The 62,770-nt window shown below is 34.3% G+C and overlaps 5 protein-coding genes and 1 non-coding gene across 6 annotated transcripts; 4 read left to right on the top strand and 2 right to left on the bottom strand.

Annotated features, from left to right (window-relative positions):
- Positions 1 to 12,628: 12,628 nt before the first annotated feature.
- LOC133285797 (growth-regulating factor 5-like) lies at positions 12,629 to 14,096 on the bottom strand. Its single transcript, XM_061483079.1, has 5 exons — positions 13,913 to 14,096; positions 13,840 to 13,845; positions 13,270 to 13,750; positions 12,822 to 13,167; positions 12,629 to 12,712 (listed from the first exon to the last, which is right to left on the bottom strand). The coding sequence occupies exons 1-5, from the start codon at positions 14,094 to 14,096 to the stop codon at positions 12,629 to 12,631; spliced, it is 1,101 nt and encodes a 366-aa protein (XP_061339063.1).
- A 16,105-nt stretch (positions 14,097 to 30,201) lies between these two features.
- On the top strand, positions 30,202 to 30,831 carry LOC133285792 (auxin-binding protein ABP20-like). The gene has a single exon (XM_061483075.1). It carries the CDS (start codon positions 30,202 to 30,204, stop codon positions 30,829 to 30,831), a length of 630 nt encoding a protein of 209 aa, XP_061339059.1.
- A 5,352-nt stretch (positions 30,832 to 36,183) lies between these two features.
- Positions 36,184 to 36,810, top strand: LOC133285794 (auxin-binding protein ABP19a-like). Its single transcript, XM_061483077.1, has one exon. The coding sequence runs from the start codon at positions 36,184 to 36,186 to the stop codon at positions 36,808 to 36,810; it is 627 nt and encodes a 208-aa protein (XP_061339061.1).
- A 12,977-nt stretch (positions 36,811 to 49,787) lies between these two features.
- LOC133285795 (auxin-binding protein ABP19a-like) lies at positions 49,788 to 50,414 on the top strand. Its single transcript, XM_061483078.1, has one exon. It carries the CDS (start codon positions 49,788 to 49,790, stop codon positions 50,412 to 50,414), a length of 627 nt encoding a protein of 208 aa, XP_061339062.1.
- A 6,516-nt stretch (positions 50,415 to 56,930) lies between these two features.
- LOC133285793 (germin-like protein 1) lies at positions 56,931 to 57,563 on the top strand. The gene has a single exon (XM_061483076.1). The coding sequence runs from the start codon at positions 56,934 to 56,936 to the stop codon at positions 57,561 to 57,563; it is 630 nt and encodes a 209-aa protein (XP_061339060.1). The 5' UTR covers positions 56,931 to 56,933.
- A 3,677-nt stretch (positions 57,564 to 61,240) lies between these two features.
- Positions 61,241 to 61,347, bottom strand: LOC133285799 (small nucleolar RNA R71). Its single transcript, XR_009748054.1, has one exon. It is a non-coding gene; the product is annotated as a small nucleolar RNA R71 (small nucleolar RNA).
- Positions 61,348 to 62,770: the final 1,423 nt, after the last annotated feature.

The raw sequence follows: 62,770 nt of genomic DNA, 5'->3' as shown, positions 1-62,770 counted from the left end.
AATGGCTAATGTAAGTACAAGCAATGCCAATGTTACTGCCTCTGTTCCAATGCATGCTGACAAGCCTGAAAAACTGAATGGAACAAATTTCAAACGCTGGCAACAGAAGATGTTGTTCTATTTGACAACTCTGAGTCTGGACCGTTTCCTCACGGAAGATGCTCCTAAACTGAATGAGGGAGAAGTGTCTGACAAGGAAAAGGTTGCTGCCATTGATGCTTTTAAGCATTCTGACTTCCTTTGCAGGAACTATATTCTCAATGCTCTAGACAACTCACTGTATAATGTGTACTGTACCCTGAAGACTAGTAAGGAACTTTGGGAAAGTCTGGACAAGAAGTATAAAACTGAGGATGCTGCCTTGAAAAAATTAATAGTTGGCAGATTCTTGGACTTCAAGATGGTAGACTCCAAATCTGTTGTGAGTCAAGTTGAGGAACTTCAAGTGATTGTGCATGAAATTCATGCAGAAGGAATGTCTCTTAGTGAGTCTTTCCAAGTTGCTGCTTTCATAGAGAAATTACCAAACTCTTGGAAAGACTTCAAGAATTATCTAAAGCATAAGCGCAAGGAATTGACACTTGAAGATCTGGTTACCAGATTGAGAATAGAAGAAGACAATAAGATGTCTGACAAGAGGAATGGCAACAATCCTATGATCTCCAAAGCTAATGTAGTTGAAGAGGGATCAAAGTCAAAGAAGAGGAAATATTCTGAAGATGGAAATGCTAAGCAAGGAAAGGGCAAAAAGTTCAAAGGCAACTGTTTCAATTGTGGGAATCCTGGCCACCGTGCAAAGGATTGTAAGAAGGAACAAAGGAAAGATCAGAGGAAGCCACAAAAGTTCAATAAGAAGAAGAAGAGCACTCAAGCCAATATGGTTGATATTGCTGATCAGGTTGAAGAACTGAATCTGGCAGCAGTGGTGATGGAGTGCAATCTGATGGGAGACTCCAACGAATGATGGGTGGACACTGGTGCCACCAGACATGTCTGTTCAAACAAGGGGATGTTCTCCTCCTATACTCCTACTGATAATGATGAGAAACTTTATATGGGTAATTCATCTACTTCAACAGTTGAAGGAGTGGGCAAAATGGCTTTGAAAATGACATCTGGCAAGATAGTGACACTGAATGATGTGCTCCATGTGCCTGATATTCGCAAGAACTTAGTCTCTGGATCTCTGTTAAGCAAGAATGGCTTTAAACTTGTATTTGTTTCTGATAAGTTTGTACTTACTAAGAATGATGTGTATGTAGGAAAGGGCTACCTTAGTGGGGGCCTTTTCAAACTGAATGTGATGACTGTAAACAACTCCAATATTATTAATAATAATACTACTTCTGTCTACTTGCTTGAGTCTTCTAATTTATGGCATAGTAGATTAGGACATGTTAATCTAAAGTCCATTAAAAGTTTAATACATTTAGATTTATTACCTAAATTTGAATGTTTAAATAATAAGTGCCAAGTATGTGTTGAATCAAATTTTTCGAAATTACCTTTTAAATCAGTTGAAAGATCAACCGAGTTGTTAGATTTAATACATACTGATATATGTGACATGAAATCTACACCATCTAGGGGTAATAAGAAATATTTTATTACATTTATTGATGACTGCAGTAGATATTGTTATGTGTACTTACTCAATAGTAAAGATGAAGCTATTGTTGCTTTTAAGCAATATAAAAGTGAAGTTGAGAATCAACTCAACAAGAAAATTAAAATGGTAAGGAGCGATCGGGGGGGAGAATATGATGGCCCCTTCGAGGAATTCTGTATAGAGTCTGGTATTATACACCAGACAACAGCTCCTTATTCACCGCAATCAAATGGGATTGCAGAAAGGAAAAATCGGACACTGAAAGAGATGATGAATGCTATGTTAATTACGTCCGGTTCACCACATAATTTGTGGGGGGAAGCCATGTTGACGACTAATTATATTACTAATAGAATGCCCCACAAAAAGATAAAAAGCATACCATATGATATATGGAAAGGAAAGAAGCCATCCCTGAAATACTTTAGAGTGTGGGGGTGTTTGGCAAAGGTTGCGGTTCCTTAACCTAAAAGGATAAGAATCGGACCTAAAACCGTGGATTGTGTATTCATCGGTTATGCACTTAATAGTAGTGCTTATCGTTTTCTAGTGTATAAATCTGATGTCTCAGATATACATATTAATACGGTGATTGAATCAAGGGAAGTTACTTTCTTTGAAGACATATTTCCGTATAAGAAAATACATGAATCAAGTGGTAATGATGATGATCAGGTTGAGATACCTCGAGATGCTACAACTGATACTGATACCGTAGAGGACATAAAAGATGAACCTAGATGTAGCAAGAGGCAAAAGACTGCCACATCCTTTGGACCTGATTTTATGACATACTTATTGGAAAATGAACCTCGGACGTATAAGGAAGCTATAACGTCCCCGGAAGGACCATTCTGGGAAGAGGCTATCAATAGTGAGATATAGTCTATCTTGTCCAACCACACTTGGGAACTGGTAAATCTTCCTCCTGGCAATAAGCCGTTAGGAAGTAAGTGGGTGTTCAAAAGAAAAATGAAAGAGAATGGCACTATTGATAAATATAAAGCAAGGCTTGTGGTAAAAGGCTACAGGCAACGTGAAGGTTTCGATTACTTCGACACTTATTCACCCGTTACAAGGATCACATCCATCAGGATGTTGATTGCGGTAGCTGCATTGAATGGATTAGAAATACATCAAATGAATGTGAAAACTGCCTTTTTAAACGGCGACCTGGACGAAGAGATATATTTAGAACAACCTGAAGGTTTTGTTGTTCCAGGACAAGAACGGAAAGTTTGTCGCTTAATAAAATCCCTTTACGGGTTAAAGCAAGCTCCAAAACAATGGCATGAAAAATTTGACAAAGTTATGTTATCAAATGGTTTTCGAATTAATGAATGTGACAAGTGTGTCTATGTTCGGAATACTGAAAAAGGTTTTGCCATTGTCTGTCTTTATGTAGACGACGTGTTGATCATGGGTAGTAATAATCAAATGATTAATGCTACTAAACAATTACTTAAAAGTAAGTTTGAGATGAAAGATATGGGGATAGCAGACGTTATCCTAGGAATTAAAATCCATAGAACATCTGCAGGGTTGGCATTATCACAGGCTCACTATATAGTTAAGGTTCTTGAGAAATTCAAGAGTTTGAATATAACTCCTGTGAGGAACCCTGTAGATTCTAATTTGAGTTTATTAAAGAACACTGGTAAAGCTACAGCACAAAAGCTATATGCTCAAGTGTTGGGAAGCCTTATGTATGTTATGAACTGCACCAGACCTGATATTGCTTATGCAGTAAGTCTGTTAAGTCGCTTTACCAGTAATCCAAATGAGAATCATTGGAAAGCTATGGTAAGAGTTTTGGGATACTTGAAGTATACTCAGAATTATGCTTTGCATTACGAAAAATACCCCGCGGTTATAGAAGGGTATTGTGATGCAAATTGGATCACCGGCTCTAACGACACTAGATCCACAAGTGGATATGTCTTCACCCTTGGTGGAGGTGCTGTGTCTTGGAAATCGTCCAAGCAAACCTGCATTGCAAGGTCAACCATGGAAGCAGAATTTATTGCTTTAGATAAGGCCGGTGAAGAAGCCGAATGGCTTCGTAATTTTATTGAGGATGTTCCTAATTGGCCAAGACCGGTACCATCTGTATGCATACATTGTGATAGCCAAGCAGCTATTGGAAGGGCCAAGAACGTCATGTATAACGGTAAGTCCAGACACATACGTCGTAGACATGATACCGTAAGACAACTACTCTCCAATGGAATCATTTCAATTGACTATGTTAAGTCTAAGGAAAACATAGCGGATCCGTTAACCAAAGGGATTCCTAGAGAGTTAGTTGAAAATTTGTCGAAAGAATTGAGTTTAAGGTCTATCAATTGTTGAGCATTGCAGTAACTCTACCTAGAAGAGTGGAGATCCCATGAACTAGGTTCAAAGAGACAACTAAGTGATGGTCGACTGTTCAAACACTGTGGAGTTTTTAAACTCATACTCATTCCTAAGACAAGACAGTGTATTTATGAGGGTAAACATTAAGGCTTTTAATGATTTCTTAATCTGTTGTGTTCAGATGATGTATAGTGATTTACATCACAAGAAATCACCTATGTGAGTGTGAAGTGAGGGCCGCTTCTATGAGAATTTTTAAAGGCCGATTCTCTAAAACACTCGCAGAACCAGGCAGGTGTCCCACGGCCAAAATAGGCGCAACAAAGGACCAACAATGCTAGAGAAGCAATTGTGTGACTCCTATTATCTAGGTATACACTAAAGGTTGACGGTTCAAGTCGACCTAGACCACCGATTGACCGAGTATATCCGATAGGTTTTCACTAGAGAAGGTTCAAAGGTAACTCCACCTATCTCGATGCAGTTGTTTCTCGTTGAGGAATTTACACTTTGCATTTATACTCTTATGCATTTTGTCACGATGATTTGACTTCTTATCCATGTGGGGGATTGTTGGAATTAATGAATGAATTAATGTACAATGATCCATTGGTTATGAAAAAGAAGTGGGTTAATAAAGAAAAGAGAAAAAAGGGAAGATGAAGAGGTGTGTGGGTTTCAACAAGTCCCACATTGGACAATTAGTAGGAAATGAGAGAGTATATAAGCTCTCACTTCCCTCTCTTAGATTGGCCCTTGGGTCACTACATGTTTTATGTAGGGGGAAGAGCTAGGTGAGCATTGGTTCACCACACACGCGCGCGCCGCCGCCGCCGTCTGTCTGGCTCGGCTCGGCTCGGATCGGTTCGGTTCGGTTCGGTTCGGTTCGGTTCATAGTGTGTAATAAAAAATAATTTTTTATTAAATAATTTTTTAATATTTTGTCCAAAAAATTTACCGTTGCTTCCCTCCAACCAAAACGTTTCTACCCGCCGGATTTTTGAGCAGTATTGAACCGAACCGGTTCTTTCCCTTCGTGAACCAGTCACCGGTTGTGTCTGCTCGCTGAACCGGTCACCGGTTGTGTCTGCTCGTCGAAACAGTCACCGGTCGCACCCGTTCGCCGCCATCAGACACGGCGGTTCGCCGCCGGCGACTGTTCATCGTGACCGGTCAGTGTCTATAAATAGACACTGACACCTTCAGAAATCTATCCCAGTTTTTTCTGCACTTAAACTCTGCCGAAATTTTTCTTCTTCCGATTTTGCATACTGTTGTTCATCCTCCGGTGTGACTTCCTCTGGCATATTGTTGTGTTCATTTGGGCTGTTGATTCGTAGTGCCACCATTCTTCAGACGAAATCCGTTCTATCCTGGGAGACAAGTGTCCATCAACCTTAGGCATCAGTGAGGGGGCAAATTGTCTTAAGGAGACACGTTCTGTGGGCTCAGATTTAATTCCTCTGATACTGCATATATTCATCCTTTCATTCTGTCTGTTTCATCATTCTGCCACTGACAAGTAAGTCTGTTTTTAATATTTTTAATTACACAGTGATAATTCTGATCATCTACCTCCTCTGCTTTATACATGGGTTCAAATCTATTAGTGATATAATATCACCCACTGTCTTCAATAACAGAACCTATGGATTCCTTATGCTATTTACTCTTTCTTGTAATATGATTTTCAGTTTTTAATGTTATGCAATTAATCTATTTTTAATTCCTCGTTTTGTTTGTGATTTGGCCAATCTTGAATGAACATTAGAGTATTTCATGACAATAAGGATGTTGGTGTAGGATTTAATTAATTAATTGCTAGGTTTTGTATGATCTAGGGGTCAACTTATTAAATCTATGACTGTTAATTCTTGTTCTTAATGCTTGCCCTAAGTGAGATCACCAAGGAATTAGGATTTTTAACAGGGTAAAAGATTGAAACAATAAGAGATTGAGTTTCGGTTAATCTTGAAAGAATTATCAATAACATAAATTGAATGATAGTTAGAGGAAATGGTAGATTCTGTTAGGCTTTTCCTCCTTAATATTGCACAAGGCCCAAGGCTGATCTCTCTAATAGCCGAGCTCCGAGCTCGACATTTGACATCCGCAAAGGCTTCTTAGCCGAGGTTGAAGCTCGTTCTTCGTGATAAAAGATCTTGGCTCTGCAAAGCAGATACTCGAAATAAAATTTTTTCGAGATCGACCTAAAAGGCTACTGTGGCTGAGTCAGGATAAATACATTGAGAAGATTATGAAGAGATTTAGCAAGGACAAAGGCAAAACGTAAGCACCCCCATAGCCAGACACGTTAAGCTGAATCAGAAGCAATGTCTGAGATCTGATGAAGAAAAAGATGATATGTGGAAGATCCCATACCAATCCAGCGTCGGAAACTTGATGTATGCAATGGTTTGTACAAGACCCGACTTGACTCATGCTATTGGAATGATAAGCTGATATTTGTCAAACCCCGGCAAAGATCATTGGGAAGCTGTCAAATAGATTCTCAAGTATCTTTGAAGAACAACAAATTTATGCCTCCAATTTGGAGAAGGTAAAGTTGAGTTGCATGGCTATACAAATGCTGATTTAGGGGGAGATGAGAACTTGAGGAAGTCGACGACATGATGTTTGATGATATTTGCAGGAGGAGCTATCTCATAGCAATCGAATTGTAAAATTGTGTGGCACTTTTGACGACTGAGGCCGAGTACATGGTCACGACTAAGGCAAGCAAAGAAATTTTGTGGATGAGTAAGTTTCTCTCTAAACTTAGCTATGATCAAGACAAGTACGAGCTGAGATGTGACAGCCAAAGCGCAATTCATCTAGCGAAGAATTCTACTTATCACTCCCGCATTAAACACATTGATGTGAGGTATCACTGGATCCAGGATGTGGTGGAAGATGGAGAGCTCGAACTCGTCAAAGTGCACACCGACCTGAATTGGTCCGACATGATGACGAAGCCGGTACCAACAAGAAAATTTGAAGATTGCAGGGAAGGTGCCAGGTTACTTCTGATGCTGATGCGTTGAAGTTGGAAGGGGGAGATTTGTTGGGCTTTTCCTCCTTAATGTTGCACAAGGCCCAATATTGATGAGGGAGGCTTAAAGAATTTGGGGCTCAATTAACCCTAATCCCCACTTTTGATATTCTAGAATCTTTTTTCTTCTCCTATATAAGCTTGTGTTATGAGAGAGGTTAGGGTTAGACACTTTGAGAGCACCTCTAGGGAGAAGCTTGAGAGTTAGACCTCCTTAGAAAAGTTTGAGAGAGTACCACCATTGTAGGTGAGGTTTGAGTGTACCATTATTATTGGTGTGGTTTGATTTCTTGAACCCATTATATTTATAGTGAAATTTTGATTTTGGACCAGTGTCTCGTGGGTTTTTTTACTTCTTCACACTAAAGAAGGTTTTTCCACGTTAAAATATGTTGTGTGTTTCTCTGTCTCTCTCTCCTTCTGAGTTTTTCATTTCTGCTATGCATAGGTCGACATGGAGAATTCAGGCCGACCTCTCTGATAGCCGACCTCTGAGCTTGACATCTGACTTTCGCAAAGGCTTTTTAGCTGAGGTTGAGGGTCCGAGTTTGTCCCAACAGATTCATTAGGATGAAGTTGAGGAAATCGAATTCTTAGCTACGCTTTTGCATATTTGATTTTACTCCGAATTTCTATTTGTGTTCTTGAATCTTGTTCTTGTTAGTTGATTGTTAGTTTTAGAATTAGTTTTTGCAATTTAATCATTCTCAAGAAAAACCCTTTCGGTCGATCCAACTTTGATAGATAGAAAAATTAGCGCTTGATAGATCAATTCTCATGAGAACGATTCTTTATTTGTCATTTTATTACTTGTACGACTAGTATACTTTCCATGATTGCAACAATATCTCCCAACAATTCCTAGTTATAAGCCTCACAAACAGCAATAATTTCCTCCGTAATTAATATATAGTGTCGTATTCATCTTTTTTCTACAAATTCAAAGGGCAATTTCAATCTTTCTTCCACTAGGGCAGCTAGAATGCCTTCTCTTATTTTACAATTGTAACATTTTAAATAGTTCTTTTATTTTTGGGGTTGTTTATCATGCACATAAGTCATGTTTAATGAAACAATCACTACAGAAAATGAGAAAAATGTAACACACCGTCCAACTATTTTACTTTTTCTATGAACACTCTGCCACTTGATCTAAGATTAGTATCTGTTTCTACATGAATTATATAGTACTCCAATGTCAAATCGCCTAAATCATAGCATGAAGACAACTGAAGATTATATATTACATGCATGTGGCCCAAACCTTCAACAAGAAATGCAGTCCAATTTTAAACATGTTAGCCTCAACACACCTTGGTCTTTCAGCAAGGGTACATTCGAGTCCACATGAATACTGGGGTTTATATAGACACATAGAAAAAAAGGGTCAAAAGAAGGGTTTAACTTTGTTGCTGCTAAAAAGTGTTGTTTTTGCCCCTTTCACAAAAGTTCATGTTTTCTTATCTTGTAGGACAGCATGAGAAAAAAAAAGTAGAGACAAATTAAATGTGAGTCTCGTATTTTATATTAAAAAAATAAATAAAATTAATTGGCATGGAAAACTAATTGTGTAGGAAAAAAATTTGCTCTTGTCACAAGAGAGCATGATTTCCGAAAAAAGAAATGGGTCTTACAAAAAAAAAGAGTGGATACCCTGCAATAGTTCCTCTCAAAAAATTTGTTATGTAATTCGAAGAATACAAAGTGTGTGGCAGATTAAAATTTCTATAGCAACTGCACAAATATTTTCCCTTGAAAAAAACCAATATTCTCTGGGGTATGCTGTACAAGTTTATTCCAACTCATTGAACAAGCAGCCCGTCATGGTTTGATGGTACATATAGAGGCTTTTTCACCCTTTTGCCCCTCATTAATTAATTAATAATCATTTTGCCCCTGATTCGAAACTATTTATCAATCTGCCCTTCTTTAATCGACTACCTTAAATTTTTAATCGACTAAATGACCAAAACAGACAAAAAATGGCTGTTGGGAGATTTAGTCGACTAAATCTCCATATTTGACAAAAAAAAAATTAAGTCAGTATGATTTTAATCGATTAAGTAGGGAGATTTAGTCGATTAATTCTCTCAACAACCATTTAGTCGATTAAACATGCAAAGTAGTCGATTAAAGAGTGGCAGATTGATAGATAGATTCGAATCAGGGGCAAAATGGTCAAATAGCCTACATATAGAAGTATGAAGTATTTTTTTTTTTTTTTTTTTTTTTTTTTCAGGACAAAGTATTGTTCCTTTTCAAGCAAATGGAATTTGTGCTACTTTCCACTCATAATAAAGTTAGCTAACCCGATTAAAGGGACTTTAGTCGTTCCCCAACGAATTCCATTAATGTGGAGGGATTCTTGCATAATATAGAGTATTGTGATTTATTGTCTAAATTTTATTTTACTAATATCAGAGCACTGATTTAGTTTTTCTACTATATATCATGTTCGACTATGCTCAATACTTTCACAATAAGTTCAGATTTTTTTGCATTAAATGGATCCCTACCCCGCATCGAAATTGCAAGTCTAATAAATATGTTAGTTGTTTCTACTGATGGAGTCTGCCCCCTCGAACTTTCACATAATCACAACCAATAATTAATAAGGGGGAGAAAAACCTCCCATTCCATACGGTAAGAGGGTACCCATTGATGGTTCCTTAAGATTAGATTATTGCCACATGTGATTGAACATTCACACTTCAAACCAATTGCTCTTGAAGCATTAAATAATAGACACATAAGTGACAACTCTTTTTAGGGGACTTTTTCGTCAATGTCTCCACTTTAATCAAGACTATTTTCCATCTCATTCGTTCTAAACCATTCGTCATCTTTGTATTTATGTACCTATTCTGTTTTCTAAACTTATTTTAATTTTACTTTTGAACTCAAAACAATATCTAACAGTCCAGGCATGCATGAAACAACTTATGGCAGGTTCATATTAGTTTATTTTTTTTAAAAAGGTATTTTATTAAAAAATTGAAAAAAAGCTATTATTTTTTGAATAATATATTTCCAAATAGTAAGTTAATTCGTGCGAGGTGATTTTAAATTTTTTAGTGGAGAAAAATAAAAATGTAAATCAAAAAGGAGAATAATTTTTTTACCCGAGAATCATGATTTCTAGAAATATGGTGGGAAAATGAATTTTCAGAAATATTACCAAAAAATTGTTTGATAGGCTAAAATATTTCCATAAATGTTGGATTACTTTTCTTGATGTTATATTTGATTGTGTTAAATTTTTCTTTGTCATGAAAATTTAAGAATACCATGATATTTTCAAAAAAATTTATACACAAAATAAAATCTAGAAAAATTTATATTCCTGAATTTTTTTTATAGAAATCTCGCATCAAACGTAAGTAAATAAGATTACCACCTTCACTAATTTATGGAAAATCCTAAAAAATATCTTCCGCCTTAGTGTTAAGTAGGAACGCAGGAAGTAGAGATTACAATTACAATGACGGATATTATTATATATAGTTAACCTAGCTCAAGTTGAAAGAGTAATGTTACTTTCATGTCTTTTTGACTTCCAAAACTTTACTATATTGCATTCAAGCTGATTGATGTTGATAGTTTAGAACTTTCACACGTGGGGTCTAGTAGAAAATCATATTAAAATTTTTGAGGTTCACTTATGTACTCCCCCTTAAAAAGATTGTATGATATTATTTTCTTTAACTTTATGAAAATCTTGTAATGTTTTGAGTTTTTAACTTTTCGAATAGTAATTTTTAATAATAACCTTATAATTTTTCATTTAAGTTTGTGACAAATAAATATAACTTTTTTTTTTTGACAAATTCGCAACTTTTTTCTTTCTGTTATATATATATATATATATATATATATATATATATATATATATATATATATATATATATATATATATATTTTGGTAAACTCTGTTATATTTTCTCCTTCTCTACATCACACTCGTTCTTTTTCATTGACTTTTTAACACAATTCAAAATGTATAACATATAAAATTTTATAAATTTTCTGAACTCAAAGTCACGAATAAAAATTACAAATCTCTACGAGAAGTTTCAGACAAAAATTACAATTTTTTTATAAATTACTAAGTTGTAAAAAAAAAATTATTAAAAAGGAGTACCGAATAAATTTTTAGTAAGAAAGTAAGTTAATAGGAAATGGGTAAAGATAGTTTAGAATATTCACATTCATGGGGTCTCGGAATTTTATTTTTTTTCTTTTGGGTTTTCAGTTTTCTACTGTACCCAACAGAAAAGAATTAAGATAGTTTATACATTGGGTTGCTTACAGATTTCTATAAAACCAAGGATGGTTTTTTTGGCAATATGTATAGAACAATATCTGAATTTTTGGTAGCCACAACCTCAATTTATTTATTTTTTCGTAATATGTATAGAATAATAGCTGAGTTTATGTTAGACACAACCTCAATATTTGTTTGGTGTCTTGGGGACAAATTCTGTTAAGGTAACGTTACTCACATGAAACATCTTACCAAAAGCTAACAAGAGGATCAGCAATCCCCAAACACAGTTTGTTTATTTTTTTTTAAGGTTACAGTAATACTGTCAAAATAGGCATATTCCATTCAACTGGAACCGTCCGTTACGAGTAAAGACCTAAAACTTATAGGCCAATTAAGCTGACATGTTTGACCTAAACCATCAATATCCTCCAATTATATAGATTCACTTGAAAATTAGACAACGATTTTTGCTATGCTAGTCATATTTAGTATGTAAAATTTTGAGTAGAAATAGGTTTTTTTGGACACAAGCATTACATTTGAAATATATCCCAAATAATAGATATAATTCAGACATAAAAAGTGGGGCAGGAGAGAATTGTAATTTGCAAACAAATAAATACCCCTCTGGGTGGAGGGACTAAGTAGTACAATAGTACTCTTCTGTTGTGACTTTTTTCTTTGTTAAAGGCTTTTGTTAGAATAGAAATTTTGAAGAACTCTGAAGAATTCCAAGACCACACGTTTTCACTATCTAGATTATATTGTATATTTGACCGAGAGACATTATAGAACATAGCGGTTAGATTGTTAAGGATAAAATGCTTAAACCCACGTTGGTGGTTATGAAACAAAGCAAAATCTAAATATCCAAATGAATGAACAATGAAATATTGATGCAAAGTTTGAAACCTTAAATGCTGCTAAATCTCCAGTCACTACTCTAGTCATTTGAAGTAGTTAGATAGAATTTTGTTGGGGCGAAAGTGTCCCTCCCTCCTAATCCTAATAGTGGTAATATGCAAATATTGATTGCACATGTTGTGTGCTGGGTCCATGCACATAAGAAAGGTTCAGAACAAGCACAAGCAACAGAGCTAATTTGAATTGTACTTGCTACCACCCATTAAAAAAAGCAGACTGCATAGCCAACATAATGTGCTTTCCAGTCAAACAACTAAGTGTGCAAATCTGAGACATGTTTTTTTTTTTTTTTTTTTTTTCACTTTTCTTCAAGGAGAAGGAAGAAGCATATAAATATCAAGAAAAAAAGCAAAGACACAAATCCTTAAGTGGTCCCCTACATAACACAAATAACATCACACCTTTTGCAAAAGAAAATTCACCCCAGCCACAAAACATTGATCTTTATCAATAAGTCTCTCTTGGCCGTATTCACCAGCTCATAATCAAAAGCGTCATTCATCTGCCAAGCATAAAGGAGACTAAATAAGTATAAGTAATTTATAGGTAAGCAAGAAGCGCAATATTAAAAAAGAAAGAAAAAAATTTATGATAATATATAAGAAGAAAGCAGGATCATCACCGGTTGGGATTCTGGAGTTGGAAGCAAGATCTAGCCAGGAATCTGTGTTCTTTGGTGGCCATTCCCCAAAGAAATGGTGAAGGGGTCTTTGGGTTGTCTCAGTAGTTTCTTTCTCTTTGCTTGGTCTTGTTGATTTGAAGTCAGTACCCAAAACAAAACAATGTTGCTCTTGCTGTCTTGGGTTATCATTGATGTTCTGAAATTGGGAGTTTGAATAGGACTTATAAGAGCTCATTGATAGTTGTTGATATGAGTCAGGATAATTCCTAGCAGACCCTGAAGCTTCTGGGAAGAAAGCTCGTTCATCCACACCCTCCCTTATTCCATGAACGTTCCTGCCACCAAGAATATAATCAAGTAGAACACAACAACTAAGAGAAAGAACAAAACAAGAAAAAAGTAGTCATTTTTTTTTTCTTGTTTGGTTTTCTACATACCTATAATCCTTTTCATCCTGAGAATAAGACCCAGAGTCCATAAGTAGCTGATGAGTAGTGGCATCTTGAGGTGGAAAATCAGAATCAGGTGGTCTAGAAGAGGTTGATTGGGTGTAAAAGAAGGGGTTTAGAGAAGAGTTTTGGTAAGATTGTGAAAAGGGTTGGGAGTCACAGGACATAGATGAGGGCAATGGAGAGAAAGGAAAAGAAGATGCCGAAGGAATGTTGGTGTTGCTCAAGGAAAGATTTCTGTTATATGATGGGATTGTTTGTGTGGTGCTTGTGGCGGTGCTGCTTGTTGAAGAAACTTCCACAGGCTTTCTTGAACGGTTTCTGCCTCTGTGCATGTGTCTTTCACAGTACTTGGAGTCTGGATATGCTTCCTTTGAGCATCTCCATTTCTTGCCATCTGTTCTTCTGCACCTTCCAGGTTCTGGGTCTACTTTTCTGCCAAAACCCATTTCAAAACATCCCCACCCAACTGCAGCCAGAGAGAGTTATGACAAACCAGGCTCTAAATTTTATTTTGTCCCTCATAAAAAAGTAGATATATAAAATAATAACCAATACTGTATTCTAAAAAGAAAAACAAATTAAAAACACTTACTTGGATTGTTCCAAAAAAAAAAAAAAAAGAACTTACTTGGATGATGTGGGAAGAGTCTTGAAGATATTGAAGAGTCTAGACTTCTTTTAATAGAGTAGATGAGATCTGGTGGGATGGGTGTTCCTGTTACCATGTATTTAAAAACAAGAGCTTGTTGTTCAAGTTCTTGCCACTGAGTTGCTGTGAATGGAGACCTATTTCTAGCACTTGCACTAATCATGTTGATGGCCAAAAGAAAGAGTATGAAGATGAACAATATATAAGATTTCAAAGACTCAAAAAAAAGAAGGGTTTTTCTCTAGTTGGGATGATGGTTTTTTTTAAGGGGTGTGTTTTGTTTTAAATAAATTTTAATGGGTAGGAGGCAGATTCTTCTCCTGTGCATGGATAGTACTAATGGCTGTGATAGTCTGATGATGCTTCTGGCTTTCTGCCACCTCCTCTCAATTTCTCTATGTGCTGGATGAGTGAGTGAGTGAGTGAGTCTGCTCTTATAATGACTGCACCTCTGTTGCTTCTGTTTTTTTCTCTGCAGCTGCCTTTGTTGCTGCCCTTGTCTCTGACGTCTTTACAGAAATCCATAAACAAATGTACAAAGGAAAGAAGGAAAAAATAAATTCAAATGCATGTTAGTGTTCATGCACCTTTGGTTCTGCTGTCTCCACATCAGTCATGGAAAATAGTGCCCATACGATTATGTGAAGTGTAAGCTGCTCAGCAATAGTAGTGGCTATATATGCCTATATATCTATATCAATCTCTTTTGCAATCCGAGGGTATGGTAACTTTTTAATAAGAGAAAAAGTCTCGTACGTGTCATTTTTAATCTTTTTTTGGCTTAAGCATGTGTGGCATTATCTTATTGATAGATACGGAGGCCATAGCTGGAACTCAAACCTGCTTCTTCTTTTTTTTTTTTTGGGGTACGGATTGATGCTTTTCCCTTTTACATTTTCTCCTATTATGTGCCTCACTTTCGTCAGTAAAAATTGGTCTACAGTCAATTTGGCCTCTAAAGTTTCATTTGGGTACAGTCATGATAACCTTTTAACTATGCTGCATCCGCACTTAAAAAATTTGAAGTTGCGTGTACGACATTTTTCGCTTCTATATTTTAATACACTCCAATATTAAATTTTGAATATAATAAAAAAATTAATCAATGTTTTTCAAATTGATATGATAAAATTTAAAAATGAATACTAATAAATTTTACTAAAATGTATAAGAAATTTTCAATTTAAAAATGTAATAGTAAATATTTATATTTTTTGTTTTTTTTTCAAAATTGATAGGTATTATAAGTTTATTTTTATACACTATATAAATTTAAAATTTAAAATATTATTTAAATATAATATATGCTATATAAATTTTTTTTTATTTTTTGTTAAATTATTATATATTATTTAATATCAAAACATGTTCTAACATATCGAAATCTAATATTTTTTAAAATTAATGTATCAAAGTATCATGTCTTGTTATGTGTCGCTATCGGTAGGGGTGCTAAACGAGCCAGGGGCCTTACAGGAGCCTTTGGCTCGGCTCTTGAAGGCCTGAGCTTACATGTCTAAAATTGATTGTTGGACCCAGGCTTGGACTTGTATAAAAGCTCGTTTAATAAAAAGGCTTAAGGCTCCAATTCAAAGGCTCGGCCTTAGAGCCTCTCAGGCTTGCCTAATATATTAATTTTTTATATTTTTGTACTACTTGTGATAACCCCCCTCTCTCTCCTCAATCCATTTCATTCCATTTTATTAATTAAACAGACTTTTTGAATGATTTTATTTTATATTATGCTATTTAGATATACATTAAATTTATGAATATTTATGGAATTACTAGTGTTGTTGATTGTATATTTTGTTTGAATACATTTTTGTTGTCTTATTTTTTTTTTTTTTTGGAGTTACCCAACTCTAATTATCTCTTTGAGACGAGTTGGCTCCCTCCGGTATCCCCACGAGCTTCGACTCTTTGAGCCGGCTATGAGACTAATCCGGAGTGCGGGGGAACAGTGATGGCTAAAGGTTCAGCCCCCTCCCCAAGAATGCATTCAACGGGAATCGAACACATATCCAACCCCACTAACTCAGCGCCAAGTTACCAACTGAGCTGCACCCATTGGGTCTTTGTCTTATTTCTTTTTAAACAGGCTAAAGCAAGCTTTCATTTTTTGTAAATAATACAGGCCACATGCTGAAATTATATTCGTGACAGGTAACAGGCTTAGCCAGGCTGACACATTTAAATATAGGCTTAGCCTTTTAAGACCAAAGCTCGGCTCGGCTCGGCCCGTTAACACCCCTAGGTGTCAGTATAACATAACCCTTTACTTATTTGTTTATTAGTGATTTTTTTTTATGAATTTGATTTATCTCATTTATAAATTATAAATTATTTCTTACATATATAAAAATGTGTGGACTCATGTGGAGTTATATAAAGAGAAGGAGAAAAAAAGAAAATATAAGTACCTTATATTTTTATGGGGTTTGCATTTATCATTTAACATGACACAACAAACTTTCTTATACACACAACATTTTGTGGGGCCCACATTTTTTGAAGAAAAAAGAAAAAAAGAAAATTACGGCACGCAAAACGAATCTCTATAATATTACACAATCACTTTTCCTACAAGATAACTTTTATAAAACTCTATTTTTCTCTATATATAGAAGATAAATTATCTCTTATGACACGAGAGATATTTAATTCTTTCTTTATACATTATAACTTTTTGGTTTTTTTTTGTTAGGTTTAACTAATAACTAACAAACCTCATGAAATGATGATTAAGTGCAATGATTTTTTTTTGTAGGTTTAACTTCAAACTCCCAACTTTGTGGTAACTAATCACATGAAAGTTTGAGTTGGTTGACAATTTTTTCTATTACTGTAAAAATTAAGGGAAAAATATTTATTATTTTAAATGATATAATATATATTATTTTACTTTTACAAAGAAGTGCGACCATACTTTTATTTTTTTGTCATCTCTTTCATTCTTTATCTATCTCTTAAAATGACACAATTTTACATCCTTTAAAATGACACACACTTTATTCAAAAAAATAAATATGAAAATGACAGGAAGCGAAAGGACTTTTTTTTTTAATTTATTTTCTCTATCTATCTCTTGAAGATTATATTATTTTTAACCTTTAAAAGTTTACTTTGGACAGTGCAAGTTAAAGACTATCGGGTAGAGGGAGGTTCGGAGTTGTTTGTTGCAATTGAAAGCACTTGTCTTTCCCTCTAGCTAGTTGGCAGGAGGTGTCAGGAAAGTGCACTCTGAGGTTAAAACTGTTCACACTCTGCTCCTCTGCCCCAAAACACATGCTCTTCTCCTTTATTTTGACACACCTAACTGAGCCTTTCATTCATTAACCCCAAAAATTTCCCGAATTACATTTCATTTGAGCTCATCTCTTTCCATATTTGTTATTTGTTAAGTATTTGCAGGCTGACTGTGTGCTGCTTCATTGCAGGCTTATAAATATCACCTGAGAGGTTTTTCTTTTTTCCTCTTTGACTGGAATCAGACTTGTCTCTATGCACTTCCTCACTTGTATAATTTGTTTTAGCATATAATGGATTATTAACTTGTTTTCAATAAAATATTCTCTTTCCAACACATTTTATGCTGGTTTTCTCTTTAGGTACCAAAAATTTAAATAAAAAAACTTGGATCATAGAATTTAGAATAACTTAATATAATATCTGCATAATTCAACATTCGACTTATGGGGAATAAATACTTAGTGGTTGGATAAGTGATGCAATTTAATGCACGTACCGTAATTATAACAGAAATTTCCATTAATAATAATCACAAGAGGGAAAGACATCTAACATTGAAGTATCCCTCATAAGTATAATAAGATGTGACATATCACGAAGACTTTACATGGTTTGAGAGTTTTGATGTCTCGAGTTCGATTTTTGTTGTTTTCAATTTTTTCTTGTGAAATTTTCTTAGCACATATAGGTGGGTCTGTGCATTGTTCACCTTTTAAGTCTACTGAATTTTCATGTGAGAAAAAATGTTAGAGAATAATATAAATTATTAAAAAAAATTTATCTATTAACTTAAACTTTTGAATTGAATTAATTCTTTACTAACGATCCAAACAATAATGGTATCTTCTTTTTTATACTCCCTCTACGTCCTAGTTGGTATCATAGTAACTTAACATTGAAGTGTGTGTGTTTGTGTTTTTTTTTCATCTTATCTACATGTAGAAGAAAAAAAAAAACCTCTGACATTTCCAGATTGCTTTACAGGATATTCAGAGGAAACCGGGAAGAGTTAAATTAAGTGATAAATTTTGGGGCAGGAAAGTACCGAGACTGCCATATAGTGATGAACTCATGCATCTGCTTCTTTTGACGATAAGTTTCAATTGGCTTCAACTCCAATTTCTTAGTGCAGGGTAGATAGAAAATAATGATAACTTTACTCGTACACTTCTCACAATTTTTTTATGTCATTGCATGACAATGGACACCAATTAATGTTAGGATAAGATCACCTTTGATCTTATTCTTCAACTAATGAAGACCAAGTCTTTAAGAAGAGTTTGTTAATATCTTGTATCTGTATAGTTTGGTTAAGATAGTTTGTTTGTTCTCCATATAGTATTGTTACAGATACTAAGACTATACAGATACTAATATGGAGAACAAACAAACTAATACTAATACTATCGTAACAATACTATATGGAGAACAAACAAACTATCTTAACTAAACTATACAGATACAAGATATTAACAAACTCTTCCTAAAGACTTGGTCTTCATTAGTTGAAGAATAAGATCAAAGGTGATCTTATCCTAACAATTAATGTATTTGAATTTTTTTTTCATCTAAAGATTGTACAAACACCATTTCTCGAGTGATCAATTCCTATTTAGTCAAATACCATTAGCTTGGAAATGGTGACATTTGTAGGTCAATAACATGTATAAACTTCCAGTTATCATATATTTTTGGGATGCACCAAATGACATCATCATTCACTAAATTCACATACTTCTCCACACTCTTTATTATTATTATTTTCAAATAAGTGAATAAATGTCAAATTGTTCAAATTTTTTGACACCCTTCACGCTACAGATCCATATTCCACAGTCATATATTATTCAACAAGTAGAAGGTTTTGAGTCGTGCTATATTGAAATGGAGTGTATGACTTTTCCTTAAGCTCAGTCAGTGGAGTACCCAGGACAAGGACGTTATAATTTTATTGTTGACAGAAGCTATATCCTAAAACAGTAATGCTATCTTTACAGATATATGTTGTCAGAGATTTTAATTCAAATATAATAACTGGTATTTATTTTTCTTTCTCTTTCTCTCGCCCACTTTCATTTGTTGTGTAGTATGTATCGTAATGATTCCGTATGAGAAACATTACCTTATTATTATTTGCTATTTATATTATGTATATAATTGTACTTATGGTTGCTTCTTCGGGACATCTGGAGGTAATTTTATCTATTGCCGTGAGGGGTTAATCTGAATATTTGTGAAGACAGAGGAAGAAATAAGAATTTCCAGGTTGGGCCTAGATAAATATCTGTTGTCCATTGCGGGTAACAGCCAAAATACCTCCACAACCAGGAAATGAGAAATGTCCTTTTCACCGAGTATTATTGATACATGTCATAGAAGTTATTCGACTTTGTTTTGCGATGGTACAAATATATTGAGAGTATAGCTATATTGATTTTTGTTTTTTTGGATAAAAACTCACTAATTTGAAATAGACCAAACACTGAAAAAATTATTTAAGAAAATTCATTAGAAAACACAATCACAATTACATCTTTAAAGGATGTAGGCGACTCCAACTAATGAGATAATACAATGTGTTTTTTTTTAAAAACTTTTATAAAATAGTTTTTAAGAGTTCATTTTCAAAGCTAGAGAAGAAAAAAAAATATTTGGTAAATTAATTTTAAAAAGAGTTTTAAAGATTATAAAACAAAAAAACCTGCTTGTCATTGTGTTTTAAGAATATGTTTTTAAAGTAAAAAAATCCATTTAATTAATGTACCCAAACAAATTTCAATAAACGAGTGTCGAAACCTAATACATAAGAGTGCTAATTAATTACAAGAGAAATAATAGTCTATGTTATAGGAGAGTATTATCTTATGCTATAAACACTTCGATAATTGTGCTGCCATTTTTGTGGTGATGGGCCCATCGCTTTATTTCTTTGAATATAAAAGGGGATATATTTTTCTTATGTTGTAAGAAAAAAATTACTTCATGTTGAAGAAATAAAAGTATAAGTGAGACCTACAGATAAGAGGAGAGAGAAAAAAGAGTGATGAGACACAACCTCCTTTTTGTGTGCGTATAAAAATTGTTTATCTCATGTAAAATGAGATAAACATAACCCATATAAGTTATATTCTTTCCTAGAATAGAGAAACACTAATTACAATCATATCATTAATGAAAACAAATTGTTCTCGTGCTTTTCATTTTTGTAAGAATAGAAATTCAAAACAAAAAAAAACACCTATTAGGTATTTTCAAATTTCAGTTCTAAAAGTTAAAAACAAATACTGTTTTGAGAATCATTTTCAAAAAACACCATCTGTCAAACTAGTTTTTTTTTTGGTAATGTTTTCTAGCTTTCATATGACACAAGAATTTTCCTACAGAAACATAAAAGTGGGCCCATCAACTTTTTTAATTTTCTTTTGTTTTAAAAATGGTGGACCTCACGATTGATTGTCTCTATGACATGACTTAAGAATTTTTCCTACAACATAATATTTGTTTTTCCCTTTTTTTTTTATTCTTAAAATTAAAAAAACTGTTTTCTAAAACAATTACCAAACAGACCCTTAGTTTTTTGTTTTTGTGTTTTCTTTTTTCCCACAGTGGCCTACCACGTTAATATTGTAAATTTGATTAAATTTATGTTTTGTGACTGATTCGAATATAATATAGGCCTAACCAGGGCCCAATAAACACATGAAAGCCCAAGTCTATATAGGACCCAGAATAAAGGCATAAAAGTCAGGCACAGACGCGATAATCCTATCGCGGCACAACAGTGCGATAACCTTATCGCGTCCTACCCGGCGCAATACCTCCTCACGACATGCAGGATGTACTTGTTCCCCACGCAACAGGATACCTTCTACAGACAGTAAACTTAAGGGCCAAGGCAACACCACCGCGCCCTCACACCAGTAAACTACGGACAGCTGCAGCTCGCTATGACTCTACTACTAGACCCTTTGGCGGCAAGCTCCTCAACATTTAAACACTGACAGCCACTATAACACCTCACGATTTTAAATCAAGTAATTAAAATATTAAGTGAGCAATCAAGTGATGGATTAGTGAAAATCCTAAAGATTTGGCCAAAATACAAAGAAAGGGCAAAACGGTAATTAGCCAACACGCAACCCTAGGAAGATAAAAATTGAGTAGAAGGTCTCATATGGTAAAAATAACCCTGGAAATGGGTTCAGAACGAAAAATTGAGTGGATGGGCAAGTTTCAGAAAAATCAGTGAATAGTGTTTTTCGCGGGTAAAAATATCGCGTTACGATTGCACCGTAAAACGTGCCAGTTGAATTTTGAGCTCTAGGTTTCAAATATGAGTTAAAAATGGTCTAATGAGTTAGGAAATATGATTTCTTATAATATTCGATGAAATTAAGACAGTTTGGGGAAGCGTGCCAATGGCGCGCGTAATAGCTTAAAACAGTGTTTTCTCCGAACGAATGGAGGACTCTTAATTCATCTGATCAAGCCTAATTAAAGGGGAATAGTTAATGTTAAAAATTTGAGTTTCTAAATAGGTTGTGAATTTACGGACGTTTAGTGGAATCGGAGGAAAATTCGGATTAGTTTTAAATCGCGTGAGGTGGCGGTGGGACCCACCCCACTTAAGTGACTTAAGCCACATGTGCTTGGCACTATTCATGCATCACTTTCCTCCCTTCTTCTTCATGAAACCCGCAGCCCCCTCCCCCAAAAACCCCATTTGCATTCAAATTTTCTTTTCACCATAACTTGATCATTTCTTAACCAAATCAAGTGATTTTTGTGTTGAAATTTGTTGGAAACAACCTTCTAAACACATTGGTACCACTCTTGAGCCTTGAAACCGTGTATTTGGGGAGATATTGGCCATTTACAGCCACGAAATTTTGGAGAAAAAATGGTTGTCCATGGAGCTTTTTGATCTTCCATTGCTTGGAGGAGTCTTGGGTTAGCTTCTAGCCTTTGTTGTGAGTATGTTTCCATCCCATTTACATGGTTTAATTGTGATTGAATTTTTGGAAACCTAAAGCTTGATTTGATGATGTGTTGTGTTAGAGAGCTCAATTTGAAAATGTGTATTAGATGATAATGTGTTAGAATGATGTATTAGAGCTAGAAATGCGATGAAATTTATTGGTGAAAATTGATGAATTTAACTTAGAAAAATTTGATGATCATGATTTTGGACTTGTGAATTTTGGTGTTGAGACTTGTTTGATGAATTGTGGCATGATGGTATGATGATATAATAGGTTGTATGAAGGTTGGAATGATTAAAGTTGTATGGAAATTCCTTGGAATGCCATAGGTTAAAATTCGATTCTTTGAGGAAAGATTGAGGAATTGATGTTGAAAAATGAATTGGATAATGATTTGTGTAGTTATATGGTGCTTAGATGGGTTGTGTTGTGCTTGGAGAGTGTTTGAATCAATGGAGAAAAATGAATTCTGTTAGAGACCTAAATGAGCCCAGAATGAAATATTTCGCAAAACGATGCGTAAATGTCGAAAAACGGAAAAACGACGATTGAACTAGCCTCTAAACAACCTAAGGGAGTGTTATAAAATGAGAAAGAAAATTTAGGAAAATAAATCTCAAATTTACACCTACATGGCCGAACCTCCAAGGGGAAAAGGGGTGATTTGGCGATTTTCGCGTTTTGATGTAATTCGACGCGAAAATGACGAACCGGCACTTGAACCGGCCTATTGACAACCTAATGAGACGTAACAAAATGAGAAAGAAAATTTAGAAAAATAAATCTCACATTTACACTACAATGGCCGAACCATCAAGGGAGGATGGGGAGGATTTTTGTGTTTTTGCGTTTTGATACTATTTGACGAGTACTGATGGATGTACGTTATTGTATAGGTTGCCGTACGTCGACCTGAATCCCGAATCTTGAATCAGTGAATTGCCCTTGGTCCGGGACCAAGTGGATTGAGGTAAGAAATTGGTTCATTACATGTGTAATTATAAATTAACGTGTATGGGTTGAACTGAGAGTGATTGGGAATGTCCTCTGTGTAGGCATTCCGCTGTGTACCGAGTTGAGGGATAAGCTGCTGCGGAGCTTGTGGAAACGCAAATTAAGGTAACCTCTTGGTACTGGGGCTTGTTCCCCTTTTCTGTTCCACCTTGCCAGTTGATGGCAACGGTAGGAAGTGTGTATGAATAGTATAGAACACATGAGCATGCATGCATTATTGCTATGGGTACTTATGTACCGAGTCTCTGGCCAGTAGACAGTTTTATTCGCCTTCGGGCATTTTCGGACTTCCGCTGGATAGGTCTCCAGGAGGGAGTTCCAGTTGACTGCGGTCATGGTGTGTGATCCGGGTAGGAGCACACTAGGAATGTCTTTGGCGTTTTGGTTGGTTTGGGCATCATGGTTGTGGTTTCTGTGAACACACCTTGGATGATACCCATAGGCTTATATATGCCGAGGGCGTACGTGGAATTGGGGTTACCATCCCGTATCGTCGTATTTTGTTTTCTTTATATTCCCCCTTCTCTAAATCCCATGCTATATCCCGTTTTCAAAGTGGTTGTTGTATTCTATTGATATGCATCGAAGTGAACCATTGGGTGGAGTTTTCTCCAGAACCTCTTGGTTACTGAGATATATTCGTATATCTCACCCCGTCTCGGGGCATTTATTTCAGGAGGTAGCAGTGGAGCAGGAGCCTCGGGCAAGAGGCCCGCAGAGTGAGCGGTGGAGCGCTTCTTATTTTGCATTTTGTTGGCCGTGTGGCCTAGGCTAGACTTAGGGCATGAACATGTCATTTGTATTTATTAGTAGCTTCATTAGCATCTTGTTCATGCCATTTTGCCTAAGTCTAGTAGTGATGTATTTGGTTATGTTGTCTTTTAATTAAGTCGAAATTTTAGAAGAATGTAATTTGAAGTTTTAGTTTCAAGTTGTAATTTGTAAAGCCATATTGTAATAGTATTGATGCATGTCTAATTATGATGGAAGGGCCTTAGGCCTATTTTAGGTTATGATAATATGTATGATGGAAATATGCATGAAAAATGTGTTAGTGATTGCAACTACTTAAGAATGATTAATATGGACTCTATGTTTAATAACTATAAACTGGATTGGGTTGTAAGTGCCCCAAGGCGTTGTTGGTCCTTGTGTGTGCCACCCATTGGATTATTACTGTATTATCATGTGTTTATTAGGTACATTGAGGTTTTAAATGATCTTTTACAAATTTGGGATTATTGGAAAAACAAAGGAAACTCTGGCGAATTTTCTGTAGAATTGGCAGATTTTAGGCGAAATTCGGAAGAGCATATCTCCCTCTATAGAGGTCCCCTAGGGACGTGCCATAAGTCATTTTGAAGGTTGAGATGTCCTCTACCTTGTGTCAAAATTTGAGGAAATTCTGGGTTGATCTTCGGCCTGAAATAAATAGAGAAACACGGACTGCCCATGTGCCCCTGCACCTGAGGCAGATTCTGGACCGGATTTGGGAAATTAATTCCCGCTTCGTTTCTCCGTCAAATTAAGCGTGTGATATGTCAAAATGAAGTTTGAGATGTCTAGTTTGTAGGATAAAAATTTGAGAGCAAATGGTTGAGTCGATTGAGTGCAGTAATTCGGGCAAAGTGAGTGGTTTGGGCTGTTTTTGGGGTTGTTTGGGCTAATTGCTTATCCAACTTCAAACGGCGATAACCGGAGCAAATGAGCTCCGAATTGAGCGTATTTTAGCTTGTTAAAAAGGGAATTAAGTAACACAAAGATATAATCTGAGAAGTAGGGTTGGTTGCGATCTGTTTGGTCGCAGAAAAACTTAGAGTGTAACATATTCGAATTGGTGTAAAACGTAAAGTTGGAAATTGGCTAAGTGAGTTTATGGGAACTCCTTAGTAACTTATAATAAGTAACGTAAGTGATAAAAATAGTTTAAATAAGTCTTCCGCAAGAGTTTATGGTTACGGTCACAGCTTTTAATTATTACGCCTTTTTATGTTTTAAATGCTCGCGTAATAATCGGAAAAAATTTATTCGCGTTTCATAAATGAACTGCTGTGATTGTAACTGCGCTTAATATCATAATTAATGTTAACAATACCGGTACGTAACGGGCTGTTACAGCCACACTACGTTGGTACCAAGGAACCTTTGCCTTCACCATGAAGAAATGCATCCTACAAGCATACACCTCGACTACTATATAAACATACGTTGTACCACAAGGTACGATCATCCTTTACTTTCACAATATAAACACCTTCCTCTGATACTGACTTAAGCATCGGAGTGTCTTCGCAGGTATCCCCCATCTGGAGCAACGTGAAGGACGAAGGACAAAGAGCTCAGGCTCATCCCCCAACAGCAATACCAGGCCCAGGCCAGTAACCTCTCAAAGAGTCTCAACCGTGTGTGATTTGGGCTTAATACGCATTGGGCCATCCCATCCGTATCTGGTCCGGTCAGTGACATATGTGAGTGAATCTTGTTTTTCTTTTTAATATGATTTTGAGGAATGAAGTATGAGTGAGGGAAGTCTTATATTGGTTAAGAATAGATTATGTGTGTATTATATAAGTGGAAGGATCCATATATCTAATGCTTTAAGATTTTGGGTTTGATTGTGGTGTCTAAATCCACTTAATATCATTACTCACTTAGTCTACGTATGACGGTCTCCTCCTGCCATGAGCTCCCCCCACCTGCCCAACAAATGATATCAAAGTCAATGATGAATTGGCCCATGGTGATCGAAGTAATTTGAAGATGCTAGCCTTAATGGAAGAATCAATGTTTATAGGAAGACCTTCGTGAGCCATAATTCAAACCAAATCCTCGAGGTGTGCGGAAGAGTATAGTTTGCTTCTGAAAACATGTTGGTTGCTTCTTGCTTATCTAGTAAGCCTATACTGACAAAAAGACTAATCATTAGGTGGTACTCACTCAGCAGTGATTTTTCTGTCCATGTAGTTTTGGTTTTGTCAACTTTTATCCCTATTTAATAAGCAGAGATAATATCACGATAATTATTCTGCTGTTTCACTGTCTTCCAATTCTCATCAGGGCATTTCTACTTTGCCGTCCATATTAGCTTTCCAGTGAAATACCATTGTTTTTCCCCCCTTTCCTTTTACCTTCTGAAAAGAATTTCAGGGACAACAGGGGAACTGACAAATTTGAAACTATTAGAAACAGTATAACCGCAGAATAAATAACATGACACATAAAATGGTCATGAGTATGAGGAGAATCATTGTTCATTTTGTATGCTATATCCCAAAGTTCTTTACAACATCAAGAACTGCATTTGCAGAAACATTTCGAGGCCTCGATTTGAAACCTGGTGGATATCTATGCTTCATATAGCATGTATCCACCGTGTGATTGGTTCTACCGCAGTATGTGCACAGTCTATTTCCACGTGGCTTTGGACCTTTCTCTTTAGTGAAGTTACCATTTCGACGACGCTGATCTGTAGAATAAGCTCTTGGTTCCATGACAGCAGATCCATGAACTTCAGAATTAAGCTGACGTTCTTGTTGTGTAACAAGTGAAAACGCCTTGTTCATGTTAGGTAATGGTTGAATCAACATGATTTATGAACGGACGTGTGTGAACTGATCATTCAGGCCTTTGAGGAACCTGATTACCTGATCACGTTCTCGTCCAGGTCGCATCTCATCAAGAGCTCCACAACATCATCTTGGCAAAGGACTGAGATTGTCAAACTCATCACACAGTGTCTTCATTTCTGTGTAATAATCAGAAACACTTCTATCTCCCTAATGCAGACGTTGAATCTCATCTTGAAAATCCGCAACTCTAAACACATCATATTGGGAGAATCGCTCAGAAAGGTCACGCCACACATCAGCAGCATATTCGATCCATAGAATGGACTTCAAAATTGATTCATCAATGGAACGATGAATCCAGGACAATACCATTGTATTGCATCGTTCCCAGACTGGGAACAGAGGATCTTGATCATCGGGAGGAGTAAAACTTCCATACATGGTTGCGTGCCATGAAAATGGCTTTGCTTTCGAAAAATAAACTTTGAGGTTCTTATCAAGTGGTATCAAAACTTGAGTGACTCCTCACCGCCCCCCACTTTAAAGTGGAATTAAAATAAAAAAAAAGCACAAAAAGGTAAACCAAAAATTGGGCCTGTGCAATTTCCACGCTTCTAGCCCAAAGGGCTCTTGCGTGAGGGGGCATGTTAAGATATATAGTCCCACATTGTTATATGAGAACCTAACGTGGAATTTATAAGGTCTTGGGCACTCCCACCCTTTGAGCTAGCTTTTGGAGTGGTGTATCCCAAGGTCCTTTAGATGCTACTTATTGTCCAATACAAAGTTTGGAGCGGAGAATACAAAGGAATAGCATGAAAAATCATGTTCACATTCTGTGGAGCATTAATGCAGTAAAATATAACAGCTTGCCAATTCTACTTCCCCCGCTAGGATTGTTCTCTTATGGCACGAAATTATTACTAATGAGTTAAATTATATTAATTATAATAAGTGGATCGGATATAATATGTCAACTCAAAACCTTAAAACAATCAGTCTATGGATCCTTCAGTTTATATGCAGTCCACTTAGTTCATGATCAACTTACATGGAACTCCATAGCACTTGAATAACCGAACAAAATTCTGGGCTGCAACTCCTTGATTTTGCATTTTTTGGCAACAACTTAGATTCTGCCATTGTGGAAAAGACTACCTTCCTTGATCCTGCCCAAGTGAAAAAGCTTAAAGGGGTTTTTGCGAGTATTGGCTAGGTTTGTGTTAATGAATTGCTGTTTTATCCAAACCAATGTTCCTGTTTGGTGTTAGGTTCTAAGTTATCGAATTCCACCAATAATTGCCAGTAATAAAATGTTTGTGTGATTCCCTTTAATTTTACATTGCTCAGTTCCAGTCCCAAATGCCAAGATTCCAATATTGCTATTGTTTGAATGTTTCCCAAATGATGGGAATTAAATTTTAATGTATTGTCATCAAACTTTTTATAGCAATAAAGTAGCTTGATTGTTGGGCTGCTTCTTCTCTCTATGTAGAAAAAAATAAAATAGTTTGATTGTTGTCATCATGTTATAAAAACAGGCTCATATAGGTTGGTTCAACACGTGAATTAATGAACCCATCATATAACTAATCCGGAGAGAGCATAATAAAATGATAACTTTAAACAACCGTTATAAACAGGCTTGACTTCACAATAAAAATCGTTACCTTCATAGAAAACCAGACAAATCATGTGTTTTTTATTTTTTTTATACTGATTCTAATTATCTCTTTTAGTAGAGCCGGTTTTCAGTATTCCTATAAGTTTCAATTCTTTGAACTGACCATGAGTCTAATACCGAACTGGAGCTTAGTCACATTTAAAGCTTTTTGTCTTTCTCTAAAATTATATTTGATGTAAATCGAACTCAGTTTCTCTCACCACTCTATTGATCATGTATTTTTATATTAACTCCCAAACGTTGTTTGTCAAAACCAAAACCATTTGTGGGCTTGAAGTAGTGTGCTTGAGGTTTCGGTCCACTTCCACTTTACTTAAATAAATATATTTTTTATGGTGTGGCATCGGGCAAAGTGTATGTCATTTTAAAGATATAAAATTGTTTCATTTTAAAAAAAAAAAAAAAAAGATAGATAAAGGTGGAGAGAGAGTTGACAAAAAAAATTAAGGTGTGGGCCCTACCTCTTTGTGAGAATGAAATAATATAAGTTGTGTTATTTAAAAGGATAAATATTTTCCCCAAATTTAAAATGATAAAATACAAAAGTAATAATGATAGTTATCCATGACACTCTCGAAATTGTGTTAGACTAAATCATGGTATATATTCATCTAGTTCTAATAATTCAACTAGTGATCCAGCAACCTGATTGACTCAATTTTATAAAATTGGTGGCAATAACTATAAAAATGTAGGAACTTTTAGTAATATAATAGTACAGAAATATCATTAACAATAAATCAAATTAATACTCATTTAGCGCTTGTTTCTTTCTATTACACATTTTACCTTTGTTGCCATGTTTTTATTAGATTTCTCTCAATAAAATTTACGTTTAATTACATTTTAGTCCCTGTATTGGGAGTAATGTTAGACTGGTTAGTGAACAAGAAACTTCAGTAAGATGCTTGTCTCCATGTTAAAACTATCCGAAGGGGTTCTTAATTTTGCAGTACTTTGGGCCTTCTATTAACAGTTGAAAGTCTAAACTTAACAGACTAGTCCTTTGATATGAATGCAAGCAATATAAGGTCGTGTATACAGAATGATACTGATAAGATATCTTAGCTGGAATGGCTTTCCTCTTATCCACAAATCTACATGATTCCTATTGAAAGAACAGTATTGCTTTTAGCTGTCAAAATGTCTGCGTATGAGCTTCATCTTCTTCCCCACGTGATGTTGGACCACATCCTAATTAGTTTCCTTTTCAGGTCATTATGTAATAATTTTTCTTTAGTGCTTTGAAATTATCTCCTTATTCGACAAAATTAAGGAAAATAATTGCATTGTCTGTGAGCTTTATAATAATTACCTGATTGACAAACATGACAAAATTGTGGTGGTTATCTCAACATGATGTACATTGACTGATATGTTATAATTACTAACAATGACTTCAGAATTAATATAAACCTTTTTCACTAAGACAGAAACTTTGACTTTAGCACCTAAATATATTCCCTACGTACCTATCTAATTAGTGCCTTATTTACTCGCCAAATGGTTTAATTATGAAAATGACTTTTTTTGTTCTCTGTCTAATTCTACTGGGGGGACCTTATCAGCAGGAATTTTCTTTACAATCCATAAGTTGTTATCATGGCTCCCATTTTGCAGTTGGCAACTTGTCATTACTCACTGCATGAAAATATCTTAAGCCTCCAACTTGCAAGAAAAGTTCCTATATATAATATAACAATAGCATTATATAGCTACACAATCTTACATTCCCAATATTCAAGCCAATATTCTTATAGGACCAAGATGCTTCACATTGTTTTACTTCTTTCTCTTCTCTTATCCACTACTTCCCATGCTTCTGTGCAAGACTTTTGTGTAGCAGACCTCATGGGTTCAGAAGGCCCTGCAGGATTTCCATGCAAGAAAGCTGCTACAGTAACTTCGGATGACTTTGTGTTTTCTGGCTTAACTGAAGCTGGAAACATCTCAAATTTAATCAAAGCTGCTGTGACCCCTGCATTTGTTGCTCAATTCCCAGGTGTTAATGGTCTTGATTTATCAGCAGCACGGTTAGACATTGCTCCTGGTGGTGTTATCCCATTGCACACTCATCCTGGTGCCAATGAACTACTAATAGTGAAGCAAGGTCATATCACAGCAGGGTTTATATCATCATCTAACTCTGTTTATATAAAGACACTGAAGAAGGGAGAGCTTATGGTTTTCCCACAAGGTTTGTTGCATTTTCAAATAGCTGCTGGTAAGACAAACGCTGTTGCTTTTGCTGTTTTCAGTAGTGCAAACCCAGGCCTTCAGATACTTGATTTTGCATTGTTTGCAAGCAGCTTCCCTACTCCTTTAGTGACAAAGACTACTTTCCTTGATCCTGCAATAGTGAAGAAGCTTAAGGCTGTTCTTGGAGGCAGTGGCTAGATTTATGCTTATGAATTGTTATTGTTGTGCTGATCTATCCATTATTCCTTGTGTTGTTTCAATTCATTAGACTTGGTCTAGGTGAATTCCTTGTGCCAATGTGGAGTAATAAATTTGCGTGTTTGATTTTAATTTCCATTTTTCTGTTCCAAAACTAAACGTAATTAAGATTTGAGTGTAGCTATGTTTTGAAGGGTTTGGCAATTAATGTCGCTGGAGAATCTTAATTTCCAATCTCCCGGGTTGATGCATACTTTTTTTAAAAAAAGAAAAAAGAAAGAAAAAAGAAAGACATGATTTTTAATGTTTCGCTCGTATAAGAGAATTCTCTTCGCTAACGTAAGATAATTTAAACCCATATATATATATATATATATATATATATATATTTGTGTGTAGATGCAGAATATTCTTACACCAGTGTAAGAGTTAGAAATCTTACCTTCAATCTTGATCATTGATCACCCAATGACTTACATTACTAAAAAATTAGAGCCCTTAGATATAAGTGGAATCAATGATCAACATTGAGAGTAGGGGTGAAAGTGGGCTGGGCTGGGCCAAGCTTTGCCCCGAAAAGCTCAAGCCTACGTAAAAAAATTTCAATTTAGCCTGGCTCAAGCCTAGTATGAGTCTAACTGTTAGCCTAGTTTGGCCTGTTTATAAAAATATAAATGGCCTGGCTTGGCCCGTTAGCCTGTTAATTTTTAACTTCTAAGCATAACCATGAATCAACTTTACAAAGTACTCAAATTCTGTTGCTACACCAAAAATCATAATTTCAACGTCCAAGCAGAATCATGAATCATAACAAAACTAATACAATATGCATTTAAGTCATTTTCAAAAGCAAAATGCTCAAACTAAATAACATATATTTCATCAGATAAACAAATCCATACTATGTAAATTAAAATAACTATATGAATCCAACAAACACATCATGATGCTTGTAGAAAGTATAACCTCTCCCAAAAATCTTTTAATATATTCATATACACAATCTAACATGTTGAGATGTTGGTTCCTCCTATATAAGAAATAAAGTAAGATTTTTATTAAAATATAATCGAATATAATTAAGTTATAAATAATTGCAATTGATTAAATTTATATCTTTATTTTTTCTTCAAGACATACTTACTCTATTTTATTTTATTTAAAATAAATAGTACAATATAGGTCACCCTGTAGGCTTATAGGCCCGACCTTTTGAAAGTGAGCCTACGGCCTTCTTGTTAAACAGACTTTTTTAAAGCCCGAGCCCGGCCTATTATACAAAATATACTAAGTCAGGTCTAGCCTGATGTAGGTCGAGCCGTAGGCCCGGCCCAGTTTCACCCCTAATTGAGAGTGTAACTTACACTGGTGTAAAATGATCCTGACCCATATATTATTAATTTAATGTATGTAAATTTCACTACAAAGGGTTGATTTTATAACAAACAAAAATGAGTAATATACAATCAACCCATGTGACTCTATGTAATAAATGAATCTAAATATGGTTTTCAATTTCATCTTTTAACCTTTTATAAACTGTACATTATTATAATGCCGTAAATGTATTATTCTATTATACATTTATAAATTGTTTTCTTACTCTTAGTCTTGCAAGATCTAACCATAATAATATTTGAAAAGTTTTCAATACACATTTTTTTTTTTTTTATAAAACAGAAAAATATAATGAAAATATGCCATTTTGAAACTTCAGTACATTTTGTCCCTTTTCCATACTCTTTATTACTCTTTGTGGGCTCCTTATATGCTTCCCCGACGACTTAATCCGACTTAAAAAGTATAGTTTTGCCCTGATTAAGGAAGGACCTCAATTACTCAAACTTACTTTTTTATTATTATCGTTTACTTTGGAAAAGGACTGATAAAAGCATCACATGCAATCGGGATTCTATCCAAAGATAGGCCATATGCAAGTAACTTGTTAAGAAAGTATGGGCTCTATATTGGGCTAGTAGTAAGCCACACAATTCAAAACTGTTTTCCTTTCTTAAGATTGATTCAAAACAAAAATAACAGTACGCAATAAAACTAAACGGCCAGATCTACAAAAATTATGAGTGAAGAATTTAAATCAATAAAAGATACTATCAATGTGTAAGTTTACGTTAAATCAAATCTTCATATTATGAGTAATACTATCAGAATTTCAATGTTTAAGTTTCTAAATAAAAATCTAACAACACTTTAATTTCAATATGTATATAAATCATCTGGTATCCGATGTCTTATAAAACAATATTAAAATTCACATCCTATACTATCACGCACTTATATATATATATATATATATATATATATATATATATATATATATATATATATATATAATATGATTAATTTAAAATTAATTCATCATCTAATATAAAAATATTATCACAAAAAACTGAATTAAAAAATAATCTAACGACACTTATAATTTTAGTAAAAAAATAATAAAAATTCATTGAAAGAGAAAATAAATATAATCTTTAAGTAAAACTAATCCATAATATGTAACTTTACTTATAGTCAATAGTTATAGATTACCAAAAAAAAAAAAATTAGTTATAGATGACGATGTATTTTTTTATTATCCAAACTGATTTATAACGTATTTTTATATAAAAAAGTGTGACATAATTAGTTCTATGAGAAAAAATGGTAAAAATTTAGAATATACTAAACCAAAAATCAGACTTAATATAAACTAAACTTTATACATAATTCAAAAAAAAGTATAATATTTTAATAATTTATCAGAGAAAAAGAAACAAAAAACAAAGATGGCTCAATGACAACCTTTACAAAAGAAACACCCAAAAATTTATATTAAAGTATTACAATGTAAAGAAAAAGTACCACAAATAAGAGAAGGAACAAATTATAAAGCATGTTGATGATAAATGATAATAATTATTGTTATATATGAGTTTATTTTTCCTAAACACTACTTATGCATCCAGTTGTGTTTAATAATATTTTGTATTGATAATTTGTATATGTATTGAAATGGAGAATTTTAGTCAACCCAATCATTGTTGTTAAAATCTCGATTTATTATTACGATTTTACGTTTTTACGATTTTTTTCATCAAAACAATTTTAATAATATTTCAAATATTTTTACGCTTTTTTACGATTTTTTTACATTACGATTTTACGTTTTACGATTTTTTAATCCCCTTTCAATTTTACTTAAGATCTCGATTTTAACAACATTGAACCCAATCCGACCCTTGTCTGCTTTTCCTTCCCTCCTTTCTTTAAGCCACTTTTTTAGGGGCCTTCGGATCTAGCATACATAATGCATATATTAAGGAATACCTTAAGAAATAAATACTATTTTATCTATGAAGTAAAATAAAAAAAATTATGTTTAAATATTTTAGAATATAATTTTACAAAAATAATAGACAGACCTGAAGGCAATTATTATAAGTACAATATAAAAAAGTGTTTGTAATTTTTTATACTTTTATTTTAAATAAATGTTTATATTTTGATAAAAGTGAAACATTAAAATGAAATACCTCCATCAAGGGTTAGTATTCCATTTAGGTCTTATTTAACTTGCCTAAAAGATAATGAGTTGGATTCCCGAGAGTTATAGAAAAACTCAAACCCGAAATCCAATTAATTGGATCTATTTGAACTTTAGACATCGATTGATACCCATCAAACATAAAATAAATAAAAAAACCCTTTTATAATAATATATCGACTAATTACATCTAATTTTCCTTAATAAAAGTCTTTATGATTTTTAATACACATGAAGTGTGTAATAAGGAAAACTCTTGATAAATAAAATTTATATGCGGAATTCTCGAAGGCTTGGTTCATTAAAGAAAAAATTATTATATTAGTAATGTATTATGAATTTAATTTTGATTCACTCTTTATGTAAAATATTTTTACATTTTCATTATTAAGCTTTACAATTATATTTACTGATGTATTATTATATTATTTAATTAATTAAAAATATCATATTATATATTAATATAATTCAATGACATGTCAACACAAAATTAGATGATAGACTAAAATATTTTTATGCCAGCAATTCATCAATATTAAAATCATATACCGAATCAATTATAAAATTATGTGATTAATGTTTTTCATGTTATAGAAGATAATTTTATCTACTATATACATATAAAATGTATGAGGCCCATATTTTCTTTTTCTTTCCCTCACATGATCTTATATAGGTCTCATTCACTTTTATCTATGTGTAGGATATAAACATAATAAACATCAACCCCTAAAACTATTGATGACTTTTCTTTGTACATGGAGTGCATATCAAGGGAAATTCTTTGGTGAATAATTTTAATGGGGAAAGATCCGTTTACAAACTTTTTTCAAATTTTTACAAATTACACTATGTACTCCCAGAAGTACATGGTTTAACCAAGTGTACTTCCGAGAATACATAGTGTAGTTTGTAAATACAAAATTTATAAATATAATCCTCTCCATTTTTTTATATGGGGGATTCATGTAAGCATTCATTGATGAAAATATTATTTATATATCTACTATTGCTCAATCAATAAATATGTCACTATATGTATTAATCAAAAAAATGTCAAAAACTTCTTTTACTTTTGTTGTATCCATTAAAATCACAAACTATATTTATCTTTTGTTGGACAAATTACAGATTGTTTTGTGTTTTTGGTATGTTCAAGAAAAAAAATTAAAGTGGCATTAATTTTTCTCTTGTTACAAAGATAAAACTATCTTCTATAATCCCAAAACGACATCGTTTTGGAGTTTAAAAAAATAAATTGGTTATTTTAATAAAATTCTTGATACAAAATAAAAATAAATTTTCAAAATATCCTGAATTTTTTTTCTTTAAATCCCAAAATGATATCTTTGTAGATTGTTGAAGATAACTTATGGGTTTAATTTTCTGCCTGACAGAAAAAAGTTGCTTGTCACTCTCACAAAATAAGGAGTGAATCTCACAAAAAAAGAAGTGAGTCCCATGCAAAATGGTTCATTTCAAATTTATACAATGTATTAACAGTAGTTAAATATAATGACAGATAAATATTTTTGTCATAACTATAAAAATATTTTTCTGATAATTTATTTTCTATTATAAGAGAAATATTTTTACCAAAATAAAAATTAGCTTGAGTCAAATTAAAGTTGCTTGATTGACTCGCATTTACAGCTACTATACTGCTGATGAAGTACCAAAACTTCAGGCTCAAGCTGAAGCATGCAAGTACATAGTTCCTATGTATACGTATAGCATTAAAGCATTATATATAACACCTCGTCATTCCCACGTTCCCTTCATACCAATACACCATTCATCGATCAAAGATGATTCGTATCATTTTCCTCTTGGCTTTTCTCTTACCAACTTCCCTTAATGCTTCTATCCTAGACTTCTGTGTAGCAGACCTAAAGGGTGCAGAAAACCCTTCAGGGTATCCATGCAAGTCACCAGCATCACTAACAGTTGATGACTTTGTGTTTTCTAACTTGATAGCTGGAAACACCTCAAACTTTTTCAAAGGTGCATTAACACCAGCATTTGTTGATGAATTTCCAGGTGTTAATGGGCTTGGATTCTCTGTAGCAAGGTTAGACATAGAAGAAGGTGGTGTAATCCCAATGCACTCTCATTCAGGTGCCTCTGAGTTAATAATAATCGAGCAAGGTCACGTAACTGCTGGGTTTATATCATCAGATAATTCCGTTTTTGTGAAGACACTTACAAAAGGGGATATTATGATTTTCCCACAAGGATTGTTGCATTTTCAAATCAATGCTGGTAGGGGAAGAGCCACTGCGATTCTCACTTTTAGTAGCCCAAATCCTGGGTCGCAGATCCTTGATCTTGCATTGTTTGGCAATAATTTAGATTCTGCTTTGGTGGCAAAGACTACTTTCCTTGATCCTGCCCAAGTGAAAAAGCTTAAAGGCTTTTTTGGGGGAAGTGGCTAGGTTAAGTTTGCTAATGAATTGTTATTTTATCCAAACCAATGTTCCTATTGCTTATATAATTAGTATGGTTTGGTTAATTAGGTGCATAGTCATCGAATTCCACCAATAAATGCTAGCAATAAAATGTGTATGTGTTTGTTTTCCTTTTTACGTTTATCAGTTGCCAGTAATAAACATGTAGCTGTTGTTTGTGTCTACCTAGACATTATGCCTTTGTTGTGATGTTTTTAATAGAATTCTATCAATAAATTATAGGTTTAATTGCATTTTAGTCGTTTTATTATGATTAATGCGTGATTTTAGTTCTTTTAATAATTTTTTTAAATTTAATTTCTCGTTTTTTTAATTTTTTTATATAATTAAGTATTTTGTCATCAGTTTCCTTTTACCTAAAAATTCCAGTTCTTAACCCCCAAGGCTCCCAAGGGTTTCCTTGAATCAGGAGTTCAAACCCTGCTTCAAGCAATCCGTTGTTTCAACGAGGAACTAGCCTTTAGAGCCGTACTCCGAGGACAAGGTGACTGGAGGAGATTGAATGAGGATACCTCCAGATTGTACTAAAAAAAAAAATTCCAGATCATCACACTAATTAGACCCTTTTAAACTCTCTCTCACTCAAAATTCATTGACCAAGACATCAAATTAAATTTTATCCCAAAAAATAATCAATTTTTTCTCATCTTCAAAATCATAACCTTCTTACAAAATCTTCATCAAAATTCAAATTATATACCCATTTAAATTATTTTCTATCCTAAATCCGACCTAATATCATAATTATTAGAGTGGAAAATTAAAATTTTGAGGCTCGAGATAGAGGAAAACTGATCGAATGACTATGTGGCCGTTTGAATTGTTTTTTTTTTCTCCAAAAGCTATATTATATATATATATATTTTTAAATATTTTTCACTATAAGTTCGTTTACATATATTTGCTTTAAAATAAACAAAAGTTACAAAAAAAATCAAAATTTTTTTTTTTTTAAAGCTAAAAATTTTAGCTTAAAAAAAAAAATATAAGTCAAAAGCCAAGTATTTTTTTTTTTAAAAACTAAATATTTTTCTAAAAATTAAAAAGTTTTAACTTTTGTAAAAAATACTTCTAAAATAAGCAAAACATAAAAACTGCATTTTTTAGATGGCCAAACAAAAGGACTCTATATCATAACAAATAAAAAAATTAAATTCGAGCAAAAAAAATATATTAAGAAAACAAAATCACGCATTAACATATATAGTGGAAAGATTAAAGGTTCAATCGAGCCAATTTATATGCCATTTTGTCTTTTTTTATACAGAAAATTTTGTAAGCGATACCATTTTTTTTTATGTTCCCGATTGTACTTGCTTCTTGACAGTTTTGGTATTATTATTTAGGGTTTTATAAGAGTTATGTTGTAGGAAAAGTGATTGTGTTATGTTATAGAGATTCGTTTTGCGTGCCGAAGTTTTTTTTTTTTTTTTTTTTGCTGCGGGCCCCACAAAATGTTGTGAGTGTAGGAAAATTTTTGTGGTCATGTTAAATGATAGATGATAAACCCTATTATTTATAACGAAATATATAATTCAAATAAAAAACTGAGGCACGGATAACATATTCAATTTTCTCCAATGGAGCACAATTTTTTTTTTAATGAATATGTTTCTATATTTGAGAAGCCTCATGACTCAGGACTACATAATTTCGTATTACAATTGTTACAGATCAATAAACAGCTGAGCAATGAAGCTATGCATACGTAGAAGCATCTCACACGTATCATGCTTATTAGTTGATTTGTTTACTGATTATACACATGTAATAGTTAGTATAGTTAGTTTGTCAGTTACAGCTACTTGTATAAATAGCTGTCATGTTAACTTCTTTTGTATCTTTTTCATAATCTCTTCTTTAATCAATGAGATTCAGTATGCTTCTCCTCTCTATTCTTCTTGTTCATTGTGATATGGAATTTATCAGATCAAGTTATCATTGTAAGAAGGTATTAGAGCTATATTAGGCTCTGGTAACCAAAATTCCGCTGCTGCAAACTTTCCATCCTTTTCTTTTTTTCAATATTTCTTTTCTTTTCTTGCTTTTTGTCATTTTTGATTTCAATGGCTAATCCTCTTCGAGATTTTCATACAAATCAATGTAACCCTTTCTTTTTACATCCAAATGAAAGTTCAGCTTTAATACTTGTTGCACTACCATTAGATCCATCAAACTATCATTCTTGGGCCAGATCAATGAGTATGGCTCTTTTATCCAAAAATAAACTTGGTTTTATCCATGGAACAATTGTAAAGCCGGCAAATAATGATCTCACTTTCCAAGCATGTGGGATCTCATTTGATTTTATCTTCTGTATGCTTCTTTTCTTATAACCGTCAGATTAACGAAAATTAAGTTTGAGTATCAAATTTTTTAATTTAACACCTAAGTTTAAAACCACGCATTTCCTTGATTTAATAAGATCTAACGGCTCATAAAATCTCAAATCTAAATGTCATGTGACTTCACTTTCTCAAAAAAAATTTTCCTTCTTTCATATTCTCCCTCATCTGTTGGGCACCCTTTCCTCTTCCTTTCTCAATTTTTTTTTTTTTTTTTTTTTTTGGTAAAGTAGAGGGGTCAAGCCCCAGAAAACCAGAAAAAACAAAACAAAGCAGAAAAAGAAGACAGAAACCAGAAAAACAAAAATCTGGACACAGCCAGAACATCCTTCTCAGGAGACAGCGTTGGTGTAGCCAGGATCCAACAGGTCGGCTTCAAGCAAGTTGATAAGTTCACTGTGGGGAGTTGCAATAGAAACAAAACCATGGTGATCATTCATAGCCCTCTTTGCCATCCAATCCGCACACATGTTGCAGGATCTCTTGATATGATTCATTGAGACAATCCAGTCCTTATTGAGTAAGACTCGAATCTTAGCAACCAAAGGGAGCTTTCGAGTATCATTACCATGAGAGGTAAGCAAGCCTAAAGCTTGAGTTGAATCTGATTCCAGACAGATTTTCTTCCAACCTTTATTCCAAGCATGAGAAAGGCCATGAAAAATAGCCCACAATTCAGCTTGGAGGGGATTGCAGGAACCAATGAAGACCGAAAATCCACTGACCCAAGAGCCTCTCCAATCTCTCAACAGCCCTCCACAAGCATCTTTATGACCAACAGTAGCACCATCCACATTCAGTTTCAGATAGTCTTGTATAGGAGCAATCCAGCCAGACCTGGAAGGAGAGGGTAGCGTAGACAGAATACCAAGATTTTTAGAGTCCTTGCAAAGCTGCAATTCCTCAACAGAAGCAGAAATAAATGCTGAAATGTCAATCGGTCTCTTGAAATCCTCTTCATGGATTGCTTTATTCCTCCAAAGCCAAAGAATATTGCAGATAACAAAGAAATAGTCCCTCCAATCCCTTAAAAGCCCTTTTTTATAATTCAGATTGTAGGACATCCATTCCTTAAAGCAACCGGTGTTGAAAAACTCTTCAGGCAGCGGTAGCAGTAAGAGCAGAAGCCAAATATTTTTAGCCTTAACACAATCCCTAAAGACATGTAAACAGGATTCAACCTTGTCTGGGCAAAAAGGACAGCAGTTAGACGTGCCATTCCACTTTGCTGTCTTCTCCTTTGTAAGTATCCGATCGTGTAGCATTTTCCACAAGTGAATCTTTGTTCTTTCTTTACCTTTCCAATCCCAGATTCGAGCCCAGTTTGAGGTGGTAGGACTGTTGCTCGAATTCGTTAAATTCCCATAAGCCATTTTAACAATGGACGTACCTGGCTTCCAATTGCTCCAGGAAACGAAATCTTCTTCAGCTTCCTCTTCAGGGTGAGGTAAAGCTAAAATCTTGTTAATCACAGTCACATCAAAATGGTTCGACAGAAACTGCATATTCCAACCCTCCCTAGAACTAAAGGCATTGTCATTGACTTTGAGATCCACTACTTCAGGAGAAGGGGGTTGATTGTATAGCTTAGAAGATTGGGACTTAAACCTGCCCAATTGTCCTTCTAGAAGGATATCTTCATTCCATTTCCAACCTGCCAGGTGAGATTGCCAATCATATCAGGCCAAACCTTGCCAAGGCTCTTCCATAAATGAGAGTCATAGGATTTACACACAATCTCCTTTGACAAGTCAATATTACGACCATATTTTGCTTTCAGAACTTGAGCCCATAGGTGAGAAGGCGAATTTAACAAAGTCCAAGCACATTTTTATAGAAATGCTTCATTCTGTAATCTAAGATTAATGATCCCCGATCCTCCTTGAGCTTTAGGCAGCTTCAGGTGCTCCCAAGCAATGGCATGGTGCCTCCTTTTAGACTCCGTGTCACCCCAAATAAAGTTTCTTTGCATTTTCTCAATCTCATCACAGATTCCTATGGGAAGCAGGCTGTTTTGCATATGGAACATGGGGATGGCAGAAATAACTGATTTGGCCAAAGTAATACGACCCGCCATAGATAAACACTGCTTTTTCCAACCTTGTAACCTACTGTTGACTCTATCCAAGATTTCACCATAATGTTGTTTATCCACTCGACCATGTTTCATCTTATATCCAAGATATCTGCCAAGATTTTTTGAGTGTGCAAAACCACTAATTTCCACAATGGAGTCAACAATGTCAGTGGGAACATTCTTGGAGAAATATATATTGGATTTTAGATAACTCACCTTTTGACCAGACGTATTACCAAAAGTTGCAAGACAGCTCATAATAATGTTGATCTGGGCAATGCTGGCTTCTCCAAAGAGAAGCAAGTCATCCGCGAACATGAGGTGAGAGATAGAGGGCCCACCTTTGCCAGCCCTCATGGGATTCCACTCTCTTCTGTCAATAGCATCAGCAATGAGATGAGATAGCTTTTCCATGCAGAGCACAAATATATAGGGGGAAATGGGATCCCCTTGCCTCAAACCTCTACTTGGATGAATTCCTCCTGCCTTAGTACCATTCCACAGAATTTCCAATTCAGTTGACGATATGCAGTGCATAATTAGATTCACCAAAGGTTCAGGTATGTGAGCCTCAGTCAGGACATTTCTGATAAAATCCCAGGACATGCGATCATACGCTTTGTCTAGATCAATTTTGATGGTAAATAATCCCTTTTTACCCTTCATTCTGCTCATAGAGTGCACCATCTCTTGGGCAATAACAATGTTATCTTGGATCTGTCTATTTGGAACAAAGCTAACTTGCTGAGGGGAGATGAACTTGCTAAGGAGAGGTTTGAGTTTTCCCACAATAAGCTTACTGATACCTTTATAGAGCACTGAACAGAGGGCAATAGGACGGAATTGAGATATTCTGTCAGGTTTAGCCAGCTTTGGGATGAGGACCAAATATGTTTTATTGAGATCTCTCACTTCAGAGGGATTGGTCCAGATCTGCTTCACACAGGCTGCTACTTGATTCTTCAATAACTCCCAATTTTTTTGGAAGAAAAAAGCCGAGAAGCCATCAGGTCCAGGAGCTTTCAAAGCATTCATAGAGAAAAAGATTTCCTGAATCTTTGCGCCTGTAATAGGCTCCTTTAAGGAAGCCAGATCTTCAGCTTCTAACTCGGGCCAGGTAGAGTTAGTAGTCATCCAGATTCTGCTAGGAATTTCCTCTGTGAACAAATTGTTAAAGAAAGAATGGATGAGCTTTTCCAGATTATCCTTATCACGCACAAAATGTCCCTCATCATTTTTAAGCTCTAGGATTTTGTTTCTAGCTCTTCTGATTATGGTCGTGGTGTGGTAAAATTTAGTATTCCGATCACCATCTTTGATCCAATTGCATCTTGCCTTTTGGAACCAAAAGGCTTCTTCTTGTTCCAAAACCCTGTTAAGCTCTACCTGTAAAGCTTTGTCCAGTTCTGTGTGAACCTGATCAGGATAGTCTTGAAAGTTGTTTTGGATATCTTTGAGTTTATTCAGTAAGACTTCTTTCCTAACATGAATGCACCCAAACACTCTCTTGTTCCACGACTTTAGAGGGTCCACAATATTGCTAAGGCCATTATTTATCCTGACATTGGGGCGCCAAACAGACTTGAGGAAATAAGGGAAAGTGCAATGTAATTGCCAAGCCGCTAGAAATCTAAACGGCCTATCCTTCCAGGTTCTCTCTTCTGGAAAGAAATTGAGCAACAGAGGATTGTGATCTGAGTTCAGTCTAGGTAGAGATCTGACCGAAGCTTCACCAAACAAAATCCTCCAATCCGCACTAGCACAGACTCTATGTAGCCTCTTAAAAACCCTGTCCAAGTTAAGCCACTTAGGCCCCCTCCAAGTAAAAAGAGACCCTCTGCAACCAAGGTCCAAGACGTTACAGTCATTCAGGAAGGTAGTGAATTTTTGACATCTGGCAAGATTAACCGGGGCACCACCTTTTTTCTCTTTAACAGAAGCAATTTCGTTAAAATCTCCCATCATGACCCAAGGCCCCAAATCAGACTCACTAAGCCTCTTGAGATCTTCCCAGAGCTCTTCACGCAATTCCTCTCTAGGATTAGCATACACCACCGTTAAAAGAAAAGAACATCCAGTTCTAATGGAGCACTTCACATGGATATATTGTCTGGATTTTTCAATGAGCGAGACAGTAAAGAGATCCTCCTTCCACAAAAGCCAGATACCTCCAGAAAAACCCACAGCATCTTCCACAATAAAATTGTTAAAGCCCAGCTGCTTAATCTTCTTCTTGACATTGTTCCCACTGATTCTAGGCTCCAATATAGCAACCATACCAATCTGATATCTACGGACGAAATTTCTCAGGGATGTTTTGAATGAGTTTTTAGCTGCACCCCTGCAATTCCACACTAGACAATTCATTTAATAACTAAAGAGGTTCCAGGATTACAGAGTACCTGGTCACTCTCTATCATATGCTCTGCAACATCATTGACAATAATGTTTTCCATCTCCATACCATCAGGATCATTTATATCCGGGGGAACAACATCACTGACAGGCTTCACATATGTACTATTGGCAATCTCCATATCAGCAGGCTTGTTGTTAAAATCACGCAAGACACACTGGGAAGGAATAGCTGCAATATCATCGATGTTGTTTGAAGAAACCTTAACACACAGGTCCTTTACTGCCTCATTAGGAGAAATTTCCTTATTTTTGCAACTAAGGCAGTCAACAGAGGAGGTGGAATCCTGTCCCAACTCAGTCTTATTGGTTGGAGACTTGGATGAAGGGAGCTCTGGAATTCTAGAGCTATTTTCTGCTAGATGGGTAACAGCTTTGAAAACAAAGGTTTTGGCCTTATCTGTTGCTTTGGATTTAACTCTGGACTTACCAGTGGTTCTATTAACTCCCACTTGTGATTTCGCAGTGGCTGCTAGATAGTTATTCGGGGGGGAATTTCCACCTTTATTCTCCTTGAGATTAATAGCTTTCGGCCCTATAGGGGCTTTAGCCTTAGGGCTCTGCAGGTTGGGGGAACCTGTATCCTTCCCATTCTCCTTCATCTGGCCAATCTGATTTTTTTTATTCGATAGATCAGCTCCAAAGACTCTCTCCCCATTTTCTTCTGTCTTCCTAGGGACTTGATTCCTTGAGTAATTCTTTTTTTGTACAACCATCCAGGGGCCCACACCTTGGCTTGCTGAAGCTTTTGCTGTCTCAGCCACATTAGGAGCATGGCTGTTATTTTCTTCTGGCCTTCTCACACTATCCGGACAGTTTTCCGTATTATGGCCATATTTACCACAGTGAAGACAGATTAAATATAGCCCTTCATATTCTACCTTGAAAATTTCCTCCTCCAAAATATATTCTCCTCTTAAGGATTTTGATAGGTCAAGCTCTACGCAAAGTCTAGCAAATTTCCCTCGATCACCAGTAGAGGTTGTTTTATCTACTTTCAGAACTTTACCAACTGTATTTCCTATGAGTTTAAGAAAAGCAGGCACACAAAATTCTTGTGGAATACCTGGAAGGCGTACCCAAGCAGCAACCCGATGAATGTTGGCTTTGTGAGGGTTGAAAAACGGTTCCCATTTCCTTATGGCTAGGTAATGGCCCATCAGCACCCAAGGACCTCCTGTCAGCGCCAGGTTCAGGTCTTCCACACTGGAGAATTTGACTGAGAAAAAGTCATTTCCTAGATCAGCTACCATAATGGGTCCTGATTTTGCCCAGAGTCTCTCCAATTTGGATTTTATATACATAACCCCAGTTCTTTTCCCCAGCAGTTTGATGATGATTGCGTTCCTCCAAGGCCTGCGCAGACGTTGCTTAGCTTCCATAGTGCATCGGATACGAACAGAGCCGTCTTCCCCATAAATCGTCTGGAATCCCATCTCGCCAATGACCCCCAAGGACGGATCGAGTGGCTCATGCACCTCTTCGGTGAGATCCTCCTGCCAAGCATCCTCTTCCCCCATGGTGTTCGCATCTGAGCGAAGTGCTTCAGCAAAGGATTTTATTTTTCCTGAAGGTATGCGTTCCTGGATGTTGCCCAGGCTTGCTCCTCTATTGGATGAATCCGGGGAAAATTCCTCCCCATTCTTAGACCGTTTAATGCTTTTGCGAATTAATTCCTGTGGATCGAGTGAATTATTCCGATGACCGCCATAAAAATCTTCTGAGAAACTCATATCGTGTGATTGCCCTAGCAGGGAGAAAAGTCGCGCGCGTGAGATACACGAGACCTAACCCGTAATTTTTTTTTTCTTTTTATTTCCTCTTCTCCCTCGTCTATTTACACCATCAGCTATAATCGTTTTTTCTCTTGTTGATATCTCGATTCAATCTCTTATTCTCTCTCAAAAGAAACAAATCGGCGAAGAAGGAAGGAATTTTATTTTATTTTTTTATATTAAAAGTACATATGATTTTATTGATAGTGGAAAATTAAAGTTAAAAAGCGAAATCACAGCCATGGGAGAGCCAAGTAGTCAGCTTTTACAGAGAAAACTTTAAATTACACGGTAATAGGCAAGGAAGCATGGACATGTTGTATTTTTAGAAAAAATGGGTGTCGATGTCGGGAATGGATCCTCTTATGTGAACAAGTAGTCATGTTGTCATGTTATTTGATCACAACCAACCACTCATTGATGAATGATGATGAGATGAGAGAGAAAAAAATGTATAATTTTTAAATTAGTGGTTGTGATTAAATAACATGATCAATTTTCTACATGAGAGGATCAATTCCCGTCCACGTCGAACATTGACAAATCATCTCTGCGTGCAATTTTGACTGAATGCAATACAGTCAAGGAACAGAAATATAAAATTTTCGAGAGTACACATAATAAACTCTTTACTTGTTTGTTTCTTTTTCTATTTTCGGGTAAACACTTTATTCGTATAGTTTACCGAAATTACATGTGGGATTGATATCCATGTTTTTTTTTTTTCAGATAACATAAATAATGAAGATGAATGTAATTGTAAATTGAAAATATTAACACAATATCGTTGACAGAGATAAATTTATTGACAGAGACAATATCATTAAACTTAAGGAAATGAATTTATACCCAAACGGTAGCGGAAACTTGCCAAATACCGAATGGGTTTGAAATGGGCCTTTTGAAGTGGGATGTCAATTGTACTTAGTGGGCTTTACATTGATAAGAAAGTATGGGCTCCGTATTGGGCCAATAGTAAGCCACACAGTTCAAAACTGTTTTCCTTTCTTAAGATTGATTTAAAAAAAAATTAATATACAGTGATACAGGAAAGTTTATAGTTATTACCTCTTTTTCTTACTATCTTTTACTACTAAATCTTAACCGTTGATCTTTGTTAATCTAATGGTTGTAATTTATTAGGTCATATTATTAATTAATTATTAATTTTCAATAAATTATAATAGTTAGATTGATAGAAATCAACAATTATGATTTAGTAGTAAGAGGTAGTAACTATAATCTCTCCCTACAATAAAATTAAACGGCCAAACGAATAAAAATTATGAGTGAAGAATTTTAAATTAATAAAAGATTCCATCAATGTATAAGTTTAAGTTAAATCAAATCTTCATATATAAATAGCAATACTATCAGAATTTCAATGTTTAAGTTTCTAAATAAAAATCTATCAACACTTTAATTTCAATGTTTAATAATAGAGAGGAAGCACAAGAAATTTTACCTATCTTTAACCTTTTATTTTTATATATAAATCATCAGGTATCCAATCACAAATGGGTACGAATTAATTATTAATTCTACCTTACAAAAAATTATTAAAACTCTCATCTTATCTATCACGTAATTATGAATATTATATATATAATAAATTATTTATTTAAAATCAATTCATCATCTAATATAAAAAATATTATCGCAAAAAAAATTTAATTAAATATTAATCTAACGACATTTACAATTTTAGTAGAAAATAATATAAATTTATTGAAAGAGAAAATAAATATAATCTTTTTTTTTTTTTGGAGTTACCCAACCCTAATTATCTCTTTGAGACGAGTTGGCTCCCTCCGGTATCCCCACGAGCTTCGACTCTTTGAGCCGGCTATGAGACTAATCCGGAGTGCGGGGAAACAGTGATGGCTAAAGGTTCAGCCCCCTCTCCAAGAATGCATTCAGCGGGAATCGAACACATAATATTATGGTCAATAAATTATAGATGACGATGTATTTTTTATTATCCAAACTGATTTATAACGTATTCTTATATAAAAAAAAGTGTGACGTAAGTGTGACGTAATTCATAAGTTCTCTAAGAAAAAAAAGAAAATTTAAAATATACTAAAACAAAAGCAGGCTTAAGAGATTCTAAACTAATCTTTTTTGATAATTCAAAACAAATAATTAAAAGTTTGAATAATTTATCAGAGAAAAATAAACAAAAAACAAAGTTAGCTCCACGACAACCTTTGCCTAACAATTAACACCCAAAAATTCATATTAAAGTATTACAAAGTAAATAAAAAATACCACAAATAAGAGAGGAAACTAATTATAAAGCATATATGTTGATTGTAAATGATTATTCAATGAGTGAAAAGATTAATATTCATATAAAATTATATTGTTATATATGAGTTTATTTTTCCTAAACACTACTTGTGCATCCAGTTATGTTTAATAATTATTTTGTATTGATAATTTGTATATGTATTGAAATGGAGAGTTTTAGTCAACCCTAGCCGGCTTTTTTTAAGAAAAAAATAAAAATAAAATTGGTGCCGATCCGTCTGCATTTCCTTCCCTCCTCTCTTTAAGCCACTTTATTAGGGGGCATCGGATCTAACACACATAATGCATGCATTCAGGAATGCCTTAAGAAATAAATACTATTTAAAATTATCTGTGAAGTAAAATAACCAAAAAGTTATGTTTAAATATTTTAGAGTATAATTTAAATAATAAAAATAATAGACAGGCTTGAAGGCAATTATTATAACTGCAATATAAAAAGAGTGTTTATAACTTTTTATATTTTTATTTTAAATAAATAATTATATTTGGATAAAAGTCAAACACAAATGAAAAACCTCCGGTGTTGGTTTAGTGGCGTCTCAACTAATTTACAAGATTTGGCCTACCTAAAGGGTAGTAGGTTTGATTCTTCAAAGTCACAGTTATTGGAGAGAATGGAAACGTTCAAACTCGAAATCAAATTAATCTGGTCCATTAGGACTACAGCGATTAGTATCTATCAAAAATAAAATAATTAAAATAAAAAACCTCATCGTATAAAAATATAGACCAATTACATCTAATTTTCCTTAATAAAACTATTTATGATTTTTAATACACGACCATGGTGTAATAAGAAAAATTCTTAAGCCACTAGGATCGGTCTAATGGTAAGGGGTTTGTGTAGTTTGTATTATGTTATGTGTTCAATTCTCACTATTATATTCAAAAAAAAATTCTTGATAAATAAAATTAATAAACGGAATTCACGAAGGCTTGGTTCATTAATGGAATTTGCTATATTAGTAATAAATTATGAATTTAATTTTGATTCACTCTTAATGTAAAAGAATTTTACATTTACATTATTAAGCTTACAATTATATTTAATGATGTATTATTATGTTACTTAATTATTTCAAAATATCATATTAGATTAATTTAATCAAATTATAGTTAATGACTTTTCTTTGTACATATTGGACTGTATATTAAGGGAAATTATTGGATGTTTACCAAAAAAAAAAAAAAAAAAGGATAATTATTGGGTGAATAAATTTATAGCGGGATTCGCGTAAGTGTTCATTGATGTAAAGATTGTTTATATATATACTATTGCTCAATCAATAAATATGTAACTATCAATAAAAAAAAGGGTAACATTACGTTTACAACTGACATACTCTTAAAATCTTGTTTATGTATTTTGAGGAATACAAATACTTGAGAATGTCCTCCTTGAGGTTGTAAAAATTTATAAACAAAAGAAATTGTAAACGTAACCTGCCTAAATAAAAGAATGTTAAGAATAATATTAAAAATTATAATTTTTTTTCTTTTACTTTTGTTGTATTCATTTAAATTACAAGCTATATTTCTCTTTTGTTGGAAAAATTACTTTTGTGCATGCTTTTTTGTATATTCAAGAAACAAAAAATAAAATAGGATTAACATTTCTCCTATGACAAAAGGACAAAGTTATCTTCACGATCTAAAATGACGTTATTTTGACATTTGAAAAGAAAGAGAATATATTTTAGTAAAATTTATGATTAAAGAGAAAAGTGAAATTTTCAAAATAAGCTAAATTTTGTTTTCCTAAACTTAAAACAATGTTTTTTTTTTAAATGGTTTGAGATAACTTTATCTCTTGTCGTACGAGAAACATTTTTTTCAAAATAAAAATTAATAGCTTGACTCAAATTAAAGTTGTTTGAAGGAGTCGCATTACAGCTATTGCTACTGAAGCATGCAAGTATACTTCTTATGCATATACGTACAGCATTAAAGCATTATATATAACACCTTGTCATTTCCACGTTCCCTTCATACCAATACACCATTCATCGATCAAAGATGATTCGTATCATTTTCCTCTTGGCTTTTCTCTTACCAACTTCCCTTAATGCTTCTGTCCTAGACTTCTGTGTAGCAGACCTAAAGGGTGCAGAAAACCCTGCAGGGTATCCATGCAAGTCACCAGCATCACTAACAGTTGATGACTTTGTGTTTTCTAACTTGATAGCTGGAAACACCTCAAACTTTTTCAAAGGTGCAATAACACCAGCATTTGTTGATCAATTTCCAGGTCTTAATGGGCTTGGATTCTCTGTAGCAAGGGTAGACATAGAAGAAGGTGGTGTAATCCCAATGCACACTCATTCAGGTGCCTCTGAGTTAATAATAATCGTGCAAGGTCACGTAACTGCTGGGTTTATATCATCAGATAATTCCGTTTTTGTGAAGACACTTACAAAATGGGATATTATGATTTTCCCACAAGGATTGTTGCATTTTCAAGTCAATGCTGGTAGGGGAAGAGCCACTGTGATTGTTGCTTTTAGTAGCCCAAATCCTGGGGTACAGTTAGTTGATCTTGCATTGTTTGGCAATAACTTAGATTCTGCTTTGTTGGCAAAGACTACATTCCTTGATCCTGCCCAAGTGAAAAAGCTTAAAGGCTTTTTTGGGGGAAGTGGCTAGGTTTGCTAATTAATTGTTATTTTATCCAAACCAATGTTCCTAGTGCTTATATAATTAGTATGGTTTGGTTAATTAGGTGCATATATATAGTCATCGAATTCCACCAATAGATGTCAGTAATAAAATGTGTATGTGTGTGTTGTGTGTTTCCTTTTTACGTTTCTCAGTTGCCAGCTTTGTCTACTTAATTAGACAATATGCCTTTGTTGAGATGTTTTTATTAGACTTCTATCAATAAATTTTAGGTTTAATTGCATTTTAGTCGTTTTATTATGATAAATGTGCGGTTTTAGTTTTTTAATAATTTTTTTTGCTCAAATTTAAAGTCTCTCTCTCCCTCTTAATTTTTATAGTGAAGTATTTTGTCAGTTTCCTTTTACCTAAAAATTCCAGCTCTTCACTTTTTATTCAAAATCTCCACAAAACTGAACTAATCAGACCGTTTTAAACTCTCTCTCACTCAAAATTCGTTGACCAAGACATCAAATTAAATTTTATCCCAAAAAATAATCAATTTTTTCTCATCTTCAAAATCATAACCTTCTTACAAAAACTTTCATATTTCTTGAGGTTTTCATCAAAATTCAAATTATATAGCCATTTAAATTATTTCCTATCCTAAGTCCGACCTAAAATCATAAATATTTGAGTAGAAAATTAAAATTTTGAGGTTCTAGATAGAGAAAAACTGATCGAATGACTATGAGAGCCCATTTGAATGGGTTTTTTTTTTTAAAAAAAAAATACTTTTCACTGTAAGTTCGTTTGGATGTCTGCTTTAAAAAAAAAGTCACAAAAAAGTCAAAAATCTACTTTTTTTGAAAGCTAAAAATTTTATCTTCTAAAAAAATATAAGTCAAAAGCCAAGTATTTTTTTTCAAAAACTAAATATTTTTTTAAAATTAAAAAGTTATAACTTTTATAAAAAAAATACTTCTAAAATAAACAAGACATAAAAATTGCTTTTTTTAGAAGACCAAACAAATGGGCTCTATATCATAACAAATAAAAAAATTGAAAAATTAAATTCGAGCAAAAAAAAATGTATTAAGAAAACAAAATCACGCATTAACATATATAGTGGAAAGATTAAAGGTTCAATCGAGCCAATTTATACGCCATTTTGTCTTTTTTATATACAGTAATTTTGTAAGCGATACCATTTTTTTATTTATTTTTTATGTTCCCGAATGTACTTGCTTCTTGACAGTTTCGGTATTACTATTTATAACGAAATATATAATTCAAATTAAAAAACTGAGGCACGGATCGATTACATATTGAATTTTCTCCAATGGACAACAATTTTTTTTTAATGAATATGTTTCTATATTTGAGAAGCCTCATGACTCATGACTACATAATTTCTTATTACAATTTAATCTAGATTACTCTGAAGTAAAAGAAGATGAATGATATGACAGAGAGATTTAAAAATAAAAAATAGGACCTGCTTGTGTCAAGACACGCAATAAACTCTTTCCTTCATTTTTTTTTTTTTTTTTTTTGGGATAAACTCTTTATTCGACTTATGGGTATAAATGGGTCAGCAGCTTTAGGGGTCTAAGGTTTAGCTTACCTTTGCACTGTTTTAGTTTGCCTTGTTTTTTTTTTTTTTTGGAGGTTATGCTTGTCAGGCGGGTCCAGAGAAAAATCTGTGGCAAAGGACTATCACCAATGAGCTAAGGCTACACCAACTGTAGCAAGTGGATCCGACACCATGTCTCAACCCAAAACCTTAAGGCATTAGATTCTTGGGTCCCTTCCATTTATATACTCTTCACTTAGCCCATTACTAACCAATGCGAGACTCATCACACTTGAATATCCTAACAATCTCCTCCTCAGGTGTGAAACCCACCATTGGTATACTCTCCCTCAACCGAGTACCGAAGCGCAAAGTACTTGACCCGCCTCCTAGTCAATCACAAGACTAGCTCGAGCTCAACCCGGTTCTGATACCACTGTCAGGCGGGTCCAGAGAGAAGCCCGTGGTGGAAAGCCACCACCAATGAGCTAAGCTACTCATCACACTTGAATATCCTAACAATATTTGCAGAATCGGATATTGTTCCGCCCATGATGCTGAGGTCTGGGGTATCTTAAAGGGTCTGGAATACTGCTGGACTAAAAGGATTTCACATTTGATAGTTCAAGGAGACAATTTAGATATCAGTAAGCAGCTTAAGCAGACACAATCGTATTTTACAGAGTTTCACTTGATTAACAGGGTCAGACAATGGACTAGGAAGGATTGGCACATTCGTTTTGTTTATGCTAAGAGGGAATCTAATAAATGTGCAAATTGGCTAGCTCATGTGGCTAAGAGGAAGACTTCCAAATTTTTAACACGACCCCCCGGGGTCTGGAGCAGCTCAGGGCTGATGATCGCAACACGTAGTTTTTATTTTGTTTTACTTTCGTTTCATGTTATCTTGTTTTTTTTTATCTTTTTTCTTTTGTCCTTTGTTTGGGTCTTTGACCATCAATGATTACTAAAAAAAAAAAAACTTACCTAGAAATCATGCCACGAGCCTATTTTAGCACGTCTGAGCTCTAAGCCTTTGTGCCAGACTAATGTATATTAATAAATAATATTTTATTGTTTTTTAATAAAATTATATATTATTATTTGTTTTAATAAGATAATATTTTTTTCAATAAAATAATATTTTGTTATTTATGTTGTTATTTTTAATAACATAAAATCTTATTATTTTTTAAATTTTTCTAATTTTTCACAAACTTTTCTGTTTTCAATTGGTAAACACATTTTTTCTTAATCCTAAATTTCTTACCCGCCACTCTCCTCTTTTCTGCTAAATTTCGCTACTTTTCTGCCTTCTTCTAAATTTCTTATACTTTCCAAACCATTCATCGTTCACCATCTCAAGACTTTCACAATTGATAAAATTGACTCTTTTCAAAAATTTCTTTGAAAAAAAATAGTATTTGACTTATGTGTGTTTTATGCATTTACATACTTTGTTTGTGCTTGTTGGCATATGTTTATGTGTGAGATTTATTTTTAAATTATTTCTCTTTATTTATTTAATTATATTTTCTTCGTAAATTCTCATATAAGTTGGTTGGTGGATATCTTAGCAAGTCCTTATTCTCCATATTTTTTGTTTTGTATTACAATTTGATTCGATTGATTGTTTTTTTATTTTTAATAATGTAGTTATATTGTCAATATTTTGGTGTTCAATAAAAGTGATATGGATAAACTACCTTAAACCCATAAAGAGTTAAAGCCCAAAGAATAGGCCCAAGTATATACGGGGCCCATGGAATACGCGATATCTCTACGCGCAAAGGACCAGTAAGCCCAATAAATTTATTGTGCCTAAACCAACTCATGTGACTTAATTTAAAAATAAGGAAGGACTCTATAAACAGACAAAGATTCTCCGCGCCCTAAGCCAAGACATTAAAGACAGTTCCAGCTTGCCACCACCCTAAGATGACAGCCTAATATATAGATGTATAGCTAGAAAGGTACCAGCTGATAACATATAAACCTGCAGCCCTTAAACGGCCAATCAGAAGATATACCACCTACAAAAGGTGAAATCAAACTTACTATATAAACAAAGGGTACACACCCAAGTACAATAATCTAATTCCAGTAAGAATATAGCATAAGTCTAGCTTTGATACTGACTTGAGCGTCGGAGTGTCATTGTAGGTATCCCCCAGCTAGAGTCATTGCACCAAGGGAGATCAACATCAATTCACTACCTAGCAGCTAGGGGTGTTCATCAACCGATCCAAACCGATTCAAACCGCAATAACCGAACCGAAAAATTGATAACCGAATAAACCGAAAATCGAAAAATCGAAAACAAAAAAAAACCGCAAATTTTAATTGGATTGGATCGGTTTTCGGATTGGTCAATGAAAATCGATTCAATCCAAACCGATCCAATATATTAATTTTCCTCTACCTACTTGGGTTTTTTTTCTCAATCATAGCCCAAAAATTTCTAAACCAAAGACTCATTAACCCATTAACTAAATCCAAGAAAAAGCCTAGTCACATCTCATTAACAAAATTTAATTTGTGTAAAGCTTCATATCTCATTGCCAAAAAAGAAAAAAACTATATTATCGTTTAACGATGTTTTTATATTTAAAAAAATAAAATTACAAAGTCAATATATACAAAAGATGTTATTTGCACAATAATCATGAAATAAATTTTAGGATTTTCAAAAAACCGAAAACCGATCCAAACCAAACCGAAAAAAATTGGATTGGATCGGATCGGATTTGAAAAAAAAATCAAACTGAATGGATGATTACATGATCAAACCGAAGGGATTGGATCAGATGATTTTTGCTTCCAAAACCGATCCAATCCAGACCGCAAACACCCCTACCAGCAGCCATCACCAGCCCAAGAAGTATATTACTCAACTTAAATTCTTCACTCTTCAACCGTGTGTGATTATGCCCAATATATATAGGCCTGCCCATATTGTACCGGACTGATAAAAAGTAATTACAATATATAATTTATAGAGTGCAATATATTATTTTTAAAGGTTTGTTAGGCTTCGTTAGTCAACATTGTATTTTTTAAAAAGAAATCAGGCAACTTATAATTTGGTTTGTATCATATTAATAAGGCAAGACAAGTTTAAAATAATTTACATAGACCTTGCTCATTTAAATTAAAGTCTGACTTGACTTATCTCATTTACACTCTAGTTCGTATAGTTTACAGAAATCACATGTAGGATTGATATCCATGTATTTTTTTTTCTTCTGATACGGAAACTCCTTCGTGAAGTTTTTTCCTAAACTACACAAATAATGAAGATGAATGTAATTGTAAATTGAAAATATTATAATATCATTAAACTTAGGAAATGAATCTATACCCAAACGGGAGCGGAAACTTGCCAAAATTCCGAAGGCATGTACTTCGGACCAAATGGGCCTTTTGCAGTAGACGCCAATGGCACTTAATGGGCTTTACATTGATAAGAAAGTATGGGCTCTGTATTGGGCTACTAGTAAGCCACACAAATCAAAACTGTTTACCTCTCTTAAGATTGATTTTAAAAATGAATAAATTAGTATACCATAATTTTTTTTTGGATAAACTATAAGTATATTTCATACGATATAATTCTGTTCGGAGTTGAGAATATCTACATCATGATGAGGTAGCTCTCATAATAATTTTTTTTGCATTCACAAGAACTTAAACCCAATATTTTACTTAACTGAAATCCTCACTTCAGTCAACCCAATGTACTACAAATTAAACGGCTAGATCTGTGAATAATTTAAACTAATAAAAGATACTATCAACGTATGGGTTTACGTTAAGTCAAATCTTCATATTAATAGTAATACTTTCAATGTTTAAGTCTAACGACCTCGGATCTAGCACACATAATGCACTTATCAAGGAAAGCCTTAAGAAATAAATAGTATGTTATCTGTGAAGTAAACTAATATAAAAGTTATGTTTAAATGTTTTAGAATATAATATGGGGCTTTATTTCTGTAATATAGTAAGGGAGAAGTTATTTTATATTGTTAGACAAATAAAGTGGGATCCACCAATTAAAAAAAAGAGAGACACATTTTTTATGTGAGTGTAACATGAGAGATAAATCCCATGCAACATAAAAGTATAATTTTCCTATAATATTTTAAAAATAATAGACAGACAATTATTTTTACTACAAGATAAAAGAGTGTTTATGATATTTTTATACTTTTACTTATAAATAAATAATTATATTTTGATAAAAGTCAAATACTAAAATGAAAACCCTCTTTTTATAGTAGTATATAGACCAAGTACATCTAATGTTCCTCAATAAAACTATTTATGATTTTTCAATACACATGAAGTGTGTAATAAGGAAATTTCTTGATAAATTAAATTTTTAAGATTATGCATATCTCACACATGACAATTTTTTTTAATTACATTTATTTTATTTGGAAATGAAGATTTAATACATGTGGAGAGATTTTTTACTTTCGATATAGGAAGAGTGCAGTTGCAGAGAAGGGGTCCGTACGTCTAGGTCTAACACATACTTTACACATAACAAGGAAATATTATTGATGAGAGAGAGAAAAGAAAATGAATGGGTGTGATTAAAAGTTAGTGCCTAATTTGAGTCAAGTTCTATGTGTTTGAAGTTTCCTTGAAGGACTTGCATTTACAGCTACGGTGATATACATATGAGATAGGATCCGTTTATAATTTTTTTTTGTAAATTACACTAAGTACGATCGGTCGTACACTACATGATTAAAGTATGAACGGTCGTACTTAGTGTAGTTTGTAAGAGTTTGTAAATAAAAAAGTTTGTAAATATAACCTGCCCATATATATATATATATATATATATATATATATATATATATATATATATTACCATATCTTAAGGCTCAAGCATGCATGAATAGTTCTTATCACTAATGCAGTATATAACACCTTTTCAATCCCACATTCCCAATTCATACCAATACCATTCATCAAAGATGATTCGTATCATTTTCATCTTTGCTTTTCTCTTACCAACTTCCCTTGCTTCTGTCCTAGATTTCTGTGTAGCAGACCTAAAGGGTGCAGAAAGCCCTGCAGGGTATCCATGCAAGCCACCAGCATCACTAACAGTGGATGACTTTGTGTTTTCACACTTTAGAGCTGGAAACACCTCAAACTTTTTAAAATTTTCATTAACCCCAGCATTTGTTGATCAATTTCCAGGTGTTAATGGGCTTGGATTCTCTGCAGCAAGGTTAGACATGGAAGCTGGTGGTTTAATCCCAATGCACTCTCATCCAGGTGCCTCTGAGTTACTAGTAATGGTGCAAGGTCACATAACTGCAGGGTTTATATCATCAGATAACACCGTTTTTGTGAAGTCACTGATAAAAGGGGATATTATGATTTTCCCACAAGGATTGTTGCATTTTCAAATCAATGCTGGCAGAGGAAAAGCGAAAGCCGCGGCTATTCTCACTTTTAGTAGCCCAAATCCTGGGGCACAGATCCTTGATCTTGCATTGTTTGGAAGTAAATTAGATTCTGCTTTGGTGTCAAGGACTACTTTCCTTGATCCTGCCCAAGTGAAAAAACTTAAAGGTATTTTTGGGGGCAGTGGCTAGGTTTGCTATGAGTTGCTATTTTATCCAAACCAGTGTTCTTAGTATTTATATTAATTGTATGGTTTGGTTAATTAGGTGCATAGTCATCGAATTCCACCAATAGATGGCAGTAATAAAAAGTGTGTGTGTGTGTTTGTTTCCTTTTTATGTTTCTCAGTTGCCAGTAATAAACATGTAGCTGCTGTTTTTGCCTACTAATGGTAAGAAATTAAACATTTTGTACGTATGATGATAAATGAATAACAATTACATAAACGATTTAAACATTTTTTTAGATAGCATAATATCCAGGGTTGTTCATCAACCGATCCAAACCGATTCAAATTGTGGTGATTGAATCAAAAAATCGATACCCGGAAAAAAAATCGCATATTTTAATTGATTGGATCGATTTTTGGCTTGGTTGGTGAAAACCGATCAATATATTATGTATTTATTATTTTCGAAAGATGGTGACTTGGAATTTTGTTATTTTATAGACTTGGAATCTTGGATGTTACTGATCACAAACTATCTTGTTTTAATTTTTTATTGTCTATTAATCTATTTTAACTCCTCATGAGTTTTAAGACTTGTTTTAGTTTGAAAACTTAAATTTTTCTGTGATTTGTAATTTTGAATGATTTTATTTTGATATAGCTAGTGATTTATATGACTGAAATTTTAGACTTAAGAAAAATGAAAAACTGATCCAATCCAAACTAAATAAAATTGGATCGGATTTAAAAAAAAAATTAAACCAAATGAATGATTAAATGATCAAACTGAAAGAATTGAATCAGATGATTTTTGCTTCAAAATTGATCCAATCTAAACCGCAAAGACCCCTAATAATGTCTGAAGCTCTAACTAATCCAATTAATCAAATTTCGGGTTAGAGTCTCTCTACTACTTCAAGCAGTTGCAACTCTCAAGAATCGAATCCACTACTTTTTGGCCAGGTCAAATTCTAGTATATAGTTGGATTTATTTAAATTTAAATATTAGTTATTTTAATTTTAACAAATCACAACTTGACCAATCTACGTACAATATACAAATTAATGTAGTAGTGTACTATGAAAATAAATAAATATAAAACGTCATTTGAAATAGATTTGTAAAGATTAGACTGAATTCATCGATTCATTGCGGAGGAAAAAGAATTATCAAATCTCTTTTTCACCGAAAATGTATCAATCGATTATATAAGATTATCTAGTAAGAATGAACTCAATTAGTATAGGGTAATGATAAATATAAATTGGTATAACTGATATGATATGCATAGAATTAATCGAGATTTTTTTTTTAATTTGTCAATTAAAGATTTGGTTTTACATGAAGCAAGCCGAAATTAATTCCGATATGCTTCGCAAGTCACCTCAAACTAATTTACAAGTTCTTTGATATTAAGTCCTCATCTCACCAAAAAAAAAAAAAAGTTCTTTGATATTATTTATAAAAAAAACATAAGTTTGAGTGCAAATAACGATGATAGAGGGGGCAGTGGTACACATCCACCTAGGACCTTGATAAACCTTTAGTTTATCTTATTTTATAGACTAAATTAATATAAAATATCAAGTTAAATAAGTCAAAAACTAGGGTTTAATATAATAATCATGAACATTATCTGAATTTTTGTTTAATGGAATCATCTTTGCTATTTTTTAGGGATTTGTTGACAAAAGGAGTCAAAGATGAAGATTGGATAAATAGAGATCACAACTAGAAAAGATAAGATCAAGAGATGATAGAAGAAGATCAAAAACAATAAGATTGAGGATCTTATCAAGTTGTTAGAAGTGGGAGCTTAAGCCCCCATTCAGAAGCTTAAGCTCCCTAAAAACGCAAATAGCTACTGCCTCTGGGCGCTTAAGCCCCCAACTCAGGGCTTAAGCGCGCCACAAGAAGAAAAAGTTGTCGCGAGGAGCGCGCTTAAGCACCCTTCAGAGCGCCTCAGCGCTCAACGCGAGTCAGAATTCACTGTCCTAGGGCGCTTAAGCGCGCTACAACAGGCTTAAGCGCCCAGACAGATCCAACTTAGGCCCATTCGAGTTTTCTACTAGGATACGAACTCTTGGCCAATAAAAGGGCCATTGGGGACCAGAAATACATAACTTTTACATTGCTAAACAACCCTTGGGTGCTTGGAGGCTGAAGGAACGCGGAGAAACATCAGATTCATGTTCGTGAGCGGCGGAGACGGATCAACGTCAAGTGTTCACTGGAGATATTGAAGATCCACCAATCACTTATGGAGTTTGGGGGAGCTTTTCTATTTTCTTTTCTTCTTGATTTTGCCATGTCCGGCTAGTTCTTTAAGTAGTTAGGGTTAGATGGATTTTAGTCGATTTATTATGTTTTGAACAATTCGCTGTGTTAATTTTCCTTTATATCATGAATGAAGTTATCTGTTTTTAATGCTTTATATAGGCTTGAATCTTATATAATGATCATCGGTGAATGCATGACAATAGGAATGTTGGTGTGTGATCCATATCTGATAACTTCATCGTAAACGTTATGATTCTAGGGATAGACATAGGGTTTGCGTAATCTTTAAGATTCTTGAATTTAATGCTTGCATGCTTGGGGAATAACCGGGGAACTAGGGTTCTTCCAATATTGTAAAGGTTTTAGAGTAACAAGGGATTGAGCTCTAATAACATGCGAAAGAATTGATTAGATTGATACTAAGGACAATTAACATTAAGAAGGAATTCAAACGTAATAAGGAGATTAAATGAAATCGAACCCCTAGCTACGTTTTTATTTTATTAGTTAAATCACATCTTTAATTTCTTGTCTTTAATTCTTGCAAGTAATTAGCTTAATATTTAATATTTTAATTTTGCAATTCAAATCCTGTTTCCAAATACACTTTCGATTGTCCAACTAAGTTTGTGATAGTGAATTAGTGATTGAACCGTAATCCTCGTGGGAACGATCTCTTACTTAATCATATATTACTTGTACGATCGGTGCACTTGCCGTGAGTAGCAACAAGTTTTTGGCGCCGTTGCCGGGGATTACTATTTCAACATTAATAGTAGCTATTAATTCTTTAGATTGGACCTTATTTTCTGTTATTTAATTTTCTGTTATTTAAATTCAGTTTTATTTTCTTATTTTATATAATCTATTTTTTCTGGTTTATGCGAGGTACCGTTGACACCGATTCCTTGCAATTCGACCCGGAGATAGAGAAAACAGCAAAAAGAAACAGAAAACTTGCTAAAGAAAGAAGACAACAAGAGAAAGAAGCTTCAAGCTCAACAGAACCAAGAGAAGAAGCAATGGGAGACAACAATGTACCTCCACCACCTCCGAGAACGTTGGGAGATTACATGACTCCTGCTCGAGTTCCACAGACGGCGAGTATTGTTAGACCAAACGTGGATGCTAACAACTTTGAACTCAAGCCGGCACTTTTACAATTAATTCAGAAAGACCAATTTGCCGGAGGAAGCACTGAAGACCCTTACATCCATCTGGAAAACTTCTTGCTATATTGTGATACCTTGAAGATGAATGGGGTGTCTCGGGATGCTATTTTGCTCAGATTGTTCCCATGTTCACTTAAAGACGAAGCAAGAGGATGGTTGCAATCGTTACCTCAAGGAAGCATCACCCACTGGGACGACTTGGCAACCAAATTTTTGGACAAATTTTTCTCATCTTCGAAAATGGCGAAGCTTAAGGCGGATATCACTTCTTTTGAACAAAAAGAAAGTGAATCTCTATATGAAGCATGGGAAAGATTCAAAGGATTGCTCAGGAAGTGTCCCCAACATGGCATTGAAGCCTGGGAGCAAGCGAGAACCTTCTTCCAAGGGATGACGCCGAACACAAGAACAGTGGTGAATGCTGCATCAGGAGGGTCCTTGAAGACAAAAACTCCAGAGGAAGCCTTGGAATTACTAGAGTCTCTAGCCTCTCAGGAGTATGATAATGCTCCCGCACCACAGAGAAGAGCGGGGATTATGAAGCTTGATGGCTATGATGCCATCTTGGCCCAGAATGATCAGATCTTACAGTCTAATAAGAAACAGCAACAACAACTAGATGCTCTCACAAAGCAATTTTCTGATTTTCAAGTTTCTTCTAATACTTCAGTAGCTCATGTTAATACTTCTTCTATTGTTTGTGATATTTGCGCAGGTGCTCATACTACTGATGACTGCAAGGCACCCGAAACTGCAGATGTTAATGGAATTTGGCATGATCAGAAAGTTCCATATAATCCAGGGAGGAACCAATACGGCAATAACCAGAATCAAGGGTGGAGAAATAAAAATCAACATCCAGGATTCAGTTATAGCTCGAATCATCAGCTAAATCCTCCTATGCCAGCACCACAGCAACCTCCACAACAATCAGAGTGGGAGAAAGCCTTTGCACAACTATCCAAGACCACATCAGACTACGTTCAAAGTACCAATGCATTCAGGGAAGACACTTCAACCTTTATGCAGGAGACCAGGGCCTCATTCCGGAATCAAGAAGCCTCTATCCGGAATCTTGAAACCCAGATCGGTCAATTGTCAAGGCAGTTCAATGAAAGAACCCAAGGCACTTTCCCGAGTAATACAGACGTTAATCCAAACGCACACTGCAAGGCCATTACCACTAGAAGTGGCATTGTAATTGAACCTGTGATTAAGCCTTCAGTAGAGAAAAAGAAAGTTGAGGGACCTGCCATTGAAGAAGAAAAAGAGAAAGAAGTTGACAAAGAGCCTACTGCAGAGAAAGCTGTTCCAGAAAAGAAAGAGTTCAAATGGGAGAAAAAGAAAGCTCAAGAAAGACAAGAAAAGCCATTGGAGCTCTCACCTTATGCAAAAATTCCATATCCGCAGAGGTTCAGAGAGGAAATCAAAAAGCAGCAGTATTCGAAGTTCCTTGACATCTTCAAAAAGCTACAAATCAATATTCCATTTGCTGAAGCCTTGGAGAACATGCCGAATTACGCAAAGTTCATGAAAGATCTCTTATCGAAGAAACGTAAACTGAAAGAATGTGAAACGGTGACGTTGACGGAAGAGTGTAGTGCTATAATTCAGAAAAAGTTGCCTCCAAAACTTGAAGATCCTGGAAGTTTCAGCATTCCCATAGAAATTGGCAACATTGATGTGGGAAAGGCGTTATGTGACTTGGGAGCTAGTATTAACCTTATGCCATTATCCATCTGCAAGGCTCTGGGAATTCATGAATTAAAGCCGACC

This window comes from Gastrolobium bilobum, unplaced genomic scaffold (assembly GCF_033153095.1).
Source record: "Gastrolobium bilobum isolate Gb01-03AN ecotype WA unplaced genomic scaffold, APGP_CSIRO_Gbil_v1 utg123160, whole genome shotgun sequence".
NCBI classification, from domain to species: Eukaryota; Viridiplantae; Streptophyta; class Magnoliopsida; order Fabales; family Fabaceae; genus Gastrolobium; species Gastrolobium bilobum.
Note: the sequence above shows the minus strand (reverse complement) of the source record. Positions and strands in the feature narration are given on the sequence as shown.

Excerpts from the sequence above, each read along its gene's own strand:
- LOC133285797 (XM_061483079.1), bottom strand. The coding sequence starts at position 14,096 with ATGATTAGTGCAAGTGCTAGAAATAGGTCTCCATTCACAGCAACTCAG. Across the intron at positions 13,168-13,269 it reads CAGGATGAAAAGGATTATAG|GAACGTTCATGGAATAAGGG; the intron begins GTATGTAGAAAA and ends TCTTGGTGGCAG. Across the intron at positions 12,713-12,821 it reads TCCCAACCGGTGATGATCCT|ATGAATGACGCTTTTGATTA; the intron begins GCTTTCTTCTTA and ends TATGCTTGGCAG.
- LOC133285792 (XM_061483075.1), top strand. The coding sequence starts at position 30,202 with ATGCTTCACATTGTTTTACTTCTTTCTCTTCTCTTATCCACTACTTCC.
- LOC133285794 (XM_061483077.1), top strand. The coding sequence starts at position 36,184 with ATGATTCGTATCATTTTCCTCTTGGCTTTTCTCTTACCAACTTCCCTT.
- LOC133285795 (XM_061483078.1), top strand. The coding sequence starts at position 49,788 with ATGATTCGTATCATTTTCCTCTTGGCTTTTCTCTTACCAACTTCCCTT.
- LOC133285793 (XM_061483076.1), top strand. The coding sequence starts at position 56,934 with ATGATTCGTATCATTTTCATCTTTGCTTTTCTCTTACCAACTTCCCTT.